A 72,089-nucleotide genomic window follows, 5' to 3' on the forward strand; every position below is an offset into this window, starting at 1 on the left:
AGATCCAAGCATTAGGGTTTTGCATGCGCACATAGGAAAGATCTTATGGCCAAAACCCAACATGTATTTCCTTGTTTTAGACTTTGCTAGCTGTATCATTCATTCGATACTGTCTGGAGTCTGTATTTCCATGTTTTAGACTTTGCTATCTGTATCGTTCATTTGATACTGTCTGGAGTCTGTATTTCCTTGTTTTAGACTTTGCTAACTGTATCATTCATTCGATACTGTCTGGAGTCTGTATTTCCATGTTTTAGACTTTGCTATCTGTATCGTTCATTTGATACTGTCTGGAGTCTGTATTTCCTTGTTTTAGACTTTGCTAACTGTATCATTCATTCGATACTGTCTGGAGTCTGTATTTCCTTGTTTTAGACTTTGCTAGCTGTGTCGTTCATTCGATTCTGTCTGGAGTCTATGCTTCCTTTTGTTAGGCTGAGCCAGGCGTATCATTCATTCGATACTCTCCTGGAGTCTATGATTTCTTTTGCCTTAGTCAGCAGTATTACTGCTGAGGCATATGTTATTTTTCCCCTAGTATGTTTACTAGTGATATTCTCCTACTTTCTTTAAAGTCAATACTGTATTTTGGTAATGATAGTATTTTGGGGAAAATCACTCCATAAAACATAAGTCTGTCGGGTTTTTGTAGAAGACTGCTTTTATTTAGAAAATATAGGATTTTCTGGAAATGACGCTAATATACCGTAGATTCTAAACTACTATCTTTCATGAAGTTATTTTGAATAAAAATGCGTATTTATGCAAATGACGCTAAATACTTATGGACTCACCAACATTATAAAAATGCTGATACTCGCTTTCAAAATAACTTGTATTCTCAGGTCAGTGATAGACAGGTACATCCAGGGAGCTTTTGCGAAGACAGCCTAGTATCGAGTTGCACTTATATTATTCTTTGTATTACTTTGATGTTTCTATGAAATGTAAACTATGTAAAATTATTACTATTAATGCAATGGTTGTTGTACTTTGATTACTATACTGCATATGTTGTGATACTTGACATGACGTCATCCACCCCAGAACGTTTCCGTCGTTCCGGTTTTGGGGTGTGACAATAGGCACGAAGTCCATCACTGCTAGGGTTTATCCAACAAGCACTAAGTCCATAGCTGCCAATGTTATATGTTAGGCACTAAGTCCATAGTTGCCAATGTTCACTTATAAGGCACTAAGTCCATAGCTGCCAGGGTTTTTAGAGTACATCTGGTGAACACTTCGTTCACAAACACCTACGGGTTGCAAGCCTGCTAGCGTTCCAATGGACTGTCTAGAATAGTCCTTAGTCGTCATTTATACTCTACTAGATGACCGAATCATCGTTACAGTCAAGGCTTCTCATCATCTATATCATCTTTCATCTTTCATCATTTGTCTACCCAATCATAACCCAATATATTTATAGGTATAAAAATACATATACAATTTAAATGTAACGCCCATAGATCCGGAGTAGTCAATTTAGAGACGATAAGCATCAAAAGTGACTTTTTGATAAAATATTATTTAGAATGAATAATCTTAACTAGGTTGTAGTGGTCGTGACAAGGATTTCGGATATATAAAGAATGCCGAAATACGAGTTATAACGAAGAAGTTATGACCTGTCGAACTTTCGCGACAGATTCGACACGACGCTGTAGGACGTAAATAGTGACTTTACGATAGAGCAATATTTAGTATTAGTGATCTAAATGAAAGTCGTAGAATACGTTAAACAGAGAGTGCATAAAAAGAACGTCTAAATCTGACTTCGTATGAGGAAATTATGATTTTTCGAAGTTTCGACTTAGCTGTATGCAGCCCAAAGTTCGAATATGAGATCGAGTTATTTCTAGCCGAAACAATCTAAACGAGAATCAGAGATCTCATCGATATAGTCCAACGGTAAAAAGACAGACGAAAACGGACATCAGATGAAGGAGTTGTGATTTCCTAACGGAGTTTTCCTGTCTCGGCCTATTAAAAATAATATAATAAAAATAAATTCAAAATTAGTCGACGGAGTCTAAACGAGAGTTGTAGAGCATAATCTCACCTACGGGTGGATATAAAGAACGTCGGAAACAAAGTTCGTATGCGAAAGATATGAATTTCTGAAGTTCGAGGCACGAACCCTAACCATGTGTTGGGGTTCACGACGCGAACTCAGTGATGAGACCCTTCTAACCCTGGCAGACCCAAGTTACGACTACGCACCTGATGACGTCCAAGGTCACGACGTGAAATGGTGGTTCGCGATGTGAAAATCGAAAAATCAGCCCTATAAATAGAAACCGAAGGCAGTCGGGTTTAGTTGCTAATTCCTTTACTCTCTCACTCCCAATACCTTATCTAGCCCTCTTAAAGTACCCCTGAAGCCCCAGTATCATCCCGAGACCTGAAGCAAGTCCCGAAGCCCCAAAGATCCCGAGAAGAAAAGAGTTTCAAGCCGAAACTCCACCCGCGAGAAACCCGGTGTGTGAAGATATCCCGATTTCACATGAGAATTACTAATCGAAGAGCCGTAGTGCTGTCCGAGCATCGTCTTAACAAGTGAATGTGTAGTTACTTCCACCTTACACATAGATATGAAGTATTTGTTATAAAATACGTGCTATATATATATATATATATATATATATATATATATATATATATATATATTGTTTGTTTACATGAGATGGATGTTGAATGAATGTTTTATACAAGTTTTTAAATGATTTAAACTATATATGTAATTTATATCTACAAATATGTTGGGTAGAACATGGGTAGATGAAATAGTTGGTGTGTGAGGAAAGATGAGTTTGAGGATGAGACGAAAGATGATATAGATCATGAGATGAGGGTGACTGGTGAAAAATGAGTGAAACCGTTACCCAAACAATGACCCCGTCATTCAGCAGAGTAGGGATGACAACCACGGACGATTCTAGACAATCCAGTGGAACACTAGTAGGCTCGCAACTTGTAGGTGTTGTGAACGATGTGTTCACCGGTGTACTCTAAAAACCCTGACAACTATAGACTTAGTGCCTTATATAAATACGATGGTAGCTATGAATTTATTACTGTGTAGATGAACCTTGGTAGCTATGGATTTAGTACTGTGTAGATGAACCTTGGTAGCTATTTAGTACTGTATAGATGAACCTTGGCAGCTATGGATTTAGTGTCTGTTGAGAAAACCGTGACAACTATGGATTTAGTGCCTGTTGAGAAAACCCTGGCAACGATGGATATTGTGCCGATTCCCTAGGATAATCCTTAGGAATAAATGAACGAGGAATAACTGATTCTTAGGGTAAATCTCTAAGAAATAACAGGAGATAATGAGGGTGAGTAATTGAGTTGATTGTTTGATGATTAAATAATATAATATATTTATTGTGGGTTGAAAACTCTATATGCTCACCAGGCTCTCAAGCCTGACTCACTCAGTTTTCTTTGCATCACAGGTAATGACACAAGAGTATAAGTTGGTTGACATGACGAGAGATTTTGGATTATAGATCAGTAGTTATAAATAACTGTTGTAAGGTCTATTTTATACTGTTTATGCTTTTGGTTTGTATCAGAACATGACATCCCGAGATTTTTTTATTTAATGAAAATACATTTCTTCAAAGAAATGCTTTGATAAATTCTTATCACAATTTGTTTTGGGAACAAATTCCATGATAGTTTTCTTTAAACGATTACTCTGATTTTATAAAACAAAGCATAAACAAATTGGTCTTTTCTGGCTGTGAAATTGGGGATGTCACATTAAATCACGTAAAACATGTATAAATCGTTCATCTAGAATAGATATCAGGAAAACGGATAATAAGCACATATATCATGTATTAATATTAAATACTTCATATATATGTGTAAGATTGAAGTAACTATGCACTCACTTGTTAAAGTGATGATTCGTAATTCAGACAGCGCTTCGCTTCAAGCAATTGTCTTTTCCGTTGGCCTAACCTAGTGTCATTATCACTAAGTTTAGTCTAATATTTATTGCGACTAATTATTAGTCTAGATTCATCATTAACTCAAAGTCTACTTTCATGATCTATCAAGTAAGGAACAACCAGGTAGGATCATATCGGAGGTAGGGTCTATTTGGTATACGAAGTATACTGTTTGGAAAGCCCACTTTAAACACCTTACTAAATCACAACCTAGACATCATCTCCGTAGGTAGATCAATCAGTATAACCACTTGGAATCATTGATAAATCTTGTTTATAGGTTCATAATAACGATAATGAACTTAAACATAAGTTACACTTAAAGTATGGTAAGCATAACTCACTTACAGGGAGGGTTTAGCGAGAAACCGGGCCAGAGAAATAGAGACACACAATCATACAACGGATCAGGATGAACCAACCCAGAGAAATAGAGACACATGTCATGAAATTTTTATTTCTTTATTTACACGTTTAAAAGGGAAAACAAATCATCAATCATACAATCATTTATCCATATATACTCGCTTACACACAAACTTTTATTAAAAATAATAATTGCTATTTGCGTACATTATATATTTCTATATCCATAGTATTATACTCCCTCCGTCCCAAAATTATAGTCCATCTTTCCTTTTTGGTTTGTCCCAAAATAATAGTCCACTTCTAAAAATAAATAACAGTTTTACCAAAATACCCCCTTATTATTACTTAACCAACTATGCATTTAATGGAACATTAAATGCAAAGTAAAGACAAAACTGTCATTTTATTATATAAAGTTAGTGGTAATTAATGTTTTTCTTAATCTGTGTGTTTTTTGTCTGTGGACAATAATATTGGGACGGAGGGAGTATAATACTAGGTGTAAGACCCGTGTATTACACTGGTTTATTAAAAATAAAATTTTAATACCAATACATAAATATAAAATATTTTATAATGTAATACTTTATGTTACATAGCATAATGTAATCTTCTGAAAATTTACAAAAGAAACTAAATCATTTGAAATATTTATGAGAATTTATTACCAAATTAATAGGATGATTTTATTTTCTTATAGAACCCATTACAAATTTATGGAATTTTATTTTAAGAAATTGGAAATCCCTAAAAAATGACAAGTGGAAAATAAAATTTTTAATATTCTCACAAAATGACAAGTGTCAAAATGAATGAGAAGATGACATGTGGCAAAAAAAACCTTCATTTATTAAAGAGGATGACTTAAAACAAACTATTTATTTTTTTGTATCATATTATTTAGTAATTCCACTAAATTATTAAATTATAATTTTTTGTTTCTTAATCATCATAAATTAATACAAACCTTTTCAATTACCTGATAATTTTTTAAAAATATTTTTTATAACAAAATACAAAATATATACAAGAGGAGTATTTAATTAGGGAGGAAGGGAGAGAGAGATAGATTTAGAGAAAGAGAAAATAAAAAAATGTTAGGAAATAGTTTAACATTGACATCTCCATATATGCTTTCATATATTGATTTCAACAAAGAGCCAAAGTGAAATGTATTTAGTGTTTGATTTTTATATAGTTTTACGTTAAAAACTAATAATTATTTTTATATACTTATATATAAATAAAATCTATAGCTTTTAGTTTATAACAACTAATTAATTTTGCTAAACACATCGTAAATTAATTTTGTCATTTTAATGCGGCGACTTTTTTATTTTACTATCAAAACAAATTACGCAATAACTCATTTGTTATGTTTTATAATAAATATGGTATGTTAATCTCATCATTTGACATAAAAAATCCACATCATCATCAATGTACACAAACAATGGTATGAGTCGTGACATCAAAAAGTTGTGAAAATGCCTATCATTACAATGGCAAACTAAAATATATGAAAATTTATTATAATACAAAATACAATGAAAGTAGATTATTGTTTCAAGAAAAATGGGTTGGTATGATAAAAAAGGGATAATAATTTAATAATATAACCAATCACTGACATAAGATGTATTTAGTTATTTTTTTGGAATACAATTTATCATTAAACTTATAAAACTATTCATAACTTCATCACAGTAGTCAGTTTAGCTATTTTTCGATGACTTAGTATCTTCGATGAGTCTCTAGTCATCTTCTCTGGCACTAACGTTTAGAACATACCTCTCCGATTAACTTGAACTTCAATAACAACAAATTTTAGAGTGTTCATTCTTGATAATGAAACTAAAATCATATATTATTATATATTGATTATTTTTGGCCAAAATCAAGGTCGCCTTGTCGATTTTGTAGGTCCTGAGCGAAGAATAAAAATAGACCTCTCTCTCTCTCTCTCTCTCTCTCTCTCTATATATATATATATATATATATATATATATATATATATATATATATATAAATAAGCAAAATTTATTTATACTACGATAAGATTAGACACCTAATAAAGTATCAGTATGTTGCTAATTATATTAGTGAGTAAGACTAAAATAAAATAAAATGTCCATTTACAAATAATCAACGAATGTAATTAGCAATGAAAAACATGACAAAAGCCACTTAATTCCAACGAATTAGATGTATTATCGACAAAAATTTCCTAATATCTAAAGGGAAAATTTCGTCTATACCCCTGCTAGACATCTAAATATCATATTTGCCCGACCCAAACCTTAAATATCATATTTGTCATTCTTAATGTTTTAAAATATCATATTTACCCAAAAATATAATTTTTAAATAGATTTTACTATTTAATAATCATTTTTTACAATTTAAAATCATTAAAAACGAAAAAAAATAACTAAATGGACAAGAATACCCTTACTCTCTAAATCGCATAAACCCTTACCTGTTGCTGTTGCTGTGATCACAGAAGATCCTATCGATAAAAAAAAAAAAAAAAAAAAAACACATCGTCGACTTCTTTTCAGCCTCGTTGCCTCTTCCTTGTTGCAATCAGGACGATTATTCAGATTAATTTCTGGCTTTATTTGTGAATTGAACATTACATTCATGATTAGAACGGATGAATAACTTAAAACCTGAGAATGCGTGATCAACACATGTGTAATCAGATACAATCAGTAGGTTATTTGTTAGCTTTGTTTGTCAATTAAACATTGAATGTGATTACAATTGATATAATGTCCAATATGAGTGTGATTACAATCAACAGGTTATCTCTATGTTTTTTGTTCATGATTATTTAAAACCATTTTGCATATTATTTGTTGGCTAATCGGGTCCAATCACTAGGTTGTTTGTTGGCTTTGTTTGTCAATTAATCATTGAATGTTATTACAATTGATGATATAATTTGAAAAATGAATGTGATTACAATCAACAGGTTATCTCTATATGTTTTTTGTTATTGTTGAATTAAAACCGTTTTGCATATTATTTTTTGGCTTTCTTTGTCATTGAATGTTTGATTACAAGTAATGAACTAATGTGCAATATGAATTCTTTTTGAATTGAACATTCTTTATGAATTATAAAGCATACATTTGGTATTTGTTGTACCTTTATATCTGTTTTTCTTATTGTCGATTTAAAATTAGGCCGTTATAGACGCGATACAAACCAATGTCCGAAGATCATTCTCAAATAGAAGATCATACCCTTCATGACACATCAAAACCAATATGGGAAAGCAGGGCTACATCTCCAATGATCGAGTATGTTTATGTGAATATCTTAATTTTAATTTATTAAACCTTTACAAAATTGTATGATTGTTTCTCTAATTAGTTTCAATTTCAGGCGTATACCAACATCCAAGTTCAAGTTAAAATTAAAATATGGGGGTTACTTTCGGCTAATGAAGAACAGTTGTAGGCAAATATATTGTTTTGGCTCTCAAAAATGTATCCACATAGATACAACTTTATACAAGTTAAGTCAACTACACGAAGAAGTGATAAAGCGTTATTCATCAAAGAACAACCCAAAATTTTCTATTCTTTATGTTGACAAGTATGCACCAGACAAATCGTTTATTGAGCTTGATTCTGATGAAAAGTTCATGGCTATGCTTAGCATGTATGGAAGTGAGAAACAAGTAACCATTTATGTGACAATAGAGATTAATCTCGGCTCCAATATTCATGCTAACCATTCGTGTGCCAACAGAGATGAACCACACGATGAGTATGATGCAGACCTTTGTCCTAGTGAAGAAAGCTATCATAGTCATCTCAGTTCTGATAATGAAGATGGTATAGTGAATGATGATGATGAAGTTAACTCATTTAGTAAGAATAGTATAAGAATGGAAGTCGGCTCAAAATTTGAAAATGTGGTTGATTTTAGGAGAGCTTTGAACCACTTTGCAGTCATAAATGAGTTTAACTACTACATTCAGAAAAGTGATCCCACATGATTCATAGCAAGATGTGAAAACCTAGAGTGTGAGTGGAGAATTCATGCTTCTATTACACAAGATGAAGTTACCTTTGAAGTAAGTGTATATGTTAAGTTATATTTAACATGCTTTACATTAAAAATATATTTACATTTATTTAATTCTTTTTTTTAGGTTAAGAAAATGGTAAAAGTACATACTTGCACTCGAAGCAACAAAGGTGGCAATAAGCGTGCCACTCAAGGTTGGGTTGCTAATGTAGTAACTGACAAGTTGAAATCTGATGGGGATGTCTCTCCATATGAGCTTAGAAATTGGATTATGAAAACTTACAATGTTGACGTGCCGTACCTAAAAGTTTTTAGAGGGAAAGAGCAAGCTTATACCGACATGTATGGTAAGTGGGAAGACTCTTTCATGAAGATGGACAAATTTAGAGAAGAACTATTACAAAGGAACGAAGGAAGCGTTGTTGAAATTGACTTTGACAAAGTTGGTGGAAAGAAACTTTTCAAAAGGTTTTTTTATTTGTTTAGCAGCTTGTTCTAGAGGGTTTGTTGCTGGTTGTCGTCCGTATATTGGTCTTGATGTTTGTCATTTAAAAGGAAAGTTTAATGGTGTACTAGCCGCTGCAACTGGTATTGACGGTAATAATTCTATCTTTCCAATAGCATATTGTGTGCTTGAATCAGAAAACACACAATCATGGACATGGTTTCTTGACTCACTCAAAAAATCAATTGGAACCCCAAATGGTCTTGTTATCTCATCGGACATGCAGAAAGGGTTAGAAGTAGCCATCATGAATGTGTATCCTAATGTTGAGCATAGAGAATGTATAAGGCACTTATATAGCAACTTCAAGAAACACTTTCATGGTGATTTCTTTAACACCAAAATATGGGCTGCTGCGAAAACCTATCGTCCTACCAAGCATGATAGGTTATTAAAGGAAATTAGTGATAAAAATGAAGATGCCATTGCATATCTAAATACCAATCACAAAAAAATTTGGAGTAGAAGCAAGTTTGGAACTACTTCCAAGTGTGATTACATCACTAAGAATGTTTCAGAAACATTTAATTCTTGGATTGGTGAATTGCGCTATAAACCTGTGCTTGATCTCCTTGACACAATTAGGGAAAAGATTATGAAACGGTTTGATAAGAAAAGGAATTTGATGAGTACATGGAATGGCATATTAGTTCCTATTGCTAAAAATCATCTCAACGACATCGCTAAGGTAAACATGTTAAATAATTAAGTTGAATGACTATATTTGTTTTAGTTTTTACTTCAATAATACATATATCTAAAATATATATGTTTTTAATTTTCATATAGAACTTGGGTGAATATGAAGTTACTAGAAGTTGTGAGAATCAAGCTGAAGTGAAGTACAGGGGAACATGTTGGGAGGTCAGCTTAGATGAAAAAAATGTAGTTGTCGCGTGTGGCAAGTTCAGGGTCGACCATGTGTACATGTAGTGGCTTTTATTGCTTTTATAAGGGATGCTAACTGGGACAAATATGTTGATCCCTATTTCACTATAGAGAAATTTAAATCTGCATATCCTTTTCAAATTGCTCCGATGCCCGGACAGGATCAATGGGCGGAAAAAAATGGGGAGAAAATATATTCACCTATTATCAAACGCCCACCTGGACGACCAAGAAAAAATAGAATTAAATCATCGGATGAGCCTAAAAGAAGACACAAGTGTCCACGATGTGGTGAGTATGGACACCATCAAAAAACATGTAAAAATCCAGCATCTCAAAGTTTCGATCAAAGTGAAACAACCACCTCTAAAAGGTTACTTAAATTTCCATTATTTTTTTTGAGTAAATGACAATACTAACAATGAAAATAATTTTTTATTCATTTTAGCAAACGTGGAAACAATACAAAATCGCATGGCGATGTGGGAGTTTCGGGGTCTACTTAAAAAAAGCTCGTGCAATTAGTTGGTCTTTTTGATAATTTTGTTAGCTTAAGTTGCAAATGTTCTTAATTAGGGTTCAATTGATGAATTTTTTTTTGTTATTATGTGACATAAATAAATGTTTTGATATTTTTTTTCTTTTATGGATTTGCATTGTTGTCAAATTTGTATATATGGTGTAACTTTAAAGACTAGGGACCAAATTGTAATAAGTGCAAATTTAAAGTCCAGGGACCAAACTGTCATAAGTGCAAGTTTAAAAACCAAGGACCAAACTGTAATAAGTGCAAATTTAAAGTCCAGGGACCAAACTGTAATAAGTGCAAATTTAAAGTCCAGGGACCAAACTGTCATAAGTGCAAATTTAAAGATCAGGGACCAAACTGTCATAAGTTCAAATCTAAAGGCCAGGGACCAAACTGTCATAAGTGCAAATTTAAAGACCAAAGACCAAACTGTAATAAGTGCAAATTTAAAGTCCAGGGACCAACCTGTAATTATTGCAAAATTAAAAAGTATAAGGACCAAATAGTAATTAATGTAAATTTAATAAGTGCCAAATGTAAAAAACAGGGAATAAAGTATAATTAATTCCAAATATATTCTTTATGGACAAATATTGTATATATTACAATTAAAAATATTATTAATTCCAAATATATTCTTTATGGACAAAAATTATATATATTACAATTAAAAAGTACTGAGATACAAAATATTGCTAGTGTAATTAACTGTTACAAAACTATGAAAGTTCAATGCTATATCTTATCAATTTCTCAAAGTACAATGCTATTTCTTGAATTTAGCCCTGCTGTTATATCTCTTCATTTGATGTAGTGAATTTGAAGGTATTAGGTATGTTTAGGGATGAGCAAAAGAACTGAACCGGCCGGAACCGGCCTGAATCGAACCGGACCGGACCGGGGAACCGGCTTCGGCCAAAATGAAGAACCGAACTGGCCCGGTGGTTCTACCGGTTCCGGTTCCACGTCCGGTTTTTGCCAGTTTTTCGAGTTTGGAATCGGCTAAGTTTTGATGTATCCAACGACTAAATTACTTTGCGTTTTATTGGTTTGGTGAAGTTATATATAGATAAACAAAATGAGAAATATAAGTTATATAAGTACCTGTGGGGCACATAGCTATGAGTAAGTCCTCTACATGTGGTTGTGGTTTAATTAGTTTTGCTGCAATCCACCCTAATATTCGTCCACAAAGAAATGTTATTCCAATATTTATTGGCATAAACCATCTACAAGATTAATTCACAGCAACATGATATATTATTGATATATACATAATCATCATTCTCATCATGCACAATGAGATAATCTCTTAATTACGTTACCATGAGATAATGTCTTCGAGGGTGACTGTCTTGGCAAGACTAGCAAAAATAAGTGAGGGAGTAAACGCCACAAAAACAATTTGCAAAAAGTTACATTTTCTTATAGACAATATCATGGGGTTGAAACATAAAAACAGTTTACCATACATGCTTTATTTTATAACAAGTATGTGCGTACCCTTTTTAGTGATTTTTGAGTATCGCTAGAGAGAACATTGAAGTAATCAGTAGCCATAATTGCTCCTATTGCACTAAGTAACAACACCTCCAATATTGGCATTGATGCAACCTCAAACAACGACAATTAACCCATTTTCTGTAAATTGTGAACACTTTTCTGAGGTTCGATCCTTATGTTTGTGTCTACTTTTTTCTCTTTATATATTTATACAAGGGCATTGATAATGGATGAAAGATCCTAAATTAAAGTCAATTAGGATCTGATGTCATAGATTTTTTAGACGAATTAATAGAAGAGTGACTTGAAATTTCATGAAAGCGGTAGCATTGAATTAGTATCTTCATGACTTGGGAGTTGGGATCGGCGATCGTTTTTTTTTTTGGTCGATCGTGTTTTTTTGTTACGTCCGAAGTGTAAGGAAAAAGTTCAAGCGATAAAGCCAAATGCATGGGGTTTTTTGTATCCGGTCCGGTTCCAACGGCCGGTTCTTACCGGGTCCCGGTTCCAAAAAATCACGAAATTATAGTATAGGTCCCGGCCCGACCGGTTCCATCGGGTGCCGGTTCCGGGACCGGTTCCGGCCGGTTCCCTGGTCCTTTTGCTCATCCCTAGGTATGTTTTCTTTTGTGGCTTGTAACCCACCTTCACCCGGTCAAATAGTTTATGCTTTGGATGTCAAACCTACAACATCAGCAACACAGAAACATGTCAAACTTAATAATTAAGGATGGCAAACTTACTAATTAAAACAATATACACATGATGTCATTTTCTTTGATGAGATTGTTAACTAGTTAACTGGCTGCTAACAAGGCATTACTAGTTTTCAACAGGTATTCTATGTTTCTAATTTTAGTTATCGTGACCATGTTTAACAAAATACATATGATGAGATCGTTAGCATCTCTCTATCTCTTTGAGAACATATCACAACAGGTACTAGTTTTCTCGGTTCAAAAAGTTGTGGGGAAACCTTAATTTAAAAAAAAAAGTTGATACTAATTAATATAAGTCTACCTAAAAAACCCTTAATATGGACATCACTTGGAAAATAAAAATAATATGATACAAAATTTGCCAACATGGACCCACAGACAAAAAAAACCTTCCATGTGCATGTCCACAAAGGCCAAATAAAACCAGAAATCATTGTTTGGTGACAACCAATTACTTAAAACTATGATTACATCAAGGGTAAATTGGGAATAGGTAAGATTATTGCTATTTGGTGCTATTTGCTTAAAAGATTTAAGGAGAAAAATGGATAAATAACATAGTAGATAACAAGGAACAGGAAGCGGAACCATTGATTTCCACTAAAAATATATAAAACCAACAGTCATTCTCTTCTCTTTCTTTGTTCCTCAACCTAATCTAATCATCAACCACAAGTCACATTCTTTATAAAAGACACCTATAAGATGATCAAAAAAAGCTTCTGAATTTGTTATAGATTATTCTAACAGGTTGTAATAACTAACTCACTACCACTTGAAGGGTTTAAACCATTGATTTTCATGAATTGGGATCTTCTTAGGTTCATAAATAGGAGGAGTTGTGGTTTGTTCATGTTCTTCAGAATCAGGAATGGTTTTTATCTCATGAGCTACATTAACTTTCTTATGTTTTTTCATTGCCTCTTTCTTTCTTGGCCTCGTAGACATGTGAGGCTTATTTGTAAGCTGATCTAATACCAAAATCGAATTAACAAAGCATACTTTTAAAGATTTAACAATCAACAAATACATGGTACGCTTATGTAATACCAAAATCGAATTAACAAAGAAGTTCACTGGAAACCTGACTGTAGCTCAAATCAAAACAACTAAGCTATCAAATACACATAACTAAGCTGATTGTTAAAAGAATTTGAACAAATGAAACTAGGAACCCTAAAAACGAAATTGAAGAGATGGAAAATAGGAATAGCGTGAAGTCGACATTACCTCATGCGATGATATGATTACGCGACAATAGGGGGAAGACAGATGTTGTGTGCTACGATCGGAAGGAAGCTACGATCGAAAGGAAGTTGCAAGACGGGAGGAGGCTGCGATCGGAAGGAAGACGGAAGGATGAATCTGCGATCAATAATCCCCATTAACTTGTGTATGATTTGGAATTTAGAAGAAGCGCAAAATGTCTATTTCAAATGTTTTTTAGCTTTAATGATTTTAAAATGACAAAAAAATTAAAAATCAATAAAAAAATAAAAAAATAGATTTGGGTATATATGATATTAAAAAACATTAAGAAGGACAAACACAATATTTAGAATTTAGGCCGGACAAATATGATATTTAGTTGTTTAATAATGGTATATACGAAATTCTGCCGTATCTAAAAATAAATTCAGATCCTTTGAGAGTACGTACATTATACCATTGCACACTAAATAGACCCTTTCACAATACGTCGCACACTCCATACTTTCACACTTTCATAGAACATCAAAATGATAGATTATATCCAAATTATGTGAATCCAATGATAAATTATAAATAAGAAATTACCTTAAATATATATAATAACCATCATTCACAAATGAAGTCATTTCCTAATAAAATAAAATAAAATACATCACATCAGTGGAACAAAAATGACTATGGGATCAAAACAAAAACTATCAATGTTATATTAACGAAGCAATCAATAAAATGTTGACAACTTAAAGGACTAAAATATGAATTTGTGAATAGTAATGGGGTATCTCTATATATCATCAGAATTTATTGGTAACTCGTGGTGCGGAACTTTTGTGTCAAGTCACCCAGTTCCCAATTGCATTCTACCATTCCACACTCACATACTCTCTCTCTCCAAGCTCCATCAATGGCGAAGCAACGATCTTCTTCTCTATTCTTCTCTTCACTCTTAACCCCAAGAGGCGACACCCTTCTCTACCTCATCGCTCTCCTCTCGATCTTCTCTCTCATCATCCACCACATCTCCCTCTCCGCCGCTGCTGATTCCCATTTCGAAGGCTTTGACGCCGATGACGAAGTTGAACTCGATGACGACTCTCTTCTTCTCCAATCATCATCACTCTCTGATCTCCCCCGCCGGTCCCCTCCTCCTTCTACCACTTTATCCACCTCTTCTGATCCCGAATCCCACCATGGCCCACCTAACCCACCCTCATCCCAGCCGGCCGATTCCGATCTCGCTACCAAACCCTCAACCCCATCTTCTTCATTTGAGTATTGGGATGAAGATGAGTTCGAGGGCTTCCCTACTGAAATAACACCCCCTGAAGTCTCCAGAATCACTGAACCTACCACACCGGGTGGTTCTGAATCGGCTGCTCCGGAGGATACCGAGAAGATTGCGCAACCGACGTCGGCGAAGAAGAGTATTGGATCGTTTACTATTGAGATAACATGTGTATCAATCTTAATCATATTCGCGATCAATTTTTTCACTGGGAAAAAAGAGAATGAAACCCTAGCCCTAGCTTGGGCGGCTAAATTCGCTACTAATGATTCGATTTTCGAGAAGAATTTTAGTTTGTTGGGTGTGGGAGAAACCGATGACTCTCCATTGTTGTTGAAAGAAGGTCAAAACGTGTTCAAGTTCTACGCCAGTGGGCGTAGGTTTTGTCAAGGATTGTTGGCTACAATGGAGCTGAAGAGCCGCCATGATTTGATAGCAAGGCTGTATAACATGATTGTTCCTTGTAAAGATGAGATCACGTTTGAGGTCTATATGAATGACGATGCAATGGATCATGTGGTTTTTGCTTTGGCTAAGAAGAAAGCTGCAAAAACTATGCAGAAGGAATTGAGAGATCTTCAGAGGTTTGGGAATTTGATGCCTGCACCCACCAATCGGAAATGGGTTGCTGATGAATTGAGTGTCATTACAGAGTCTAAAGAGGTCGCCGGAGATTTGATCACCGAGGCTGTACTTGATCAGGTCAGTGATTATTCCATGTTCTGTATTTGTAATGGTTGTTTACTTGTTTTTACCATTTCATTGGTTCTATTCTATTATCTCCATTAGGTATTTGGTGAAAAAGCATTCCAGAAATTTGGGAAATTGTTCATGTCAATGCATTTCTCTGATCAACATCCAAGTACCCACAGGAAGATCTTGATTTTTAAGTTTGCTCTTCCTGCTGCCGATCAAATGGCTGACATGACACGATTAGTGGCTCTAATTCCCTATTACATTGATTTAATTGGTCGTTACAAACTCAGTTCACAGGTACATTTCTTTTCTTCACACAATAAATATCTGCAAAAAACTCATTCTTCCATCTCTTTTCTTCACAGAATAACATTTTGAAACTGTTGAAAACAGGCTAGATCCAAACCAGAAGCAGCAAGAGCAAAGCTTGCACAAGAAGTATACAAGGAGCTTCAGTATGCAAGACAAGAAGCAATTCAGAGAAAGAAGATAGAGAAGAAGAAGATGATGGAGGAGGCTGAGTCAAAGCTGAATGCTGAAGCTTTACGCAAGAAAGAAGCAAAAGAACGTGCTCGACAGTTGAAGAAAGCAATGCCCAAAATCAAAATGTCACGTGGAGGATAGGAAGAACATATACAGGTCAGTTTGTTACTTGTTAGTTCACTACTCTTTCTTTTTCTATTTTCTAGTTCTTGTTACTTCTTTTATGCTTTTTATAGCTAGAAACATAATAGAATCTGTACGTGGTCACTGCAATGCATTGTACTTTAGTGGTTTGTACTTCTGTTTTCAGTCAGATTAAGCAATTCTACTTGTACCTCTAGTTACTTTTTTGTATTCGTTCAAAAGTCTAAATTGGTTAGTGGAACTTATTGAAAATAAGAAAGGGGAGGGGAAGATTGGATAAATCATTATCATTATCAGCATATTCATGTGGTTATTATTGGACAATGAGTGAGATGGAAAACAGGCAACAAACTATGCCGCTAAGCCTTTTTGTATGGTAAAACTAATTCTTTTGAAGACTACATCTATAAATCTAGGAGATATAATATTGGTATGCGTGATTAGTTGTACTCTGTTAAGAAGCTCCACCGCATCCGACACGAAGAAACCAAACGTATCAAATAATGGTATGAAAGCATATTGATTTTTCATGCACGATTGCTCATGTTTGGTGTCTGTAGCAGTTTTAAAGCAACTTGTCCCACCGTGAAATCCCCAACCCTCAACCCTACAAGAAGTGATACCCATTAAGGTCCAAACATGCGTGTTTCCTTCCAACTCATCCAAAAATCAAAACGTCTACCTGTAAGGTCCACACACGTGTGTGGTTATTGAGTTGATGTTATGTCTTCACATGGTTACTATACTAATTAGTATTACTTCACAAGAAAACATGATGAAAAAAATGTAATTTGTTCATGTTATTGGGATAGTTTAAAGATTAGTTGGTTATAATTAAAAGATGAAATTGCAAGAATGATCCCTGTGTTATTTCACAACTCGTAAGTTTGGTCCAAAAGGTTTAATTTATGCTAGTGGTCTAAAAGTTTGATTTTGTTGCGAGTTTGGTCCAAAAATTTCAAAACTTTTATATAGAAAAATTTGCCCATGTTACTTTTTTTTCCCTTTTTATTAATTACATTACCATTTTTTAATTAGAAAGAAAAGACAAAACTCTCTCTCTCTCTCTCTCTCTCTCTCTCTCTCTCTCTCTCGTTTTCAAAAAAGAACTAACAAAACAACACCTATCGGCAAAATATGAACACCAAGAAAAATATGAACAGTCACCACCATTTGTTGGAACCTTGTCATCTTTTTCCTGGAATGTCACCCTACTTCCTTCTGATTTTTACGAAAAGCAAATACCGTCACCACAACCGGTTGGAAGAAAAGAAAATCAGTGATTTATGTTCGTTGGAGATAACCATTACTAATGTCGACCTTTTTGGATCTTCAAATCCTCCACCTTCGCAAACCCTAGCTCCGATCTATAAACCATCGGCACAATGCGACAATGAAACATGACGAAGACGATAGTTTAGGGTTTTTCGACTTGTTTAGATCTGATACCTCCATGGCGGCGACACTATCTCTCTCTCAACCTCACTAATTGATAGACTCTTGAAGATCTTTGAACTTCACAACTCAATGAAACCGTAAATAGAATAACAAAAAAGGCAACTTAAATGTATTGATAAACACACCAGTCTTTTGAGAGGAAAGGGACTCTCCAAGAAACAATTCTCTTTGAAATTCTTAGCTACTAAAAACAAGGGAATGACAGAGATTAAATACTCTAGAGACATGGGGGGAGGGGACCACAACACAATGAGCCAGAGAACAAGCTCACCCCACTACCAAAAAAAAAAAGCTAACCAATGAAAATAATACAATATCAACAGAAAGATAGATAACACCGTGCCGGTAACCTATTTAATTAGTTGGGTCATGGATATTCTTCTTGGTTTTCTTGCTGTAAACTTGGACAAGTGGGGGCTTATCACTAATTTAGGGTTTTTCGTCTAAGTTCATATCTGTTTGCCGGAGAAGGAGAGAAAAGAAGGCGGCGATGAGCTAGGGTTCGCTGAGGAAGACGACGACTCCCTTTGTCTTCTACAAACACAAGAGGCTCGTCAGAGAAGGAAAGAGACGTCACTGCCTCTCTAAACTCGTTTTCGAGGTAGTGGCAGCGGTTTCCGATGGTGACACCGGTAGTTTTCAGCAAATAGTATAGCGAGAGGTTGAAGATTGAATAAATGTTAAGGGGGTGGGGCATAATTTAGGTTTATATATATATATATATATATATATATATATATATATATATATATATATATATATATATATATATATATATATATATATATATATATATATATATTTGTTTATGATTATTGTAAAATGAATAAAAAATAGAAATGAAAGTAATAAGGGCAAAATTGTCATTATAAAAAAAATTCAAAGCAAATTGAATAAAAATCACAACAAAATCAAATTTTTGGACCACTGGCATGAGCCCAATCTTTTTGGACCAAACTTGCAAGTTTTGACATAACACATGAACCATTCTTGCAGTTTTGTTTACTTAAAAAGAATCATTTGATTTGGAGTCGATTTTAAAGATGCGTCATTAAGTATATCATAGTTTTTATGCAATATTGGTCTCAAAATATTTTCTTTTGTAAATTTGGTCATTGTCTGAACTATCCTCTACAGATTTGGCTCTTTTTTCAGATTGTATTAAGTTTATGGATGTGTTTTCTATTGACTTAATGGACTTGACAGACAAAGAACTTAATTTGAAAACTTAACGAGTTATGCTAGAAAACTTGGTTTGTAACCCTTTATGTATTTAACCCTTTTTCCCCTTCTAATTTTTCTCACATTAAAAAAGATGAAAATTATTAAATTAATAAATATTGTGAGATTTGTTTCTTGGAATTTAAGTAAATGATTATTTATCTTGTTTCCATGGTTGTTTCGATGGTTTATTCGGGACAAAACTTTAAAATTGGTCCTTATGGTTTGTAAAAATATGTGGGATAAGATCAAAAAAAATTTCCAACTTACATGGATTGTCCAAAATAAAAAATTTCAATTTTATCATTTTCATTTTTTTTTACATTTTGCTTTCATTATCTTATTATTTAAATATCTATAAGATAAAGAAAAGGCCCACCCCACCCTCCCCCACCATATCCCCCCCCCCCCCCCCCCCCTTCTCCTACACATACACACATTGCAGAAAAATAGATACCAACAAAATCTGCTCATCATCGAAAACTAGTACAATCGAAAACTACTTTCGATCCATCATCTTGAAGCACCAAAGAAACAGAACGAAGGATATCAGACCCCATCAAATTCCATCTTCAATTCATCTTCACTGAATTAATCGAAACTCAACTTCAATCTACAAAAAGTTAAGTCATTTAATGAAACGAAACTCATTTGCCCGACCATCTTATGTACCTGAAACAGTATTTTGAAGGGAAAATGGGTAAACACAAAGCTTAGTGAATTTCACACATATACAGTATCATATCATATAATCCTTAGCCCTATGTACATTGATACAAACGATATCAACATACAACCACGTATGCATGTTAAAGAATGAATAAGAAACATACATACTCCTACTGGAGCACACTGGCTAGGTCCGACCCCCCATTGCTTTGTACGTCGAGCCCTTGGGACACATTGGCTAAGTCCGCTCCCCCATACCCGAACCCATTGGGACACATTGGCTAAGTCTGCTCCCCCCTTGCTTTGTACGTCGAGCCTTTAGGACACATTGGCTACGCCCGATCCCCACTTGGATGTACCAAGTCCTACCATGCATAATCCTCAATACTTAAGGGAAACCACTAGACTCTACCTCGCCTAGTACTACTCGCATAAACAACACATAGTACACACAGGGTAACATAAAAAAATATATAATACAACACAGTGTAGTGAGAAACTCACCTCAATTAGCAAGACCAATCTCCAAACGTAGCCCAGGGCTCACTCACACTGGGTCACCCTTCAATCCTCTTTAACAATAACAATCAAGGTTATAAATGGCTAACCTTTCACTGAAAACATGTAACTAAACTACTAGGTTTAATTTCTAGATTTTAACCCAAAACAACAGCTTGTTCAATACTTGTCAACCCCCCCCCCCCCCCCACACACACACACACACAAAAACCCATCTAAACCAGGTTATGAAACCATGATCATGAAGTTCAGGTTAATACCTTTTTCAGGGACTAGTTACACGCGCTCAACTTTCGGCCAAAACAATGAAATAAAATAGACTCACATACAAACTTTGGGTACTAATTTCGACAAGGAACATCTCTAGTATTAGTTATGATGCTTATAAAGTAGGACATAACAATGGATTTTTCAGAAAGATAAAACTAGGGTTGGAGTTCAATCCACTAAACCCATTAAGTCCCAAATTTGATTAAGACCTTCCACGTCTGTAACACATCATCCCTAGGTCCCATAGGACTTTTCCAAGAAATGAGTAAGAAATCAAACCTAGGTTGTTGAGATTGAAAGCTCCATACAAACCTTGCACCTAAAACGACTTCGACAACAACCCTAAAACTTCTGCCATGATCGACGATATGTAACTCTATCTCTAGACCTTGGAATTGAAATTCCAACGGTCAAAACTTCAATATATCTCTTGGAAAGCCTCACGCCAAATTTCTCGATGATCCAACGATTCAATCTCCGGGGATCGTCCAAGTACTGTTGAAAGGTCTTCAAAAATGGGAATTCCAAGCAATATGGTTATTAAGGTTAAGTTGTGTTTAAGGGTCCTTAAGTGGCTGAACAATTCGGTCCTAAGGCCCCCAATTCAACCCAAACCCTTTCTCATTAGGTCCCTAGGTTTGAAACAATATCTCCATTGCCCCTCTTTGCAATATTCTTACTTTTAAGTCCCCAATTCTCATTTTGATTCCTCATAGTTCCAACTATTATCGATTTGACCATCAAGTACTTATAATTTTATTTCATACTCCCCTCATACTTAGTCTTGAAATATTAAATTAACTATTAAAATTCAAAGATCCGAATTTATAACCCCACACTTTAATTTTATGACCCATAATTATAACTATTTGAATTAAATGGAAATTGGGGTGTTAAAACACTCCCCACTTGAATCATACTTCGTCCTCAAAGTCTCTGTGAATTTCATTGTCAATGAACAACTTTAGATAATGCGTCCACATCTCCGCTTCTAGCTCTTAAGTCCATTCAAATCCCTTCTGGTGTTGCCACTGGACTTTTCAGGAGAACACTATAAAGGAAATAGAAAGTGCCTGTTATTTTATTCATTTTCAAATCTAACCCTTGGTAGAATTGTATACCAAGGAATGCTCCAAGGGCTACTTTGCAATCCTTGTCACAAGGGAGAGAAGTAATAGGACCAGAATTTATGATATTGGCCGGTGATCTACAAAGGCCTATTATGAAAGGTGAAGGTCGTTCTGGTGCTACATGACCTATTAATTTTTTTTAGGACCAAGGTCAATCATCACTTTGTTTTCAATTTCAACTTCAATTATAGTCACATTACATGTTACCTTTCCGCAAAGTTCTTTCCATAAAGGAAATTCTTTTTAGACTATAGGTGCGACATCTTCTACAATTATAACATCCACTTCGGATTCATTCGAGATAAAGGGAAGGGTGCTCTTCAAAAAGTGATGAAGTATGAGATTAAATAGTTAAAACAAGAAAAGTTTGAAGGGTTCAAGTAATTAAGCTCTTTGGACATAGATAGAATTTGAAAGGATGTTAATAAAGGAGATATTTCAAAAGTTTGGAATGCGGAAACAATAAATGATATAGCTTTTGGAGATATCGAGGCGTTTGAGAAAGTACAAATGAAAAGTTTTTCCTTGGTTGATTCTATAGAAGATAGACTAGATTTACCATTCAACCCGATGACATTCAAACTCAAGTAGTTCCAAGTGAAGACATACAAGGTAGGTTTGGAAAATTTTTAACGAACCAAATATTCGATTTCATGTTGTTTTGGGAAAATTTGAAGACGAAGTGTGGACAACCAAAAAGATTGTGAAGATAACTCACTCGAAAAATATGTTCATTTCGAATAAACTCTTAAGATCATGAGAAATAATAAAGTGTCGGAGTTTAGTATTGCAGATTTCCCCACGATCAATCCGAATGATTTTGTGGTTTTGTTGAAGTTGTGTGCAATTCATAAAAAATACATTTTTGTCATCAACCAAAACATCTTCCATGTTGGCTATCAAACATATAAGGTCTTTTATGAAGATCTATTGTGTTAATAGCTTTGACTCACTTCAAATTGGCAAAAGAATTTGAGATGTCATGTAATACGATGTTGGATGATTTTTCGTAGTACGAGGATGGTGAGATTGTGACTAAGCCATGGGAAATTATTTATTTGATGAAGGAGGTATTGGGTACTTTTTGGTTATTTTTTACAATGTAGGGGTTATTAGGTGATCAATATGGAGAGGGAGCTCTACATACTTGAATCAATATGCCAATTGTGATGATGACACCGTAATGAAGAAGTCGAGAAATAGAAGAATTTGGCACCGTAAATCATATATGCGACAATAGAAGGAATACAAGTAAATCTATAGATTTGTGGTTCCGATTCCTTTGAACCAAGCCTAAAGCCTGTAACGAAATAAGAGACAAACACATAACATAGGATCGGACCCGACAACCTTTATTCGTACCGGTTGGTATCGGTTCCGATTTGGTTTTTTGGTCCAAACACACATCTCCACTTAAAAGTGTTTATCACCGGTGTCAAATCAGAATAATCTAATAACCACATTAAATAAGCCATCCATAACACCCGCTTAAAACATACAAACTTGTTTGGTGGATAAATCCAACTCAGCTTGACCTTTTCCTATTTCTTGTCAATATGGTTATGTCATAACAAAATCTTCAATTTCATTAGGTGGATCGGTATGGGTTTCTGGAAGGAATATGACATTTCGATTTCCGGAGGGAATTAACCAATAAGTAGAAGCATCGGTTTACACTAAAAATAGGTATCAAATCATGTTTAGGATGTGCTTTTAATGTCACAACAAAATCTTAACTTTCTAAAGTTGGGGATGTGTTTTTAATGTTAAAAACTTGCATTTGATTCACAATCCAGTTTTTATTCTAATAGAGAATTTTTTATCAGGAGGCATGTGATTATTTATATAAAAGTATTTGTATTTAGCATAGTAGCCCATGTTGGTGTATTATGGTTTGGCCTTTCGCCCCTCATATATTCAGCCCATCGCTTTGTATCTATATATTCTAATGCAATACATTCTAATGCAGTACATGGAAGGTGTAAAGTGGAAAGTGAAAACCACTAGAACGTCACTTTTATTCAAAAACAAAAAATCTACCCTAATAAATAAAAATGATTTTGTCATATGTCATTCTCTCATTCAATTTGCCACATATCATTTTGTCATAATTTAGAGATATATTTATTTTGCACTTGTCATTTATTTCATTTTTCATTTCTAATATATTATTAATTAGTTTCCATAAATTAAACTTATCATAATGAAATTAATTTTAAATTTTAAATTTTAAATTTCAATTTCAATTTCAAATAAATTTACAGTGTAAACCTTTGTATTTAATGTTTTGTTATAATTAACCTGTTTAGTATACGAGTCTGATAACTAAATAATAATTTTAATTTATTTATTTTTTACATGTTTTTTTTTCATAATTTTTATTTATTTCAAATTTCGAATTCAAATAAACTTCTCATTTAATCGTTTCTATTTAACATTTTGTTTTAATCAACCCGTATAATATACGGGTTTCACAACTAGTATATATAATCTACTTCCTCTACTTCCTATCTAATAAAAAATTTATTTCGGGTGCCACATGACATCTCATCAACCTAGAATTTTACAAAGTAAAATATCCATTTTGCCCTTCTACTCTTAATAAAAATTTTACATTTAAATTATCTTCCGTTTATACCCCCTTGATTTTCCTTGTTTTCATTTTTACCTCCTTTACTTGCTCACTAATTTTACTAATCTAAATGATGTTAGGTATTGACTCCCATATTCAAAATTGATATGGTAACTGGTTTGTAGGGCAAAATAATAATAATAATAATAATAATAATAATAATAATAATAATAATAATAATAATAATAATAATAAATAATGAATAAATGACCGTTAACCAAAAGATGATTGGGGTTAAATTACTGAAAAGGGAACCCAAGGCTTTCATTGATCTAAAAGTCTATGACTTCATAATCATTCATCACAAGAATAACCAAGTCTACGTCTAACGCTTAAATTATAAAATTTAAGGTTTTATCATTTATGGGTAATATGTTATTCATAATAAACAAAATCGTAATCTAAATCGATATTTATTATTGTGTGTAATATGTTATTATAAATAGAAAAATACAATGTGTGGATATTCGTAAAAGAGAATATTTAAGTAATAAAATCATTTAAAAAAGTGATATACTGTGTGTTTAACACTAATAAAAAAGATATGGTGTCATCCAAATCATGAAAGATTAAACCAAATTTTTGATTAATCATTACAATTTGAAATTGTCAATAGTGTTTTTGTTTCTCAACCGTGATTTCCATGGGTGTTTAACTAGCAACCAAATAAATGAAAATTGGAAGTTAAACTTTTCTTTGGTTTATCCCATAACCGATTAAGCCGATTAAACAAAGTAATTACTGTTAGTTTAGAAATGTCTAAAAAACGATTGAACCAAATCAAATAAATCAAACTGATTAAACAAAACTCCAGATAACCCTCTACTCATAAAGGGCAATGTTTAAGCGAAGGCTATTACCACTCAAAATACCACAAACTAACAAATGAAACAGACTCACATTGGCATCCAATTCTGTTTGAATCAGTCGAAATAACATGAAGTGATACCTGAGATAGCATGGCAACCTAAATATTAGTTAAGATAAATATATGAAAACGTCATATATGTTTTTAAGTATGTAACAGATTTAATTTGCAATGGTCACGTCCAAAGCTTGACACGTCCAAAGCTTGACAGGCTTATCAATGGCTGTAACATGTTTGGCTACAAATAACAAATGTAGTAGTAATATATAGGGTCGATTAAATGGGATCGAGTAATTACTAGCATTCACAATTATATGTCTAGATATGTCTGCGACAAATAGTATGTATAATACGAAAAATAGTAATTAGCCTTAGCACCAGTTTAGATTGAAGTACAAATAGACATCAGGAGTGGACCCATCTAGAAAGCTTCTATGGGAATTTGTTAGGGTCTCCCATTTTTGATCAAGAGGCTGTTTTATTTGAACATGTTTTAGGTAATGAGGCCAATACACGATTCCAGTAGTGGTGGTCTTCTTTTCCAAGACCTCCCTAAGCATGAGTCTGCAAAAGTGATTGTTGTGATTGAAGTGATCATCTGGCTTTGCATATACGCACTTGGGATGACAAATCTCAAAGAATGCATCGAAAAATGGGGATTGTTCCCACATGCATTCATCCTCAGTCGTTTGAAACCTTAGTTCTTGCACGTTCGTTGCAGGAGGAAACATGAGCCTTGTTCTTAGATCATCTATATCGATGTTGACGTCAAGTGGCGAATTAAACTGTATATCAAGGTCACACTTGTGTGATAAGCTGAGTGCTTCCCTCATATTAAGAAAAAAAGAAGCATCAACAAGACGTTCAATTCCGAGTGAAACCCTGAGTTGCTTGAGAGACGAGACTGGAAACGAGAGACTAGGCAATGTTTCGCCACTCAAGTCGAAAATTAATAATTTTGGAGCATGTACTTGTAAGTCGATAAGGGTGTGTGGGCACGAATGCAACACCAATCTCTTGATGGAAGAAGATGTGAAATGAAAGGTCCCCAACTTCCAATATGTCAGCCCAAGTGTCAAACTCACGAGAAAAGGAAATCCCGATTTGATCATGTCCAGACACGTGTTGTCCGTTATCACATCACCTAACATTAATCGTCTCACCTTGCGCATTGATATTGAATGGGAGTTTAATGGCTCAATTACAAGAGGAAAATGTGATTGAAAAACATCAAGTCGATAGTAGCTAAACACACCAAGTTTTGGGACATCACTGATTTCCAAAGCAGTAGAGTTTTCATATAGACTAACGAAAGATATGTTTAGTTCGTAAAGACGAGGAAGGTTTTTAATCTTGATGGTCTTGAACCCCTCACAGGAATGTAAAAGTTCTATCTTCTCAAGCAAGCGACAAGACAACAATATGTGATGAAGTGCCTCTTCACTTATGCTCACGCCTTCCAAGTGCAGTTCTCGTAGGGATGACACACACTTGATCACAGGATTCGTCATTGTCATCCAAACAGAATTGGGATGGATCCTCGGTGCTGAAACTCTTATCTTGTTTAGATTCTCACTTGCCAATATCTCATCTGGCAACCTAAAAGAGGCACCCCAAAGTAAGAGCGAGAGGGAAATCTCTTTGAGACAAGTTTTGGTGGCCACATGCCCGATCCATTTTTCAGCTTGTGAAGCTGACTCCTGATTCTCAATGTCGATCTTAAGGTCAAACTTTTTGATTGGTGTGTTGTCACGGTGATACCTTACCAGAGTGCGCTCCACGTCCACCAACTTCATGCTCTTTCCTCTTCCAACATCGAACCTGAGGTTGGGGAAGGTAGACCAGGCGTGTAGCCAAGACTTGGACAACACGCTTGTTTGGGCCGCTTCTTTTACTGTCAACCGGGATTGTATATTCTGCATCAACTCCACAACATCTTCTACTTCTCGCCTCATCTCTTCAAACAAATAACAATCAAATGTACACACTTTAACGCCAAACAAACAATTTACAATACTATAAACCCATACCTAAAAAATTGTATATCAAACCAAAAACAGCACATTTAATTGCATATTGCGGGAACCTGTAGGATACATGCAAAGGAGGAGTGACAAACAGGTTTAAGGGTTTGGTCTATATGTTTGGCTGCACAACTGCTACTCAAATATGGTAAAACCCAGTCATTCGTCAATTCCACCCTACAAGATAGCTTTAACTCTCTTCAAAACCACAAAAAGTTTGATAATTTATCTTGGTAGCGCACACAAAGATCGACAGATAACCAGAATTCAGAACTTATTAAAAAAACAATCATGAAAATTTCGAGTTTTGTTGCTGTAGTTTACGCCTCAATTATTCATCTGGAGGATTTACACGCACCGGCCGGAGATTGATTGAAAAGGCGCAGCCCTGCCGCCCCCCTAGCCTACCTACTCTGGAGCAGACAACAAGATGCAAAACAAATAGGAGGATTTACCTGATAACAAAAATGGAGAGACAATCGGCAGCACCAGCGGTTTCGTCGATGGTGATTGGTGACTAGTATTCATGATCTAGGGTTCATATTCTATTTACAGTTAGATTTTTTTAGATTTTCTTTCGTAAACGTCTCATATTTCGGGAATATTAACATTTTAGTCCCATAAAAATGAATAAAAAAGCTCAGAAAATTAGTTAAATTAAAGGTAAATTTCATTATAGCCCAATCAACTATCGTTATTTATTCGATTTGGTCATTAAATTTTTTTTTTTGCACAATAGGTCATTAAACTTGTAACTTATCTGTCTATTAAGTCACTTTCGTTAGTTTTTAACATATCCTCCGTTAACCAACTATTATAAATTACACGAATGGTCTCTATAATTTCAATTTCTTTCGAGGTTGGTCCCACACCAACACACTTCATCACTGACATAATCACCGTTGAAATCCAGCAACCACCACCCTTCACTTCGGACAACACCGTTAACCATTATTCTAACATACAATCATTCACAAAATATATATATGTTCAGAATCAACATTGAATGAAAGTGTAACAATATCTATTTTCTAAATAAGAAATTAATTACCAATAAGATATTTATGAGTTAATTTTTTCTTCCAGAGAATACATTAATACTCCTTACCTTCACAAAGTATATATTTGACATGCTTATTTGAATTGGATTATCCGAATGAAATTATTATACCATGCAACACTAAATGCAGTTCACTAACTACCAACATATATATTTTTATATGCGACAAGAACCTCATATTAAAAACTGGTTATTTTTTATGCAACTATTTCACCAAATAATATTAAATGCAGTTTTCAAACTTCTATGATGACCCTTTTTAGTGATCTAGCATATTTTTGATCGATTTAAGAGATTTAAGTGGTTGAAGTTTCTACCAAATATATCATATTTATACTAAAATCGATCGGTAAACTAAACTCTAAATAAAAAATCATGGGGTTGCTCAAGGTGAACGTTGGTGTGTGCTGGAAGTGAACGGTGGTGGTGCAGGTGATGAATGATGCTGGTAAATGACCAACCACAAAAGAAATTGAAACCATAGGGACCATTGTTGTAAATTATAATAACTGTTTAACGGAGGATCTGTTAAAACTAACGAAAGTGACTTAATACACATGTAAGTTGTAAGTTTAATGACATATTGAGCAAAACAAATATTTTAGTGACCAAATCGGATAAATAACGGTAGCTGATTGGGCTATAGTGACATTTACCATAAATTAAACAAATTTTCCCTTTGTTCGGTGACCTTTTCTCAGTCAGTGTCACACAATGAAGTCGCCTTAAGTGGCTTATATGGAAGTTGAGTCATTAAACGAGAGCTCGGTGAAGTTATATTTAACAAATTAGATGTAAGACCCATGTATTACACGAGTTAATTAAAAAAAATATAGAGGTTTAAATATTTAAGAACTTTGGATTTATAAGAAAATAAGAAAAATAATGAATTATAAAAACTGATTTTTTTTAATCTTTTAAATAAATAAAAAAATTAACTAATGGGCCTAGATTTGGAAATTTTGAAATAAAAAAGGTAAGTCCATTAATAAAATTAATATTCATTTATTACTACTTTTATTGTAATTATTACATTAAAATATTATGTGAAATTTATTAAAATAGAAAAACCCATAAAATGACATGTGGAAAAGAAATTAATTAAAAATAACCATAAAATGACATTTGGCAAATTGAATGAGTAATGCATCTAGCAAATTTTTTTTTCCATTTATTAGAGTAGATTTATACTCTTAGTTATATCGTTTATTTTGTCGTTATTTGTTTATTGTGGATATATTACCTTTAAGTAATTCTAGCAACTAATATAAGAACTCATATAAGAACGTTGGTAGTAACTATTTAATCTACCAGTTTATCATTGTGCGAAATTTTTATTTCATGTATTTCTGGGGAGTTTAGAAGTCCTACGTTAAAATGTAACATCCAAAAAATACAGGTCAACAATTTCATTTTTAATTAAGTTATTACATAAAACCAAAGTGTGAATAATCAAAATATAACATTATCAAACCATATCAGAGTATAATCCCAATGATATCGTGTGCAGAAAACATAGTGTGATGCGTTGCGACCAAGCCGGCTCATTTTCTTTGAAACAAAGTACCTGAAACCAAAAATGTAAACCGTAAGTACAAAGCTTAGTGAGTCCCCCCATCATACCACATACCACATAACACCATCGGTATCTCTCAACCGGTGACTGCCATCATGTGACATCCCCAATTTTCACGGCCAGAAAATACCGATTTTGTTTATGCTTTAGAAAAATCAGAGTACTTCCTTTCATAAAAAGGTTGCGGAATTTGTTCCCAGAAAAACATGGTAAATACGTTATTAAAACATTTTCGAAGAAACGTATTTATTTCATTTTAAAACGTTTGGGATGTCATCGTTAATATATAAACATAAGCATAAACAGAACTTACAATTATTTACACTAGTGATCTACATCTCTTTAAATCTCTCAGTGTAATGTCACTTCACTTCGTCACCTATGATATACATAAACTGAGTGGGTCAGGTTGGGAAACCTAGTGAGTACATAGGGTTTTCAACCCACAATAATATAATTATTATGTTTAAACAATCAAACAATCAGCTCAATTACCCATTCCCCATTATCTTCTTTACTCTTAAGGATTTAACCTAAGAGTCATCTATCCTGCATTCATTTATTCCAAAGTCCCTTACTTCTAGGGTCATAGGACTGACACTAAATCCATAGTTGTCAATGTTCGTTCGTAAAGCACTAATTCCATAGCTGCTATAGTCTACTCATCGGGTACTAAATCCATAGCTACTAGTGTTCATCTAATAGGTACTAAGTCCATAGCTACCAATTCCTAACAGGTACTAAATCCATAGCTACCGGTTCCTAACAGGTACTAAATCCATAGCTACCAGCGTCTAACTAATAGGTACTAAGTCCATAGCTACCGGTGTTCGTCCTATAGGCACTAAGTCTATAGCTGCCAATGTATACTCTCATCACCTTATATCTCTCATCGTTCATCTACCCATATCATACCCAACATATTCGTATATATAAAATACGTTTACAGTTTAAATCATTTAAAACATGTATAAAACGTTCATCCAGCATAGACAACAAGTATTCAGACAATAAGCACACATAGCACGTAGTTTATATAAAATACTTCATATCTATGTGTAAGATGAAATGGACTATGCACTCACCTGAGTAGGTGGCGACTCATCACTCGGACAGCGCTTCGATACTATCAAAACGATATTCCTTCGATAAAACCTAGTACCAATACCACTAGGGTTTAGTCTAACGATAACCGCGACAAATTAATTAGTCTGACTATTATTAAGCATTAATAACGCTCAATATAACTCATAATAATAGCCCAAATAATTATTTTAAGGACCTAATAACATTTCTATAATTATTTGAAAGCTATATTAAAAATTGCATAAACGTAGCACACTTACAGCGAATTTTATCGAAAACTGGAACTTAATTGGAGCAGCGTTTCAAAACCGAAAAACTCCTTTTTCTCGGGACTCCGGGAGCCTCGGGGCTTCCCTAGGGTGCTAGGGGGTTTTTCTAGGGTTTAGGGGGGGGGGGGGTTTAGATGCGCTAGAGAGAGAAACTAGTGAGAGAAAGAAGAGGTTTTGGGGTGAAGAGAAATGGCAGCCTCGCACCTCAATTTATAGGGTCTGGCTTTGGACATTACGCTGGGCGTACTCCTCGGATAAGATCACCAGCTCGGACCCAGTTGTCTCGCACCCATCGGATGGATCAAATCGGAACTACGCGGGGCGTAACCTCTTCGGACGCGGGGCGTACTGTGAGGGTGGCGTGTCACAATCCGAAGCGAAGCCTTGGTCAACAAGCGATGGCCCAGATGCATCCACGTCATCCATCTCGCATTAGATTTCGCAATTTGCACCCTCAACTTTAAAAATTCATAACTTTCGTGTACGACCTCCGTTTTCAACGTTCTTTATATCCACACGAAGGTGGGAACGTACTCTACAACTTTCGTTTAGACTTCGTCGGCTGATTTTGGCTCGATTTTAAATTTTATATTATGAACGAGTCGGGATAGGATTGGTCCGTTAAATCCTCATAACTTCTTCATCCGACATCCGTTTTCTCCCATCTTTTTCTCGTTACGCTACTCTCAACGAGATCTTCGATTCTCGTTTAGGTCGTGTCGGCTAAAAATCACTCAATCTATTATTCGAATTTCGGGCTGTACACTGCTAGCTCGAAACTTCGAAAAAGCATAACTTCTTCATACGAAGTCAGATTTGGGCGTTCTTTTTATCGATGTTCTTAGTTTAACATATTCTACGACTTTCGTTTAGATCGCTAAGGCTAAATCTCTCTCTGTCGTAAATTCACTATTCACGCTTTCCGGTATCGTGCCGGTTCTGTCGCGAAACTTCGACGGGTCATAACTTCTTCGTTATAAATCGGATTTCGGCGTTCTTTATATGTACGGAAACCTTGTAACATACTCTACAACTTGGTTAAGATTATTTATTCTAAATAATCTTTTGTCGAAAAGTAATTTTCGACCCCCATTGCCTCTAATTTGAGTAGCCCGGATTTGCGGGCGTTACAATTATCTCCCCCTTAGGATGATTACGTCCCGGAATCATCAATGAAACAGGTTCGTATAATGACTCCATACGTCATCTCTTCATCCTAGGTAATAATTATGACTTCTACATTCCTTCAAGTCTATCTCCTAGACTCATTGACTGCAAGCAGTACTCGATCGTGCACCTGCTCTCTACCTCAGGCTAGACTCCCAATTATGACCTTCAAGTCACAATCTCAATCCTTACTAGATACGAACTTGAGATGATTTCTTTTACTACTACTATGGATGGATGTGTCATATATGACCTATCATCGTACGTTGCAACACTTGGACTTAGGTCTCTTAGAGTTAAACTCTAAAATAGACTATGCCTTCCTTCATGTTCTAATGTGATATAATCACACTTTAACATTAGGCATTTCTAGCTATCAACTTCTTTAACAACGAGCGCGATATTTCTATTGATCGCTTTGATTCCAATCGTTTGGTTTAAGTCGGACGCTTCATCAAACTTGGTTCTCTGAACCACGTAACCTACTCATCGTAGTCGAACTCAATGGGATATGACCACTAGGGTCGGAATATCAACAATCTTCTTAGTCATTACCAAAACGATGGTAACAACACACTTGAATAAAACGGAATCAATTACTAGCTTCTTGGTAACCTTGTGACTTTCCCTGATCCAAGTGTGAGTCCTGTGCTTCTGGTATTATATGCATTTACTACCTTTCACACCTACTCATACTCGTCCCAAGTATTGTCTCTCAGTTTTCCAAGTAACCATACAAGAAAATCATGTAACAGTTTAACACATCAGATAACAAAACGAAGGCTTTATTATTTCTTGAAACTATTACATAGATGTTCAAGTTTACCCTAGATCGTGCCTCTATTAGGCTACCCCTACCATACTATGTTTACATTCATAGCTTGATCTCCGGATATCAATCCTCACTTTTGATTACCTTGTCAGTTGCTTCATGTCTCTTCGGGCAGTCCCTACGTAAATGTCCTTCTTTGTTACATCCATAGCACACCTTACTCTTAGACATGCACTTGCTGGCGTAATGCCCTATTCTTCCACATTTGTAGCAAGTCACCTTCTCGTCGTATCCCTCATAGTGCTTTAGCAGTACATTTGGTGTTGTTGCTCTCATCGGACAATCTTGCTTGAAGTGTCCTTCTCCACTACACTTAAGGCAAACTTCCTCCCTGGTTGAGCATTTGTGGGCATTATGACCAATCTTCCAGCATTTAAAGCAGGTCACTTCCTTAGGGCATTTCCTGTTACACCATTTTGCTTTACCTCTTCCTCTTCTAGACTGTGTAGAAAAGTTTTTCCTGTTGGACCTTGAAGATCCCTCAAATTTCCTCTTCTTTCCAACTTCAACTTTGTTGGCAATCCTATCGTTGATCTTTTCTTCTACAGACTTAGCAACCCAGATGGTTGCCTCAAGAGCGGGTGCCTGGCGTACTGGCACAGTAAGTTCGTCCTTACTTTGTTGAATTAAGCACCTTGTTTCTCTCATCTGTTGATCCAACATCATCCGCACCATTGCCTGTACTCCTTCCATTGTGATTGGTTCGGGTGCATCTGCTACTTCTGGTGTACGTTCAATCACTTGTGGCTTAGGCTGCGGGTTACTATCTCTAAATCCGCTTTGAGTGTTCATCATGTCGATCTATACATCGAATTTAGATGTCCGGTGTAGAGTGATGAGAATTTAGATAGAGAAGATTTTATTTACGATCGACGTATAATTCTCCTTATCTCTCCGAAAAATTATATGCCAGTTCTAATATCGTAATTAAACATTTAGAAATCTGAACACATAAAGTTTACAGATCCGGTCGGCAACAGACCATAGATCCGTTCATATATTTCATATCATAAAATATTTAGCACATAAAAGCATGTTAGGCATTTTCCCTAAATAAGCTAGTGCTCACACCTCACAATCATCGCTTAACATTCTAAGTTTAAGTCTAGAAATAAATCCATATTCCTAGTTCGCTTAAAGTAATGCTCTGATACCAACTGTGACATCCCCAATTTTCACGGCCGGAAAAGACCGATTTTGTTTATGCTTTAGAAAAATCAGAGTACTTCCTTTCATAAAAAAGTTGCGGAATTTGTTCCCAGAAAAACATGGTAAATACGTTATTAAAACATTTTCGAAGAAACATATTTATTTCATTTTAAAACGTTTGGGATGTCATCGTTAATATAGAAACATAAGCATAAACAGAACTTAAAATTATTTACACTAGTGATCTACATCTCTTTAAATCTCTCAGTGTAATGTCACTTCACTTCGTCACCTGTGATATACATAAACTGAGTGGGTCAGGTTGGGAAACCTGGTGAGTACATAGGGTTTTCAACCCACAATAATATAATTATTATGCTTAAACAATCAAACAATCAGCCCAATTACCCATTCCCCATTATCTTCTTTACTCTTAAGGATTTAACCTAAGAGTCATCTATCCTGCATTCATTTATTCCAAAGTCCCTTACTTCTAGGGTCATAGGATTGACACTAAATCCATAGCTGCTATAGTCTACTCATCGGGTACTAAATCCATAGCTACTAGTGTTCATCTAATAGGTACTAAGTCCATAGCTACCAATTCCTAACAGGTACTAAATCCATAGCTACCGGTTCCTAACAGGTACTAAATCCATAGCTACCAACGTCTAACTAATATGTACTAAGTCCATAACTACCAATTAGGTACTAAATCCATAGCTACCAACGTCTAATAGGTACTAAGTCCATAACTACCGGTGTTCGTCCCATAGGCACTAAGTCTATAGTTGCCAATGTATACTCTCATCACCTTATATCTCTCATCGTTCATCTACCCATATCATACCCAACATATTCGTATATATAAAATACGTATACAGTTTAAATCATTTAAAACATGTATAAAACATTCATCCAGCATAGACAGCAAGTATTCAGACAATAAGCACACATAGCACGTAGTTTATATAAAATACTTCATATCTATGTGTAAGATGAAAGGGACTATGCACTCACCTGAGTAGGTGGTGACTCAGCACTCGGACAACGCTTCGATACTCTCAAAACGATATTCCTTCGATAAAACCTAGTACCAATACCACTAGGGTTTAGTCTAACAATAACCGCGACAAATTAATTAGTCTGACTATTATTAAGCGTTAATAACGCTCAATATAACTCATAATAATAGCCCAAATAATTATTTTAAGGACCTAATAACATTCCTATAATTATTTGAAAGCTATATTAAAAATTGCATAAGCGTAGCACACTTACAACGAATTTTATCGAAAACCGGAACTTAATTGGAGCAGCGTTTCGAAACCGAAAAACTCCTTTTTCTCGGGGCTTCCCTAGGGTGCTAGCAGGTTTTTCTAGGGTTTAGGGGGGTTTAGATGAGCTAGAGAGAGAAACTAGTGAGAGAAAGAAGAGGTTTTGGGGTGAAGAGAAATGGCAGCCTCGCACCTCAATTTATAGGGTCTGGCTTTGGACATTACGCTGGGCGTACTCCTCGGATAAGATCACCAGCTCGGACCCAGCTGTCTCGCACCCATCGGATGGATCAGATCGGAACTACGCGGGGCGTAACCTCTTCGGACGCGGGGCGTACTGCGAGGGTGGCGTGTCACAATCCGAAGCGAAGCCTTGGTCAACAAGCGACGGCCCAGATGCAGCCACATCATCCATCTCGCATCAGATTTCGCAATTTGCACCCTCAACTTTAAAAATTCGTAACTTTTGTGCACGACCTCCGTTTTCGACGTTCTTTATATCCACGCGAAAGTGGGAATGTACTCTACAACTTTCGTTTAGACTTCGTCGGCTAATTTTGGCTCGATTTTAAATTTTATATTATGAACGGGCCGGGATAGGATTGGTCCGTTAAATCCTCATAACTTCTTCATCCGACATCCGTTTTCTCCCATCTTTTTCTCGTTACGCTACTCTCAACGAGATCTTCGATTCTCGTTTAGGTCGTGTCGGCTAAAAATCACTCAATCTATTATTCGAATTTCGGGCTGTACACTGCTAGCTCGAAACTTCGAAAAAGCATAACTTCTTCATACGAAGTCAGATTTGGGCGTTCTTTTTATCGATGTTCTTAGTTTAACATATTCTACGACTTTCGTTTAGATCGCTAAGGCTAAATCTCTCTCTATCGTAAATTCACTATTCACGCTTTCCGGTATCGTGCCGGTTTTGTCGCGAAACTTCGACGGGTCATAACTTCTTCGTTATAACTCGGATTTCGGCGTTCTTTATATGTACGGAAACCTTGTAACATACTCTACAACTTGGTTAAGATTATTTATTCTAAATAATCTTTTGTCGAAAAGTCGTTTTCGACCCCCATTGCCTCTAGTTTGACTAGCCCGGATTTGCGGGCGTTACACATCAGTATCTTTCAATCGGTAACCGAGGACTATTTCACCCCTACCACTATCACATAATAATATGTCATAAACATACTGATCACGTACTAACATCATAAACATGCTGATCACATACTAACATATCATAAACATACAGATAAGCATTGCATGGGTTCTGTTTACCCCTTCGGTATCTTTCAACCGGTAACTGCCATCGGTATCTTTCAACCGGTAATCGGGGACTATTTCACCCCTACCAGTATCACATAATAATATGTCATAAACATATTGATCACGTACTAACATCATAAACATGCTGATCACATACTAACATATCATAAACATATAGATAAGCATTACATGGGTTCTATTTACCCCTTCGGTATCTTTCAACCGGTAACTGCCATCGGTATCTTTCAACCGGTATATGCCATCGGTATCTTTCAACCGGTATCCGCCATTGGTATTTTTCAACCGGTATCCGCCATCGGTATCTTTCAACCAATAACCGGGGACTATTTCACCCCTAACCACTATCATATAATATCATGATATAATCATATGGTCATGCATTTCTGGGGTACTGACCTACCCTTCGATCCTAACGCCCGAGTCAGGGAAAAACTATTCCCAACTACTACCACTAACACATATAGCATATTACATAAGCATATCACATAAACATATCTCATAAGCACATCACATAAGCATATCTCATGAGCATATCACATAAACATACCAAGATAATTATCACAAAGACAATTATCTACCAACTACCCATGTTGGTGGGCCGACATTGTGGCCTTAGACCCACCCATACTGGAAGGTAACTCACCTTACACTACTGATGTCCCGCATACTCAATCCCACACCGCTGAAGTCCCGCAAACTCGACCCCAGCTGCTGGCTGACAGATTCCCGAACCGTCAACACCAAAATAACACCCAATTAATAATTGGGTCCCAATGCATAACCATACATACATTCTTTGGGTAATTACTACATTACCCTTAGCTTGGCTTATTCAAGCCCAAGGCCCAATCCATAGGCCCAAAGTCAATTAGGAATCAAAGCCCAACACATGGCCCAACTTTCCAAATTGGGCCTAGGCCTATACATGGTCTCATTCTAAGGCCCAACATCATATAATCGTTAAGGCCCAAACTAGGCCCATCTATGGTCCAATTTTCCAAATTGGGCCCAAGCCCCTTATATGGGCCTTACCCTAGGCCCATTAAATTACTCTAGACCATTTTGCTTGATCTTGGATAGCCCACTTAATAACCCAATCATTAAGGCCCAATAATAAACCCAAGTGAAATTAGGGTTTCACATAAAATGATGATTAAGGTTAAGTTTCCTACTTAACCCATTAAGGACTTAATCCATTAAGTCCAATATTGCTTAGATTTATTTCCGCCAATGATTATTATTTAATATTCCAAGTTATTAATAAGTCTCGTGTGTCTCGATTAATTCGCCAAAATTATGGTTTCATGGCATTAGGGTTTTCAAACCCATCTTAGCCCAATAGGCCCATTAACTAAGTCCTTGGATCAATTAGGGTCCATTAAGCCCATTAGACACATGTTTGGGCTTTTATGTTCATTAAGCCTCATTGGGCCCATTAGGGTTTTATTCCCTTGACCAAACATCCCCAAACTAGCAATCCCATCACAACTAAGCCATCGCCACCCGACACGGCGGCCGGTGGCGGCAGCCACCACCCTAAGGTGGTGGCTCTCGGTTTTTCTTTCATTAATCCAATTTGCTACAGTTACAATGCCCATCAGATCAACACACGCACACCCTAATCTAATTACAAACACATACACACGAAAATACACCCACCCATGGTGGTACACGGCGGCAGCCACCACCTCACGGTGGTGGCAGTGGCGGTCTTCCTCACTTTCCGACCTAGCATCTCCCTTACAAAATCCGACCACTACATACATACAACCCCACGAACACCAAACACAGCTAGTACACTCGAACACACACCCATAACGCGCACACAGCTACCCTCCTCACGGTGGTCGGTGGCAGTAAACGAAGCGACAAGGCGGCAACCACCATGGATGGCGGCCATGGTGGTTCTTCACGGTTACCAGCCAACAAGCTATCACAACGCACAAGGTCTAAAAGCCACTACCCACCTGGTGGCATAACGAACGGCATAAATGGCACCCTAATAACTGGCGGCGGTTGCTGGATCACAGCAGCAACAAATGCCAAGCGTCCGACAACGTCTTTTCTTCGACGGGGACGGGTATCGACGACAACTGAGGAGTACAATGGCGGCGCTTCAGTGAGATGGCCTGCGAACGAGGTTTAACTCGACTGATATCGGTGGCGGCGACGCTTGGAAAGGAACAAGAAGGGAGGTGGTGGTGCGAAATCCACCGAGCACAGCAATGGCAGCCTTGCATCTAAGTTTTTGGCAACCCATGACGATCTAAGCTATTCGCGACTTCTCCAGCGGCAGGAGGGATGGTGGAGTTGTGGAGAACGTGAGAAGGAGGGGTGACGGCTCATTCTCCCGTTGGGGTTAGGGTTCTCAAGGGATATATACCCGACACATAATGAATCTTTTCCATATTAACACTTTCGGTCCCTTCCCACCAATATTTTCCAATTAAATACAAATCTTACCTTTTAGACCCCAACACTAAAAATCTATTACAACTTAGGTGTAAAATTTACCAATTTAACCCCTGCTTCCGTAATTCTTCACAAATTCGGTTTCTAATTTACCAAACAGCCCCTTAGCCCCAAAATATCTTCAAATGAAGTCCCAAAAGTTACCATTTAGTCCCTTACTTCATTACTACTTACCTATTAAGTCCATATTTTCACTTTTAAACCTTAATCTCTTAAAGTGTGACGATTAGCTCCACGAGACCATCACCATGCATATATAGACATTTATTTTAGGGCTACCATTCATTCATTAATTTATTTATTTAACTAATAAATAAACGAGTGTTACAACTCTCCCCCACTTAAATTAGATTTCGTCCTCGAAATCACTCCTTACTAGTTCTTATATGCCAAACCACTTCTAGTAACATGATCACCGTCTTGGGAACACCCTATCCTTCCCAGGGTAGCTGTGACTAATCTTCGCAAAGCCCTAATATCCTCATATGAGCGAATTCCTCGCAACAGGATCACATCTACTTTATATGAATCTACTATCTCGAGATGGTCTGATTACCCGACATACCACTCATACCGAATCATTATTATTGAATCCAGTCCGTTCATCCCTCAACATGCTACTCAACTTTTGATAGCTTTAGGTTCTCTCTATAAAACAGGTTCACAGACCTAATTATCCCTGCAGATCACTTATACTTGGCCAAGGCTCAGCTGATCCCACTGTGAATGACTTCTCACTTCCCAGATCAACCAGCTATTCCGTCCGTAGTTGCAACCTGAAACACAAATGCTAATACTGCCCAAACACTGAAACTACCCAAATACTGAACTGCCTGAAGCAGTATGCTGCTACATGGATGCTTTCCAAAATCTAGCGAGACCTCCTTGGTCTCTATTTGTTCGCCAATCATCTGAAATGTCGGGTTCCTGCCCGGCTGTGGAGCCAATGGACTCCTGCTTAGTCGCCTCACACGACTTCTGAACGAAACCTTCTCTAGAACTAGTTGCCACTAGTTATCATGTCACTGTGGCTCTAATAGCCTTATGATCTAACTGATCGGGTCCATGTGTCAAATCCTGACATACTCAAATCTAGGACTCAAAGTGATGGCTACCTGACCAATGGTAGCCTTATATCACAAATGACTTTAAGCAGTCCATTGCCTCCCTGATCCCATAACTATAGTGGCACTCCTACAATCGTATCACTGGCTTAATCTGATCTAATCCTTTTGGGTAAATCCGAAATCTAATCCGTGGATTTCCATATCCTCAATGTTGAACCCGAACTTGTGCGTACTATTGTTCGTTCCGCGTCCTAACAACGCACTGTTGCTATCTACCAACCTAGTGAATGCTATGGCTACACCCACAGACTTACAACACTCCATCACTATCTGGCTACTAGTGAATGCTATGGCTATACTCGCAGCCTTACAACACTTCCCATGCTAACTAACCACTAGTGAATGCTACGGCTACCCCCGTAGTCTTACAACACTTTCCATACTATCTGACTGCCAGTGAATGCTACGGCTACCCCCCGTAGTCTTACAACACTTAATGTACTATCTGATTGTTGGTGAATGCTACGGCTAGCCCCGTAGTCTTACAACACTTTCCATACTATCTGATCGCTAGTGAATGCTACGGCTACCCCTGTAGTCTTACAATGCTTTCCATACCGGTCGAACACGCACTCGACCTAACACACAACTGAGTTTGAGTCCTAACCGTAACTCTAACCTGGTTCCCAAACCTGCTATCACGTGACCCCACTGTATCAGTACCGCACCCATGCCCATGATCAAAGTGTCTTAGTAACCCACGAAATCATCTACACCCTCTGGCCGGGTGAGAATTGATGCCTCGCACAACCACTGTCTGAGAGTCTCGAAGGTTGCTTGCTGCTCAGGCCCCAATGAAAGGCCACCGACTTCTTGGTTATTTGGGTCAAAGGAACCTCAATCTCGGAGAAATCCTGTATAAATCTCCGGTAATATCCCGCTAGACCCGGGAAGCTCCGAATCTCAGTTGGAGATCTCGGAACCTCCCACTGCATCGTGGCCTCTAACTTAGCCGGATCGACCAGAATACCCTTCTAGTTGACAAGGTGCCCAAGAGATTGCACCTTGCGCAACCAGAACTCATAGTTGGAGAACATTATAAAAAGTCTCTCCCCCACTTAGATTCGACTAAGTCTTCATAGTACATGAGAATTGAAGGATTCCCAATCCTTCTTGCTTTCTAATATCCCACTGATGACCACCTGTGCCCGTCAATGCTAGCGTTTAATCACCGATTAAACCTTGAGATCTCCCATCCTCGGGAATCTCGATGAGTACTCTTGAAATCTGATCCAGTCTGGCACCTCGATCCATCTAACATGCTGTCAATTGAAGACCTTAATCTTCACTCTAGCTGACGAATCCTCGTTCCCACTCCTATTCTTGCAGTACCACTGAACTCTGACCGAACACAGCCCATGCGAAAACACAATACTCTTGAATATCCAATGACCAACCACTTATGCATCTAACACCCGCGACTGACATTACCCTCTTGATGTCACCAATTCTGTCCTAGCAACGGTAGTGCCTTGTACTCTAAAGTTCATCCATAGACAATTACCGACCATACCTAAACAAATGATAGAATCCCTGAACGTTGAACTCACTGGAGAACTATCACTCCAAACCTGACCGAGTATCCTCTAAATAATACTCTTGCATAGATCCCAACAAAGATCCGAAATGATAATGGTACGCACATAACTCACTCCGCAAGATGCATCCTTCTGTGGGTTCATCAAGAACCTTTCGTCATAAAGGATGGCATATATGATCCTTGGTAACCCAAACACTAGCAGAAAAACCGACCCGAGGTCTGACTTATCCACACTCACTCACAATTCCAAAGCGATTCGTATCCCTAACGTCCATCTTGCAGCAGTAGAAGACGACATACCCGCTTCATCTGGAGGAATACGGATCACCTTCAACTATCATGATCAACCCTGCCACACCTGTAGCAGCCTAAACCCTTGGAGTGACAACTCACTCGTGCACTTTCTCGTATGCACCGCACTGACTCCGGCCCTGCTGGCCCTTCCCTCGATGATCAGAAGTCATGGGTCTCTTCCCGGGACCCCTTTACTATACGCACCTGGCGCAAACCCCTCTTTCCAGGGTGCTTCAAATCGATCCCGCATCTGCAACTTCTGGAAATCATATCCTCCAGGGTCTGACACCCTGTCACGCTCACTAGCTCGCTTGCCAATGGCTAAGCTGCAACACTGGAACATCCTCTGTCCCCAACCGGGTCACAAAATTCTCCCCAAAGCTTCTCAGATTCTCCAAGACTCTCATCGATTTGAGTACGAATCCTGTGCTTTCAGTAGTACGGGCGCAATACTACCTTCCACACCTATCTATACTTCCCTCAGCATTCCTCCTGGATCCTCCAAGTCACTTCCTCAACTGGTTCACCAAGTCTCACTGAGCCTCCCTACTAACCCACTGAAACATATCCTAGGCTTACCTAGGTTCTCGATTTCATCCTGCCATCAGCTGCTGAAGAACTCTCCACGATGCCAATCATGTACCTCCTAGATGTCGTCACATCCACTTAGTAGTTGTCTCCCATCACTTAAGAGTTCCACAATGCACAAAGCAAGCAACATTCGGACATTGAAAAAAATCCAACCAACATATTCCAATCAAATCAATCTATCCTCTTGTCAGGGATCTATACTAGCATGCAATTCTAAGGCTCACGCAATCACGCATAACCTAAACAGGCTATCATATCACTAATTGATCGGTACTATCATGCAGCTCAACAAGCACATACAGCAGGCATGTAAGGCATCCTCCCTAGATCCTTAGCCCTAATCTAGCATGCAGTTCACATAATCATATCCGATCATATCATAACATGTACGTGTATCTTGGGGAAAACTCACTTGAGCTCGGCTGATTGCGCGCTTCACACACAATTTTTCTTCTCAAATTTCTTTTCTCTTTTCAGATTCTTTTCAAAATCCTTTTTATAAAATGGTTTTACTTTTGAAAAATTTCATACCAAGCCCTTAGTTTGAGTTCAGACACACTCGAGAGTATGTTCGAATCCCTCAAACCAGGGCTCTGATACCAACTTGTAACATCACAAAAATACAGGTCAAAAATTTCATTTTTAATTAAGTTATTACATAAAACCAAAGTGTGAATAATCAAAATATAACATTATGAAACCATATATAATCCCAAGGATCTCGTGTGCAGAAAACATAGTGTGATATGCTGCGACCAAGCCAACTCCTATTCTTTGAAACAAAGTACTTGAAACCAAAACTGTAAACTGTAAGCACGAAGCTTAGTGAGTTCCCCCATCATACCACATACCACATAACACCATCGGTATCTCTCAACCGGTGACTGCCATCAGTATCTTTCAACCGGTAACCGGGGACTATTTCACTCCTACCACTATCACATAATAATATATCATAAACATATTGATCATGTACTAACATCATAAACATGTTGATCACATACTAACATGTCATAAACATACAAATAAGCATTGCATGGGTTCTCTTTACCCCTTTGGTATCTTTCAACCGGTAACTACCATCGGTATCTTTCAATCGGTATTTGTCATCGGTATCTTTCAACCGGTATCCGCCATCGGTATCTTTCAACCGGTAACCGGGGACTATTTCACCCCTACCATTATCATATAATATCATGATATAATCATACGTTCAGGCATTTCTGGGGTACTGACCTACCTTCGATCCTAACGACCGAGTCAGGGAAAAACTATTCCCTGCTACTACCACTAACACACATAGCATATCACATAAGCATATCACATAAACATATCTCATAAGCACATCACATAAGCATATCTCATGAGCATATCACATAAACATACCAAGATAATTATCACACATACAATTATCTACCAACTACCCATGTTCGTTGGCCGGCATTGTGGCCTTAGACCCACCCCTACTGGAAGGTAACTCACCTCACATTGCTGACGTCCTGCATACTCAATCCCACACTGCTGTGCTTACTGTGTTATGTGTTATGTGTTTTAGGTTCTTTAGAATCGCTGGAAGGCGGCGGCTCGATTGTACACACACAAGAGAAAAGAGTGATGAATACAGATCTTGGAATTTCATAATGTTCTTAAAACCTTGTTGATGATTTTTAAATAAAAAGTGTTTATATAGGAAAATGTGCATTTTTATGAAATAAAAATGAGTAAAATAAATTTAAAATTTTTCGGTGTTACATCCCACTTGGCCCGGTTCGATTCCAATAAGCTCCTAGCCCATTTTTCTTCAATTTTGCTTCATTTTAAACCCAAGATGACTTCTCCAAATGACGCATAGCTCGAAAACTCGCCCGATTAATAATCTCCACACGCTCGAATATTCTTTCGGCTCTTGCAAATTCAAATTTCTTTTTCTCGGAGCCTTCAAATAATCATCAAGCCCGCTCAATGCATCAACTCCATTATCACCAAGCCTATAATTCTCGATGTCCTCTAAGTCCAATCGCTTTCCATAAGTCCCGAACACTCCCACTCCGCTAGACCCGAAAACCTGCAATTACGGTCACAAGATTCGAAAGTACCCGAAATAGTCATAAAATAACAATAAGGAAAATACGCATGGAAATTATCTAAATTATGAATGAAATATGCTAAAATAAACTATAAAAAGAAGTAAACAAAGCTAACTATCATTATCCTCACTATATCAACAGGGTCTAAGGCACCAAGGTCGGCCCTTTATCGGATTGAAATCTGGGAATCTGTTTGATATGATATTTCTTGCTATGTTTGTATCCTGGTTATTAGGATGCTCTATGTTAGAGACATGGTTAAGGTCGGTATCCTGGTATATAGGATGATGCTATGTTAGAGACCTGGTTAAGGTCGATATCCTGGTATATAGGATGATGCTATGTTAGTGACCGGTTAGGTCGGTATCCTGGTTAGGATGTTGTTATGATATGTGATCTGCTAGATCGGTTGATTAGATGTGAATTGTTATATGATTATATGTTTATGTGCACATGGTTGTTTGGACTGGGGTTGGGTTGAGGTGGGTCCTGCTTTGTGTTGTAGGCCAACATACCCAGGGTGGACCGGTTAAACCGAGGGCCCAACGAGCGGTCCGGATAGGCTGAAGGCCCCAAGAGGGCGGAGCAGACGTGCCGAGGCTCGACGAGTGGACCAGACAGACTAAAGGCCCAGTGCGGGCAGACCAGTCATACTGTAGACTCAAAGAGTGGACCAGTTGGACTGAAGGCCCGGTGCGGGCAGACCAGTCATACTATAGACTCGGAGAGAGAGTGCACCGGGTGGACTGAAGGCCCGGAGCGGGCGGACCAGTCATACTGTAGACTCGGAGAGAGTGGACCGGGTGGACTGAAGGCCTGGTGCAGGCGGACTAGTCACACTGTAGACTCAATATGCATCGGTGTTCTATTTATGATATGATATGATATGTGTATAGTTTTATGGTTGGTATTTTGGGGGCAACTCACTAAACTTTTGGGCTTACAGTTTCAGTGTATTGTTTCAGGTACTTCAGGAGACTGTGGCAAGGCGAAGGCGTGCTCGTACCGCTCCGCAGTTTTATGTTGATGTCCTGGGATACTTTGATAAAAAATGAACTGAAATCCTTTTTTTAATAATTTAATGGATATGGGTTGTTTTTGAAATGTTTAAATTGGTTGTAAATTTTCATGGATGTTACATGACCTACCCATGCGGCCATTCTAGGGTGCCATCCTACTCGTGTCAAGCCATTCTGGGGTGCTGACCTACCCATGTCCAGCCATTCTGTGGTGCTGACCTACGTGTCGGTCCTAACAACTGAACTTGGGGACTATTACCCTCCTACTACCATTATCACATATAACATATCATTCCAGCATATAAACATATCATCACATACTGTCAGACATATCTGGGGTGTCTAACCTACCCTTCGGTCCTAACAACCGAACTCTACTACTATCACATATAACATATCATGCCAACATATAGCATATAACATATCAGGTAGTCGCAAACCTAGATGATATCACAAAGACAATCATCTAACATACAACTCCTACTGGTGGGCCGACATTGTGGCCGTAGACCCATCGCTACTGGAAGGTAACTCACCTCGAACAAGTAGCTGCTGATAATCTGTGCGGGAAACCTCTGCCTGTTGCTGCTCCGAAAGTCCTCCGGCTATAATCCCCCACAAAACACTCAGTCAGAAACTAATATCTACTCTTGGGGTAGAGTGATTATTTTACCCCCAACCAAGCTCAAGTCAAAGTCAACTTCCAGTTGACCCGGACTCACTGAGTTGGACCGTCAACTCGTCGAGTCCTCTTCTTTACTCGTCCTTATTCACAACTTGACTCGTCGAGTTTGGCAACGACTCGACGGGTTCCCTTCTTTTTGAACATCAATGAACCTTCATCCGACTCGCCGAGTCGGATGAACACTCGCCGAGTTCACCTTCAACTGATGAACAAGTCCTGACCCCGACTCGCCGAGTTGTATGCACAACTCGCCGAGTTCACCTTCATCCATAATAAGATTGCCTTGGACTCGCCGAGTCTGTTCTAGCACTAATCGAGTTCCATGAACTCAAGGTCTAAAACTAAGTCCAATGCGTTGGGTCACTCTTTCGGTCCTGCTACAACCCTTCTAACACCCAACCGAGTGCTTCTGACCCTCAATAGGTATGGGACTCAAAGCCTTGGACTCACCGAGTCCCAAGAACAGACTCGCCGAGTCGAGAACATCCAAGCTCTATTTCCTCGATTTCTGATGTACAACTTTTGACCAAAAGATAGATCTAAGCCCCTAAGCTCGATCTAGCATGTAAAGTTTCGAACTTTACGTGCATGCATCGGACTTTTGAGCCAAAAAGGCTCTAAAATGACTCTTGTGGTGCATGGGACCTTCCTTGGGTGCAAAAGCAACCCAAATTTTCTTTGTGACTCCTTCCAAGACTTTGATCCGAAGTCTTGACCCCCAACCATGTTTGCAATCATGGTTGGCACCTCATTTGGCTTAAAAAACCCTAAATTTTCCCCAAAAAGGGATCTAACAAATGAACAAGCGAGGTACAAACTTTATACCTTTCAAGGACTGGAAGTGATGCACCAAACTCAAATCCTTCAGTCTCCTTTTGATCCTTCTATGCTATTCCTTCTTCCTTGATGTCAAAACCCACAAAAATCACTCAAAAGCCTTAGATCTTGCACCAAAACACTTAGGGTTTACTAGGGAGAGTTTCTGGGAGCATTAGGGACGAGTGGTGGCTGATAAAGATGATTAAACAGGGTGCAAACCCTCATATCAGGGTTTTGTCCAGTCAGGCCCAACTCGACGAGTCCATCACTTAAATCCCGCGTCCCATCCCACTTCTACTTGGCGAGTTGGTCCTTCAACTCGCCGAGTCCAAGGCCAAAAATGCAAGATACTTAAATAAATTACATTCCCAGAAGCAGGTGCTACAAATCTCCCCCACTTATTTTAGACTTCGTCCTTGAAGTCTGCTGCTTGCTCCTAGAATAGCTCCGAGTAATACTCCGTCATCTCATCCACCAGCTCCCAAGTCCACTCCGATCCCTTCTGATGTTGTCGTTGCACCTTCACTAGTTCAACCCTCTTGTTCCTCAGATCCTTCGACTTCCAGTCGAGGATTGCTACTGGCCGCTCAATGTAATTCAGGCTGTCATCAACTTGAATGTCCTCCAGGGGTACCATTGCTAAGTCGTCCACCAGGCACTTCCGCAGTTGAGAGACGTGGAAAGTGTTGTGGATCTGGTTGAGTTCGACTGGCAGATCCAACCTGTAGGCCACCTTGCCCACTCGGGCTAACACCCTGAACGGTCCAATGTACCTGGGGCCCAACTTGCCCTATTTCTTGAATCGGATGACGCCCTTCCATTGTGACACCTTCAGGAGAACCATATCCCCGACCTAAAACTCCAGGTCTGATCGGCGCTTATCAGCATAACGTTTCTGCTGACTTTGAGCAGTATGAAGCCTTCTCCGAACCTGCTGAATCCTATTTATCGTCTTGAGCACTACTTCGGTGCTCCCCATTACCCTTTGGCCTACCTCGCCCCAACATATCGGGGTCCTGCACCTCCTCCCAAACAGCATCTCGAAAGGAGGACGGTCAATGCTCACATGATAACTATTGTTATAGGAGAGCTATGCTAATGGAAGGTAGGTATCCCAACTACCTTCGAAGTCTAACACACATGCTCGCAGCATATCCTCCAGAGTCTGGATGGTCCGCTCTCTCTGACCATCTGTCTACGGGTGAAAGGTTGTGCTAAAATGCAGACGAGTACCCAGCTCGTCATGAAATTTCTTCCAAAACCTAGAAGTGAACCGCACATCTCTATCTGAAATCACCGATACTGGTACCCTGTGCCATGCCACAACCTCCTTGATAAAGATATTGACCAACCTTTCAGCTGAAATACTCTCCTGAATCGGGATAAAATAGGCGTTCTTGGTCAATCGATCAACGATGACCCAAATCGAATCCACTCCCCGTGCGGTCCGAGGAAGCTTTGTGATAAAATCCATCGTAATGTCTTCCCATTTCCACAGCGGAATATCCAACGACTGTATCTTGCCATGTGGCCTCTGGTGCTCGGCCTTGACCTTCCTACAGGTCAAGCACCGCTATACGTACCATGCTATATCCCGCTTCATGCAGGGCCAACAATAGTCCAGACGAAGATCCCTATACATATTCGTCGCCCCAGGATGAATGGAGAATCGAGATTTGTGCGTCTCCTCCATTAGAACCTGGAGCACACCCCCGTGGTACGGCACCCACACCCTCCGGTGTAGGGTCAACAACCCTCGGCTATCATAATCGAAGGAGGAAACCTGGCCTACAATCCGCTCACTCTTCCGATGTTCCTCCTTCATGGCTTCCTGCTGGGCCTCTCGAATCTGCTCCAACATTGGAGTCACCACTGTCATCCTCAGACAGACATCCCTAATCGGTGTTGCCTTGCGGCTAAGCGCATCGACCACCACATTGGCTTTTCCCGGGTGGTAAAGGATCTCGCAATCATAATCCTTCACTACATCCAACCATCGACGCTGCTTCATGTTTAGATTCGACTGATCCATGAGGTACCTCAAACTCTTATGGTCTGTGTAGATGGTACAACGGACCCCATAGAGGTAATGATGCCAAATCTTGAGGGCGAACACAATAACCCCTAGCTTCAAATCATGCGTCGGGTAGTTTGCCTCGTGAGGCTTCAGCTGCCTCGAAGCATAAGCAATAACATGTCCTCTCTGCATCAATACTGCGCCCAAACCCGAGATGGACACATCACAGTATATAACAAAATCCTCCATGCCCTCTGGCAGGGCTAAGATTGGCGCCTCGCACAATCTCTGTCTCAATGACTCGAATGCAGCCCGCTACTCAAGCCCCCAACGAAAGACCACGACTTTCCTTGTTAGCTTGGTTAGGGGTACGACTATCTTGGAGAAGTCCTGGATGAGTCTCCGATAGTAGCCGGCTAATCCTAGGAAACCCCGAATCTCAGATGGAGACCTCGGAACCTCAAATCTCATCACGACCTCCACTTTGGCCGGGTCTACCGATATCCCGTTCTAGTTGACAAGATGTCCGAAAAACTGCACCTTGCGCTAGCAAAACTCACACTTGGAGAACTTAGCATACAAGTTCTCCCTTCTCAAAGTCTCCAGAACATAAGCAACATATCCGGGGCAACCCTGCTGAAGGTAACGCCTTGCCCTCGCTGCCGAACATAAGGTTGGCCCTTGCTGTGGCCTCTCGCCCTGAATCACTAACTCTCCCCCTCTTGGGGTCCTGACTCGCACTAACTGTTGTGTTCAATCTATCACCGCCCCATTGGGGCTCAGCCAATCCATGCCGATAATCACCTTGTTCCCTCTCAACGGAATAGGAACCAGGTCTACCAGGTAACGCTCCTCGAACAATCTCAAAACACAATCTCGAAAGACCTCTAATGCTCTCACTGACCGGTCGTTCGCAATCTCGACCTCTAGAGGGCAATCCAACATGCCCAAAGACTCAGGGAACTTCTTGCTAAGAGCAAGAGAGACAAATGATCGGGTAGCACCCGAATCAAACAATACCTGAACTGGAATACCGTTCACATGGAACGATCCTAAACAAAGCACATACATAACATATCAAAATCATAGCAGCATATCATAATAGCATAAATAAGAAGTCATACCCGTCACCACATCGGGTGCAGCACGTGCCTCCTCGGTAGTCAACTGGAAGGCCCGACTCCTCACCACTGGAGCCTCAGTCTTGGCCTGCCGGCCATCAGTAATCCGCAGGGTTGCTGGGGCTGGCGCCTTCACCGGCGCTGCTGCTGTCAACTGGGGGCAGTTGTCCTTCTTGTGGCCCCTCTGGTTGCAGTGGAAACACTGCAACTCAGACGTCTGAATAACCGGTGCAGGGGCGGTACAATCCCTGTTGAAGTTCCCCATCTTGCCGCACTTGTAGCAGCCCGACAATCCCAATCTACACGCCCCCTCATGAGGCTTGTCGCATTTCCTGCAGCGGCCTGGTCTTGATTGGCCTTTCGGCCTACCATCTGATCCTTTGGGCTTCTTCCCCGAAGCCCCAGTCGTCTGCCCCTCCTCCACCATCCTCTTATGGACATGCTCCAGATCGATCTCCCTCTCCCTTGCCCTGGCAATCATGGAATCTAGGGTAGGGAAAGCTGAAAAACTAACATGCTCCCGAATATCGGCTCGCAACATGTCATGATAGAGGGTCCTCCTCATATCCTCATCTCCCGCATACTGGGGCACCAACAATGCCCTCTCCCGGAACTTGGCGGTGCTCTTCGCCACAGTCTCTGTAGTCGGTCTCATGTCCAAAAACTCTCTGGCCAACTGCTTAAGCTCTACAGCTGGCGCAAACTCCACACTGAATCTGGTCACAAATTCTGACTAGGTCATAGCCTCAACAGCCGAGGCTCCTAATGAATCAGCAACAGACTCCCACCAGTCTCTAGCTTTATCTCTCAAACACCCTACAGCATATCTCACCTTCGACCCCTCGGGGAAGAAGCTGGTCAGCTATGCAGACTCAATGTCCGCAATCCATCGTCTGGCAGCAATGGGGTCCTTCTCCCTATGGAAATCCGGCACACTACTGCCCCTGAAGTCCTTAAAGGACAGTGTGTGGGATCCTGACTGGCTGGTCTGTCACACCCCAAAACCATGAACGACGGAAACGTTCTGGGGCGGAGGACGTCATGTACAGTATCACAACAATGAAAAGTAGTAAACAAGCAACATCATCATCCATTGCATTAATAATATAATTTTAATACAAGTGTGTTCTGTCAAATTATAATAAACACTAAAGTATAAGTCAAAATGAAAGATGAGTCTTGAACGAGCTCCATCTTCTCTAAACCTTGCATCGGTATATCGTTGACCTGAGGATACAAGTTATTTTGAAAGAGAGTATCAGCTTTAAAGCTGGTGAGATCATAAGTATTTTAGTGTCTTAATTTGTATGTAAGTATTTGTATGTATATGAACTGTAAGTATGAAAATGTTTTGAACATCCTAGAAAACCATATGTTTCCTACTAAAAGTATCCTTCTACCAAGGCATCTAGTATCTGTGTATGTGTCTCCTGTAAGAGTGTGTATTTCCCATATCTGACTATCCTTAACCAAAAATATAGCTTCTACATTACCGTGCATCGTGTGAATGTTCACGGAGTGAATGTAATGGGAAACTGAAATAGTACTATGGTGTAGTATCTAACTACAACCATACTAACTACCTTAAATCTATTGAAATTTTAAAGTACCATGTGATCGACCTGTATCCTGCTACCGACTCTAGTAAAACGATGATGTAAGACGCCGTAAGGAATGACATTTGGCAGCCGTAGACTTGCAAGTCCCACTGTAGCGAGCAGCAAGGTGTAGGATAGTCAATCCATTATAGATCTATACACAAACTCATACGCTCCCCAATTAAGGAGATTCTGGATACAAAAATGGTCATGGCAGGTAGTGCCATGACCCGTTTAATAGCTCACATAACTGAATGTAATGTATAAATAATGTATGCTAGCTGTATTGTATGTTCTCCCTCAGTCTAGCTTGTATGTTCTCTCTGTATAGTATTGTAATGTATTGTGTGTACTAACTGTATTGTGTGTTCTCTCTATCTAGCAAGTATTGTAATGTTCTGTGTGTACTAGCTATATTGTGTGTTCTCTCTATCTAGCAAATATTGTAATGTTCTGTGTGTACTAGTTGTATTGTGTGTTCTCTCTATCTAGCAAGTATTGTATCTGTGTGTACTAGCTGTATTGTGTATTCTCTCTATCTAGCAAGTATTGACTCATGAATGAACTGACTCGTGGTATGATTCCGCATTCTAGTAAACGTATTAGTATATTCCCAAACTACCCATATGGTAGCTTACTAGTAATATAACAAGTACGTATGAACATGGAAGTATACCCATGCTACCCATGGGTATTGAACTGAACTGGAAGGACCTTTATGACCATATATGTACACATGATATATAACTAATATTTAAACGACCTTCGGAGGGACACCCGATACCCCACCAGACCACATCTCAACGGTGAAAAGGAAATAGGGTGGGCAGGGCTTCCTAAGCCTTTTAAACATTGCTTATATAACTATACATACATAGGCATGCAATTGATAATATAAAAGCATAAAATAAGTTTTGTAAAACCTATGAACATGATTACTATCTAAGAAAAGATCAACTTGATGTCAATCTATAAAACGGGTTGAAAGCATGGGTTTGATAAAACAGTTTAAGTATAAAGAAACATTTGGTTGAAACACAATAGTAAACGAGTTTGAAATGAAACATACAGTATATAATAAAGAGTTTTAAACATATAAAACGTTTATGAAAATCATTTGAATAAATCTGTTTGGTAAAATGGCTAATGAGTAGTAATTCATTTGAATGTTGCTTATTAATCACATGTGATTGATATAATAACTAGCATGATTCTACTTGTAAGCCCCCCCCCCCCCCCAAAAAAAACATTTAAAAAAATTTAAAACATTGATTAAGGCGTATGAACTCACCTGTTGTGAGTGGTACGGATGAACTGAATATGTAGGATTGCTAAGTGTCAAGTGAAGTCTTGAACACGCTCTATGATCCTAGTTAACATATAATATCACATATATGTACCAAATTAGTCTTTGAACAACTAATAAAGAAGTTCTAGACACCCTAGGACATGTTAAACACCTGTAACAAGTGTTTTAAGCCTCAAGGATTGCATCTAAGTGTTGTAGGGACAAGCTAGTGTGTGTAGGGTTCAAGGAAAACTCCCTAATGGAGTTCACGGCCCTAATGTCATCAACTAATGAGTTTACGGTCGTAAACTCATGAGTTTACGGCCGTAAGCTCATACTTACTTGGTCATTTGATGTTTTGAGGCTTTACAAGAGGAAGGGACTAGGGCACTTTTTGCCCCTTAAAGAAGGGTTTACAGTCCAAGAACTTCTTGGGCCGTAAACTCTTTAATCTAGATGTTTCCTTGTGATTTCTTGATGCTAAGACACATAACAATCCCTATAACACTCTTAGATAGAAGGAGTTGCAATTTGGAATGAAAAGTTGAAGGTCCTTGAGAGAGAAATTGGCTTTTCTCTAGTTGGAAATGTAACAAATGAATAATTATGGATCAGAATCATATATATACTCCTGGGGTTTTTGGCAAAAAATATTTTATTCAAGCATTGAATTCTAATATCAACGAGTTTTGGAATAACAGAGTTGCACAATACCCTAGTTCATCCTCTCTCCTGATATCTCTTCAAGTGTAAATCCTAAAATACTCAAACTTATACCAAAAGTCTGGAAATTTACTGCAACTGTTTTAACTTCTATTGACTTGATATGTTATACAGAATGGAAATTTCGGATTGTCACATCATCCCCCTGTTAAAGGGAATTTCATCCCGAAATTAGAATTTAGGTAAGGAAGTGGGTATGAATGATCGAGCCATGAGGTGGAAACTTCCTAATCGATTGGTTCTCGCGCTCATAAGTGAATTCGGGTCCTCGGTTGGTATCCTAACGAACCTTCACTAAAGGAAGGCGGCGCTACTTTGTCCGCTTGACCTCTCGGGCGAGGGTCGCTACGGTTCTTCTACGAAGGCGAGGATCTTGTGAATTTCGATCTCGTCGAGTGGACTTTCGAGAGTCCTGACGGAAAAGTACGGTTTCAAGATCGAGACGTGAAGGGTAAAATGTACGTTACTCCGCTCACGGAGTAGGTCTAGTTTGTGAGATACAGGACCGATTCTGGTAAGAATCTCGGAGGTCCTAACTATCTTGGATTTAGCTTTCCATGCTTTACGAAGCGTATTAAGCCATCCCCAGAGTGAGACTTCCTAAAGAATTTGGTCTCTCACTTGGAATTCCAAGGTTTCTTTCTCTTGCTTAACTTCCCAGTCAAGGGCCACCCCCTGCTGGGTCAAAGTCGTAAGGGTTTCTGTAATTTGCGAGGAGTTCTGAATGGACTACGATAATAGGTCTGCAAGACCGAGAATTTGGCGAATTTCTGTCGGCGTCTGCGGTGCCGACAAATTCCTAATGGTTTTGGATAAATTGACAAAGTACTCAAGAATTTCCACATCACTAATAGTGTGTCTTAGGGAATTTTGACTCTTTAATTCCAAAACTCGTGCTCATAGAACTTTGCGAAAAGTATCTCCGAGGGTAATGTTTCCATGGGTTCCTTTTTACTACGAGGGTACATAAGTAAGTCATTACAAGGAGAATGATGAGCTAATCTAAGTAAGAATGGCGTAACCTACTTATTAAGCTCATGAATATTATGGGTGTATTGGTCCTATCCGAGGGGTATCACTACGGACTCGAAGTGTCTACATCAAGTTTGGAGGGTAGTCTTCAGGACATCCTTCCCTAACACTCGAACTGGTGATATTCGGATCTTAGGTCCATTTTTGAAAGTAATTCTTTCCTTGCATTTTCTCAACCAATTCATCTATGCGAGGCATAGATAACGATTTCTTATGGAAATCTTAACGGAGTCCCCGATCGTCGAGGGACATATGATACAATTCGTCTACTCCTGGAAGGATAAGACCGAAGCTCTCCAGGGTGAGAAGCCTAGTCTTCTAATTCTATTTCTGTGTAGTTCGTTAAGTTGTTTGTACTGTTCTTGTATCTCCGTGGGTGTTTAAACTATAGGGTGATCTGTTTTCGGGAGTCGTACTGGGTTCTAAGTTTGTTCACATGATGATGTGATTACTCGTAGAATTGGGCAGTTCTCCGTCCTGAAGTTCATATTAGAATTCATACATGGTTCAACGATCACAATATTGTGTATACGAGTCGTATATAATTAAGATTGAAAAGATAGTTGAATAACTGACTCTTCTTTAAGCTCATATCCCATCGCGGAAAAAGAAGTTAAAGTGGAATCATCAATTCTAAACCTATAGAACCTTGATTATATATCACCCCTATGTATACATTCTTCCGCGACAGATCAACCATATGGATCTTTAGATTGAACTTGACGTACTGTATGAGTGGTACTTCGGGGATTTCTTCAGAAAGGAAAAGAACTATGAGGTACTCCATGCATGAGTACTTCGGTGTTCTGATATGACGGCTTCGCTGGAAAAGCGATCTCGAAGAAAGAGATGTACGTATGAAGCTGGTTTTGTGCGGATCAAATTGAATCTAGTTGTATGATAATGTCGGAATCATAAGGAAAATTAAAGACATTAGATTTGAACATAAGGTGTTACAGACAAAACACAACCGTCCAACCATCAACAGAGTTACAGTACTTTAGACTTACTACAAGACTTATTGCTGCGAATAAGGTATACTACAAAAGACAAGTATACGCAGCACGAGCATCCCTATACCGACGGGATCTCGCAAAAGGTAAGACTCTAGTTGCACTAGTTTTGGATGGTTTATAAGTCTGTTACAACGAAACGCCTTAATTACATTGACGTGGATCCGGAGCAGGTTCTCCTGCAGTTGTGATCCTGAGAATCTTCCCGTCTGCGTCAGAGTTCTTCACTATTGGGCAATCCTTCTTGAGGTGTCCAATTTCACTGCATTGGTGACATATCTGGACAGCACCAACATTGGTGATGTAAGTGATGTGACGAGCTAGAGTTTAATGGGTTTTAGCCATAAGAACTTTCCTATGTGCGCATGCAAAACCCTAATGCTCAGATCTAGGCTTTCTAATTAAACATGCTTTGAATCCAAGACTTCTAATGACTAATTAGGTATAAGAACAATACAAAATCAGATCTAGAAGTTTACCTTTGAATCTCTTGTTTGATCTTGTTGTCTTGGAGCTCTAGAGTCACAATTGTCACTCCTCTAATGGCTTACAAACACCAACTAGCAAGGAGGATGATTTGAGAGAGAGGAGAGGGGAGGAAATTCGGCCAGGGGTTCTCTACTTGAGATGAGATGCCGATTTCCCTTAGCCATAGGGTCTATTTATACTTGTAGACTCCTTAAGGGTTTCACCTTAAACCCTAGTTGGATAATCTTTCCTTAAAGCAATCCAAATCCTTTCCTTAGATAACCTTTGGACGATTTTAAGCTATCCCTAGCTTCTAGAATTCGTCCAACCTCTATCCACAAAGGATTTACAGTCTAAAGTGTAACTATCAAACAATTGACAGTTTATACCCTCTTATTTAATTAATCTCTTTAAGTCACCAAATTAATACTAATTAATTTATGACTTATATTAATCAAATAACAATATTATTATTCCTTATATTATTCTTATAATATATTAATAATATTTATTCTCTCATAATAAATCATCCTGTCAAGTTGCTATGGTGAAGGCAACCCAAAAGGACCATGCACAACCGGGTCAAATACTTGCCTAATATAGTTGCAGCCTTAGACATTATTCCAACAGAGTTATGGGGACACGGTTGCTTTCGTTGATCTTCTCTTTTGGACAATTTCTGTAATAGTACCCTGCCTCACCACAACTATAGCAAACTAGGCTTGCTCCAGTGGTGGAGGTAGTTCTACAGAAACGAGCAATGTGCCCCATCTTGTTGCAATTATTGCATTGTCGTACTCGGCAAATTCCCTTGTGGTGATAGTTGCACCGGTCGCACTTCGGGAGTGTTCCTTCATATGGTCTGCTTGGTACTGGGATGGCATAGGTTTCCACTTGTTGTTGTTGCATGGCAATTCTCTAAAATTGCTTGCGTTCTACTTGGGCTTGACGTTTTCGTTATTTGAACTCTGAGTTGTTGTTTTGGGCGGTGGCGACTGTTACTATTTGTTGATTTCTTGGATCGTTAACACGATCGGAATTGTCAACTCCTTTTTCAGTCCTGTTTGCGTTGACAGTGCTAAGGTTTGCAAGGACAACTGTCACGGCAGCCATTACGGCAGCTGTAACTGCGACTTGAAAAGTAGCGGTGTCCATAGGAAAAGCAGAGGTTTCGTTGTTCGGCTGGCTGTTTCCGGATGAAGACATGATTCTGTAATACAAAAGATAAGGATTTTGTGAGCGATTCTGGTTGACCGTAGATGTACTTCGATTGTTCAAGTAAAGAGTAAGAGTATGTTCTCGAAAGTTTGACCTACATCCTTATAATGCAGTCCTAGCACGGAATGGAAGTGTGTTCGCGAAGGTTTGACCTGCATCCCTATGATGTAGTCCTAGTACTGAGTGGAAGTAAGTTCGTAGAAGGGTCTCAAGACGCTTGTCGTTCACGCCGAGGTATTGTTGGTTGGTGAATAACATGATCCAACCACTAAAAGAGACTTGGAAATGTCTCCGGCGCTAAATTGCTATAGTCCAATGACTTGACTAAAGCATGTTTCAGGTATACTCAAATGAAAGTATGATGAGAGTATTTGAATAAAGAAAATGACACAGAAGTTAACCAACTGTCAATATCTTTGATATTCATGACGTAAAAGTTCGGGAAAATGACCTTGTAAAAGGTCTTACATCATATCCAAAGAAAATAGTCCTTGACAGCATAAAGACCTAACCAAAAGTACATACAGTACAAGATAGTTTCATAGAAAATGCCACATTGGGCATAGATAGAAAAAACGATTCCTTATAACAAGGAAAATAAAATAAGGCATCTACTATTGGCGACGGTCATCCCTCTGGTGAACTCTCAGTTCAGCCAGTTGGCGTTCCACATCAAGTAGGTGTCTTTCGTACTATGGCGTACTCGGAGTTCTATGACTTCGGCTCGTGGTTCAGCCAGTGCTTGAAGCAGGGTTTCATGATCTCTTTCAGATCTCTCCCAAGCATCTTCTAGACGAATGGTGCGGAGGGTATGCATTCTCGCATCGGCGACAACTTTGGTGATCTAATGTAGGGCTGTCCTGCCTTGAATCTCATTTCGGGTCAATCTATGGACCAGGATTGGCAAGATTCTATCTGTTGAGCCCCCATTGTTCAGGTCATAAAAGCTTCGGTCACCATTAAATGGCATGGGATGATCTTATCCTTGGATCCATGCTTCCAAGCATTCCACCCACTCAAGCGTCAGGTCATGAAAAGCCGGATGAGGGTTAGGAATTAGAAAGAGATCTGCCTGGGGTAGGTTCTCAACCTCGGTTTCGGAGTTAGCACCGTCCGAAAGGTCTTCATAATGGTGATCATTCACAGGGATGGATGATCATTCTCTGGTTCTTCTTCAAACCATCCAGCAATGACCTCATTCGGAAGGTACTGGTTGCCGTGGGGATGGAGTCCAGCCATGTTATCTATGCGATAATTGGGGTAAGAAAATAATTATTAGATGAACTATCTAGATAATTATTTGTGAAGTGCATACCGGTTATATGTAATCGAAACAGGATAGGCCTTCGAATAAGTGACCTTAACTCCAAATTCACACAGAATAGGGGTAAAGCAAAATTTTCACAGATTCTAAGTCTATAACAGTCTAGTTACATATAGCCTTATTGTATCCACTTAGCAACTATCAACTTAGTAATGAAGATCCCGTTTTAGTTCTCAAGTATAAAGTACTTATAGTAACACCAAATACCCCTATAGTATTTTAAGTTTAATGTTATGTTCTACTGTTCTCATTGTGGTATTGTTGGTAAGATTTTTGACTTGTTGCAACCACACAACTACACTTAGGCACATGCTAGTCAACCCTCGGATAATATAGTTGATCAGGCTATATCTTCCCAGTTTTGACTATATGTCTCTATGTAACACTCGTGTTTCTAGCCTAGGCATTTATATTGAGTTGATAGTCTAGGTTAACCTTTGTAACTCATTTTGAAGAAATGAAAAGGAATTATGTGAATATTATGTGAATTATGTGTTTTAGGCTTAATTATTAGGGCTTAATTAATTAAGAATAAAAATAAGCGTCAAAATTAAAGTGTGAGATAAGCCCGATATCTTTACATAAAGTTGTAGCGGTCGAAACAAGGATTTCGGGGATATAAAGAATACCAAAATCCGAGTTATAACGAAGAAGTTATGACCTGTCGAAGTTTCGCGACAAAACCGGCATGGTGCTGAATGTCGTAAAAAGTGAGTTTTTGATAAACTACTTTTTAGACTTAGTAATCTAAACGAAAGTCATAATATTCGTTAAACCGAGAAGTTTGATAAAAAGAACGCCCAAATCTGACTTCGTATGAGGAAGTTATGATTTTTCGAAGTTTCAGCGTAGCAGTAGACAGCTAAAAACTCGAATTTTAGATCGAGTGATTTTTAGCCGACACAACCTAAACGAGAATTGAAGGTCTTGTCATTAGGAGCACAACGGTAAAAAGTCTGACGAAAACGGACGTCGGATGAAGAAGTTATGAATTTTTAACGGATTTCCTGTCCCGGTCTGTTAAAAATAATAATATAAAATTTAAAGTCAAAATTAGCCGAAGAAGTCTAAACGGAAGTTGTAGATCGTAATTTTAGCTACGCGTGCTTATAAAGAACGTCAAAAACGGAGCTCGTATTCGAAAGTTATGGATTTTAGAAGTTTTGGCGCGAAAACCGAGAAATTTCGCATAGTCACAATTGACACGTCACCCTCGCTTAGAAAGTGACACGTGTCCTGCTGAGTCACCTGGCTGCTGAGTCATTAGGCTGCTGAGTCACCGAGGCTGCTGAGTCATGCGAGCCACGTGTCCTCTTCTGATTCGACCGAGGAGGAGGCCCAATCCGAAGCAGCCAGCTCCCCAGCCGAAGCTTCGCCCAGCTGCCGCGTGTGTCCGAGCCTCGCATAGCCTAGCTCCGAGCCTCGCAGGTGCGCCAGCAAGCCGCGGTCCACTTAGAAGCCGCCAGCGAGCCCTCGCAGGTGCGAGCCATGTGCGAGACACCCCTGCGAGCTGTCGGATCTCCGAAGCGTGCCATTTTCTCAGCCGTTGGATCAACTTCGGACCCTATAAATAGAAGGGTACCTGCGAGGGTTTTCGGTTACTTTTGGAATTTAGCCATTTTTAGCCCCTCTCTCCATATTTTCTTCATCTTAACATCCCGCAAAGCCCCGGTATCAACTGTAAAGCCCATAATACCTATTAGGGCTTAATTAAATAAGAATAAAAATAAGCGTCAAAATTAAAGTGTGAGATAAGCCCGATATCTTTACATAAAGTTGTAGTGGTCGAAGCAAGGATTTCGGGGATATAAAGAATACCAAAATCCGAGTTATAACGAAGAAGTTATGACCTGTCGAAGTTTCGTGACAAAACCGGCACGGTGCTGAATGTCGTAAAAAGTGAGTTTTTGATAAACCACTTTTTAGCCTTAGTAATCTATACGAAAGTCATAGTATTCGTTAAACCGAGAAGTTCGATAAAAAGAACGCCCAAATCTGACTTCGTATGAGGAAGTTATGATTTTTCGAAGTTTCAGCGTAGCAGTAGACAGCTAAAAACTCGAATTTTAGATCGAGCGATTTTTAGCCGACACAACCTAAACTAGAATTTAAGGTCTTGTCATTAGGAGCACAACGGTAAAAAGTCTGACGAAAACGGACGTCGGATGAAGAAGTTATAAATTTTTAACGGATTTCCTGTCCCGGTCTGTTAAAAATAATAATATAAAATTTAAAGTCAAAATTTGCCACAACTGGAAATTTTGTGTCATGTAATCTATACATTCAAGCTAATGTGAATCAAAAACTTCAATCAAATACATCATACAAGTACTACAAATAGTCATCAAGCAATTAGAGACCTTAGAAGTCCTTGCTTAAGTCCATTTTGGACTAGGACTCCCTTATTGGATCCAAATGGACCAATAAGCTTCCAATTAGACTATCATGGGCTTAGAACCCTAATTGGGCTCTAATTGGACCCACATTTATTTATTTCAACATTTTGGGTCATATGGGGCCTAGAATGAAATGAATTAAAAGCCTTGATACGTGAATAACCTAAACTAGTCCAATAAAAATATAAAAAAAAAAATTCTACTACATCCTTTTAAGCTTAAAACATACCCAAGGCTAACCCAAATATTGGGCTTAGGAGCAAAAGGCCCAAATTTCTTTTTTTCCCTCCATGTTTTCGACCCAATACCCAAGCCCAAGAGGAGTGAAGATAGTTGACTTTTAAGTGACACATCATTATTATCCATAGGACATCCATGCAACATCTCATACCTCCATGCAAGCATCACTTCAAAGATCACTTCACTTCTTCTCTTCCTCTCTCTCACTCTCGGCCACATCTCAAACACACACACACATTTCACAAATTCCCTCAAAGAACATTCAAGAAAACTCTCTCATTTCCTCCCCATAAATTCGAGATTTCAAGAAGCTTTCAAGGAGATCTTTCAAGAAAAATCACCATCTAAGGTAAGTTAATGTTTAACTTATGATCTAACTCCCTCTATTCCATTAAAATCTCTTCTAAATTCATTCATATTTGTGATCTTGCATCCTAGAGGTCGAAATCTTCACCAAAGGGTGCTTAGGCCAAAATCACTTCATTTTCCTTCCATTTTCTTTGCAAAACCGAGCCCCCACACCAAGGTGAGCTTCATACCCCCTATTTTCTGTTTTTATGAGTTTTATGGGGGGGGGGGGGGGGGGGGAATACAAGTGAAAGTGTAGATCTATATGTGTTTTGTATGCCTTGTATGATTTCCATGCTTATATGTATGCTTTTATGTGTTTTAATGTTGGATCTAGCCATAAAACCCCTCAAAACCGAGATATAACTTATGTTTTATGATTTTAGCTTCAAATATATTTCTACATACTAAGTGTTTCAAGAAAAATGGCTAAGTGGTTTAGTAATAATTTTCTTTGGGTTAAAAACACAAATTTTGGGCCTAAAATGTGAAAAATACAAAATTAAGGGTCCAAATTGGCATATCACGAATTCTGCTGGATGAAGTGTGCCAAAACAGTTTCCATAAATCAATTTCTGGAAATATATTCATTTAGGGGATTAAAAACATAAATTCCAAGCTTAATGGGCTAAAAATGACATTTTTGGCCCAATGAGGCCCATTATGCGAATTTTTCTGTTTTGGAGGGCCAAAACTGTGATTTTCTGTAAAACAGTGGACTATAAGTGTTCCAAATCCTTTTCAAAGGTTTAAAATGCTTTTTAAATTTAAAAAGGACCAAAGTTGCAAAAATTTTCCAATTTGGGCCAAAATTGCCAAAGTTGCGAAAAAGAAGGATTAAAACCGAGAAAACTGCATTTTCAGGGACTTAAACTGTTTTCTATGAGAAATATGCTGAAAAATATTAATTTCAATAATTTTTGGTGTTAAAATGTCAAGAAAATTAGTTTAAGGACCAAACCGGGAAGTATTTAATAAAAGGGTTGAAAATGTAAATTTTACAAACAATGAGGGGCTGAAAACAGAAAAATTTCAAGACTAATTTCATATACACAATTTGATCAAATAATGGCACCACGGCTATCGACGAAATACAATACATCACAATACCAAAAGTTGTTGTTAAACGAATTGGCTCGGTCTCGAGCCAATACAAATCTACAACTACTAACACTACGACACTACGATTTATACAAGTAACGTTTGGTAATACATTATACATGCGAGTGTGCACAGACGTCTACGCACCATCTTTGGGCCCCAAAAGTGTAAAATCTTGTTCGTTGAGCCTAGCTAGCCCAATGACCTGATCTTAAGGCCCGAAGACATTTTTTTTACGGAGTGTTGGGTTTTACCGATCCGACACAACGTAAATGGACTTTCAATGGCTTGTATACCACCGGTCCCCAAGGGTCCTTTGGTATAGCTAGTAAAGTCTACATTTCATGCGAGGCGGGTCGGGGACCCCTCGTACATTTTTATCCCCAACCGGTTAATGGAGTCACCGGGGTCTTCGTGACCTCTTTCTCTTCGGATGTGGGACTACACCTAGTCAGGGCGATTGGATAACGTGATTAGTACGAACGACGCCTTCGGGATCGTTAGTATAGCTATAAACTGGGCGTTTGTGTAATGCGGGTTTGTAGTAAATAATCATGCTCGAGAACTTTCCAACGTCGCCTGGGACTGACACTATACGCTACGCAATGGTTTCAATGTAACTTCATGTAATACAAGAAATTAGGAAAACATCGGGTTTTCCTAGGGTTTTCCAATACATACAGATTCAAAATGCATACAACCTTAACGAACAAATTTTCTTTAAGTATAGAAACAAACAAGCATACCTATGGATCTTCACAACATTTTCAAAAGCTTTCTTTTCAGAAAATATCGGATTTTCTGGTTGTTTTCAAACAATACAAAACATTGGATTTCAAACACTACTTATGAACTCACCAACATTTCATATGTTGACGTTTTTCAAAATACTTGTATTCTCAGGGAACCAGTGAATCAAAGGAAATCATATTCGGTGACGGTTGCAGTTTATTTATGTATGAATCGAACAATTTAATTTTTGGGAATGTAATGTTTAGACAATGTATGACATGTAAACGCTACTGGTTGTAATATATTAATGCACGATGACGAATGTTGTTATGTTTCATATATATTCAATGTTATGGTATTCAATTGAGTCACGACAGCCCCCGGACGTTTCCGCCGTCTGGTTCGGGGGTGTGACAGGTTGGTATCAGAGCTTTGTTTATAGTGAACTAGCATGTCGAGCCATACATTGATATGCAACTATAAACCAAAAAGAGGGACTAACATAACTCTGAACAAAACAAGTAAATAAAACACACTTGCTTGCATTAGGAATAAAGACCTAACGCCGAACCAAACACAACAATGCTGGTATCTCGGTTAATTTGGGACTGTTCTTAGTGATACCAAGGAGTGAATATAGCCTGATCAACTACATTCTCTCCAAGGTAAAACTAACACACGTCTTGATGAGATCGGGATAGCTAGGGAACCTAAAACTATACCCTTTATCACCAAAAAGAGAACGTTCGCTTAGTCTGTATAATAGTCATAGCATCCTAGGAATAATGTTAGCATATTTACGTACTCGCGCAGACAGCATGGCTGGTTTTCATCACCCGGGAGACCCCTACTTCCCTAATCAGGGAAACAACGGGTGGCTAGAGGAGGAGGAGCCTGAGGAGGAGCAGCAGGGTATCCAGTTTCATCAGGTCTTAGTAGCTCACGGGATGCTTGTGGATGAGCCGGGAGAGAATCCAGGGGAGGCACACGATGTCGGACCCGACGAATACGTAGACACTGACTACGAATTTGGAGAGATCGACGATGACGACGAGGAAGGTCAGGTCGGGGACCAGGACCCCATCCCGCCATGCGAGAACGAGGCACAACCAGATCACCCCGCTCCACCAGCGAACCCCCCAAGAGAGAACCGTTCCCTCGAAGCTGAGATCGCCGCACTGCGACAACAACTGTATGCTATGGAGGCTCAGGCAGTGCAAGCAGAGCATGAGAGGGATGAGGTTATTGGAGACATGGCAGAGATGGCGCAACTACTGGCGCAACATTTCGGCATATGACTTCAGCACCACCCTCTGACGCAGCTCATCGCGGTTAGGGATAGCCTTATCATAGTAGGTCATTAGGAACTATGTTATGTACTCCGGCTCTATGTTTAAGTGATTACACTACTCATGGAGCCGTTATGCTGTCGGATTAGTGTTACTTATGTATGCTCTTACGAGCAAATTTTCTTGTATTACCTGCGGATAATATCAATGAACTTTTGTGTGTTTTGCTATGATATTACCAATTGTTATGTGTTGAGATGTTATGATTGTATGCTCAATGGTAGTGATGTTTAGGTTCGTATCATACACCTAGTTAGTAGGATCGCAACCTCACAGAAACCACGTACACTCAACATCTTTCCGTTTCATGACAGAAAGATGCCTCGCCCAGCTACTCGCGGAAATCCCGAACCAACCCCGCCCGAAGTTGACTCCACTGCTTTCCAGGCAGCCGTGTCTGCTGCGGTCACAGCAGCTATGGCACAACTTCACCGAGGGAACAACGGAGGAGGTAACGGGCAAGGATCCGGAAGTTCGAATAACGGGACGAACCAAGGACCCACTAAAACGTGCACCTACAAGGATTTTGCGAACGCTAAACCCCGAACTTTCAACGGTACTGGAGGAGTGATCGCTCTTAAGAGATGGATCGAGAAGGTAGAGTCAGTATTCGAGATATGCGAGTGCCCCGAGCAGATGAAGGTGAAGTTCGCGGCCTGCACTTTGTGGACCAAGCACTTACTTGGTGGAATGGACACGTAGAAGCTATGACGCTCCCTGTCGCCAACTCTATTCCCTGGGCAGAAATGAAAGAAATGTTAATGGCGGAGTACTGCCCCCGAGGCGAAATACAGAAGATGGAACAGGAACTATGGAATCTCACGGTGCAGAAAGGGAACATCGATGCTTACATATCGAGATTCAGCGAACTATCTCTGTTGTGCCCGGGTATGATCACATCAGAAGGAAAGAAGATCGAACGATTCATCTGGGGACTGACACCCCCCATTCAAGGGAATGTGATAGCTGCAAACCCTGAAACGTTTGACAGTGCAAAGAGATTGGCAAAGAGGCTATATGATCACACCAACAAGAAGGGCGAGGAACCAGTGGAGACTGAGAAGAAGAAGGAGGGTGATGGTAAGAAAGGATGGAACAACAAGAGAAAGGGGCGTCAGGGCCCCGAGACCTCTAAAAAGCAGCAAACGGTGGCAGTTAACGCTGTCACTGCGCCGGTTCCAGTCACATCACATGCTCCAGCCTCAGCTGCTTCAAATGCTTCAAGACCCTATTCCGGTAATCTCCCCAAATGCAACAAGTGCGGTTTCCATCACCAAGGAGAATGTAGGGAGTTCCATTGCACCAGTTGCAACCGAAGGGGACACACTGCAAGGTTCTGCAGGACTTATCCTTCTCAGAACCAGAGTCAGGGAAACAACCAAAACAACAACAACCACCGCAATAACAACAACACCAATACCGGCAGCAACAATGCAGGGCCTAGCCACACCTGTTTTGGGTGTGGAAGGACGGGACATTTCCGTCGAGATTGCCCTAACAACAACAACTCAAGAAACAGAGGAGCAGGGAGAATGCTGACTATGGGTCAGAGTGATGCAGTTCAGGACCCCGCAGTTGTGACCGGTACGTTCCTCCTAAACCACACTTATGCATGCATCTTATTTGACACCGGAGCGGAGCGAAGTTTCGTAAGCGAGAAGTTTAAACATTTATTAAAACAACAACCCCATAAGCTAAATGAAACCTATACGGTGGAAATGGCCAATGGGAAAACCGAATCCACTAGGGAGATCTACATCGGATGTACCCTAACCCTCAATCGACACGTCTTACGAATAGATTTGATGCCAGTATCAATTAGGAGCTTCGATGTGATTATTGGCATGGATTGGTTAAGCCCCCACCATGCTGAGATTAGGTGCCATGAAAAGGCCATTCGCCTTCGTCTCCCAAATCATGAAACCCTAGTAATTTACGGAGACAAACCCAGTACGAATCTTCGTCTCATCTCGTGCATCAAAGCACAAAAACATCTGCGAAAGAACAATTTGGCGTTCTTGGCTCACATAGTGGACAAGACCAAAGAAGAAACTAACATCCAAGACATCCCAGTAGCGTGTGAATTTCCGGACGTGTTTCCCGAAGATCTTCCAGGAGTACCCCCAGAGAGACAGGTTGAGTTCCGAATCGACCTCGTTCCAGGAGCAACTCCTCTCGCTAAATCACCATATCGATTGGCTCCTGCTGAAATGCAGGAATTGTCCAGCCAACTCAGTGAGCTTCTGGACAAGGGATTTATCCGACCTAGCTACTCGCCATGGGGAGCTCCGGTGCTCTTCGTAAAAAAGAAGGATGGATCTTTCAGAATGTGTATCGATTACAGAGAGTTAAATAAGCTCACTGTTAAAAACCGCTACCCACTCCCGCGAATCGATGATCTATTCGACCAGCTCCAAGGAGCTAGCTATTTTTCTAAAATAGATTTACGGTCCGGATACCACCAACTCAAAGTCCGAGAAGAAGATATTCCTAAGACCGCTTTCCGAACCCGCTACGGACATTATGAATTCGTCGTAATGCCCTTCGGTCTAACAAATGCACCTGCTGCATTTATGGACCTAATGAATCGAATCTGTCGACCGTTCCTGGACAACTTCGTCATTGTATTTATCGATGACATCCTCGTCTATTCTCGAAGCAAAGAGGAGCATGGCCAACATCTCCGACAAATCTTAGAGACTCTGCGAACGGAAAAGCTTTATGCCAAACTCTCCAAGTGTGAGTTCTGGCTCCGGAGTGTGAATTTCCTAGGCCACGTTGTTAGCCAAGACGGAATTCATGTGGACCCTTCTAAGGTCAAAGCTGTGGAAGGATGGGCAACTCCGACTACGCCCACAGAAATTCGTCAGTTCTTAGGCCTAGCAGGCTACTATAGGAGGTTCATCCAAAACTTCTCTAAGATCGCCAAGCCGCTTACCTTGCTTACGCAAAAGGGCGTGCCATTCGAGTGGACCGACCGACAAGAGATTGCGTTTCGAACCTTGAAGCAAGCTCTCTGTAGCGCTCCTGTGCTATCTCTACCCGAAGGAACGGAAGATTTTGTAGTCTACTGTGACGCGTCAAATCAGGGTTTAGGTTGCGTTCTCATGCAACGTGGAAGGGTGATAGCATATGCGTCCCGCCAGCTAAAGACGCACGAAGTGAATTACACGACCCATGACCTAGAACTGGGAGCCGTGGTCTTCGCCCTAAAAATTTGGAGGCACTACCTGTACGGTACAAAGTGCACCATCTTCACAGACCACAAGAGCCTCCAGCACATCTTGAATCAGAAGGAGCTGAACATGAGACAACGAAGATGGGTGGAATTGCTAAACGATTACGAATGCGAGATCAAGTACCATCCAGGCAAGGCCAACGTGGTAGCCGATGCATTAAGTCGGAAGGAGTACTCTAATCGCCGTACGAAGACACACTCGATAACCATTCAATCTCATCTGGCCACTCAAATTGCATCAGTCCAGTCAGAGGCTATGAAAGCGGAAAATAGAACTAGCGAGGCATTACGTGGAATGGAGAAGAACCTGGAAGTCAAAGAGAATGGGGTATACTACTTCATGAACCGTATTTGGGTCCCAAAAATCGGAGGACTTAGGGAGACCGTTATGAAGGAAGCCCACAAGACACGATACTCCATTCATCCTGGTTCGGACAAGATGTATTTGGACATCAAGCAACACTATTGGTGGCCTAACATGAAGGCGGAAATCGCGACTTATGTGGGTAAGTGCCTTACGTGCGCCAAAGTAAAAGTGGAGTACCAGAAACCTTCCGGATTGTTACAGAAACCGACAATCCCTGAGTGGAAATGGGAGGGGATTTCTATGGATTTCGTGACCAAGCTGCCCAAGACGTCGGACGGACTGGACACCATATGGGTAATAATCGACCGACTGACGAAATCTGCCCATTTCCTGCCAATCAAAGAATCCTACAAGATGGAGAGACTGACGCGGTTGTACCTACGAGAAATCGTAAGACTCCATGGAGTGCCAAAATCTATCATCTCGGATAGGGACAGTAGGTTCACATCGCGCTTTTGGCAATCGCTCCACAAGGCAATGGGAACTCATCTCGATATGAGCACCGCGTATCACCCACAAACGGACGGTCAAAGCGAACGAACCATTCAGACGCTTGAAGACATGCTTCGTGCATGTGTAATAGACTTTGGGAAGTCTTGGGATACCCACCTACCGCTGATTGAGTTCTCATATAACAATAGTTACCATTCAAGCATCAAGGTGGCCCCTTTTGAAGCACTGTACGGGCGTAAATGTAGATCCCCATTATGTTGGGCTGAAGTAGGTGATACCCAGCTAGCAAAAACACATACGTCGGACAAAGCACTAACAGGACCGGAGATTATTCGCGAAACCACAGAAAAGATCGTTCAGATCAGAGCTCGATTGCAAGCGTCGCGTGACCGAAAAAAGAGCTATGCCGATAAACGGCGAAAGCCCTTAGAATTCCATATCGGCGATCGAGTACTGTTAAAAGTCTCACCCTGGAAAGGGGTTATACGTTTCGGAAAACGGGGAAAGCTAAACCCACGGTACATTGGACCTTTCGAGATCGTCGCCCGAATAGGTCCGGTAGCATACAGACTACAACTACCCGCGGAGCTAAACGGTGTACACCCCGTGTTTCATGTCTCTAATCTGAAGAAGTGTCTATCAGATGAAACCCTTGTCATCCCTCTTGACGAAATCGAAATCAATGAGAACCTCCTGTTCGTCGAAGAACCAATCGAAATCATGGACAGGGAAGTGAAGCGTACTAAGCAAAGTCGCATCCCGATCGTGAAGGTACGGTGGAACGCAAAGCGTGGGCCAGAATTCACGTGGGAACGCGAGGATCAAATGAAGCAGAAGTACCCTCACCTATTCTAGCATTCTCAAATCAAGCTTTCAAACAGAATTTCGGGACGAAATTCCCTCTAACGGGGGGATGATGTCACAACTGGAAATTTTGTGTCATGTAATCTATACATTCAAGCTAATGTGAATCAAAAACTTCAATCAAATACATCATACAAGTACTACAAATAGTCATCAAGCAATTGGAGACCTTAGAAGTCCTTGCTTAAGTCCATTTTGGACTAGGACTCCCTTATTGGATCCAAATGGACCAATAAGCTTCCAATTAGACTATCATGGGCTTAGAACCCTAATTGGGCTCTAACTGGACCCACATTTATTTATTTCAACATTTTGGGTCATATGGGGCCTAGAATGAAATGAATTAAAAGCCTTGATACGTGAATAACCTAAACTAGTCCAATAAAAATAAAAAAATAAAAAAATTCTACTACATCCTTTTAAGCTTAAAACATACCCAAGGCTAACCCAAATATTGGGCTTAGGAGCAAAAGGCCCAAATTTCTTTTTTTCCCTCCATGTTTTCGGCCCAATACCCAAGCCCAAGAGGAGTGAAGATAGTTGACTTTTAAGTGACACATCATTATTATCCATAGGACATCCATGCAACATCTCATACCTCAATGCAAGCATCACTTCAAAGATCACTTCACTTCTTCTCTTCATCTCTCTCACTCTCGGCCACATCTCAAACACACACACATTTCACAAATTCCCTCAAAGAACATTCAAGAAAACTCTCTCATTTCCTCCCCATAAATTCGAGATTTCAAGAAGCTTTCAAGGAGATCTTTCAAGAAAAATCACCATCTAAGGTAAGTTAATGTTTAACTTATGATCTAACTCCCTCTATTCCATTAAAATCTCTTCTAAATTCATTCATATTTGTGATCTTGCATCCTAGAGGTCGAAATCTTCACCAAAGGGTGCTTAGGCCAAAATCACTTCATTTTCCTTCCATTTTCTTTGCAAAACCGAGCCCCCACACCAAGGTGAGCTTCATACCCCCTATTTTCTGTTTTTATGAGTTTTATGGGGGGGGGGGGAATACAAGTGAAAGTGTAGATCTATATGTGTTTTGTATGCCTTGTATGATTTCCATGCTTATATGTATGCTTTTATGTGTTTTAATGTTGGATCTAGCCATAAAACCCCTCAAAACCGAGATATAACTTATGTTTTATGATTTTAGCTTCAAATATATTTCTACATACTAAGTGTTTCAAGAAAAATGGCTAAGTGGTTTAGTAATAATTTTCTTTGGGTTAAAAACACAAATTTTGGGCCTAAAATGTGAAAAATACAAAATTAAGGGTCCAAATTGGCATATCACGAATTCTGCTGGATGAAGTGTGCCAAAACAGTTTCCATAAATCAATTTCTGGAAATATATTCATTTAGGGGATTAAAAACATAAATTCCAAGCTTAATGGGCTAAAAATGACATTTTTGGCCCAATGAGGCCCATTATGCGAATTTTTCTGTTTTGGAGGGCCAAAACTGTGATTTTCTGTAAAACAGTGGACTATAAGTGTTCCAAATCCTTTTCAAAGGTTTAAAATGCTTTTTAAATTTAAAAAGGACCAAAGTTGCAAAAATTTTCCAATTTGGGCCAAACTTGCCAAAGTTGCGAAAAAGAAGGATTAAAACCGAGAAAACTGCATTTTCAGGGACTTAAACTGTTTTCTATGAGAAATATGCTGAAAAATATTATTTTCAATAATTTTTGGTGTTAAAATGT

At 39.0% G+C, this 72,089-nt stretch overlaps 2 protein-coding genes and 1 long non-coding RNA gene across 9 annotated transcripts; 1 reads left to right on the forward strand and 2 right to left on the reverse strand.

Annotated features, from left to right (window-relative positions):
- Nucleotides 1-14,537: 14,537 nt before the first annotated feature.
- On the forward strand, nucleotides 14,538-16,541 carry LOC111878131 (uncharacterized protein At5g49945). The gene is made up of 3 exons (XM_023874641.3): nucleotides 14,538-15,724; nucleotides 15,812-16,015; nucleotides 16,112-16,541. Exons 1-3 carry the CDS (start codon nucleotides 14,642-14,644, stop codon nucleotides 16,340-16,342), a joined length of 1,518 nt encoding a protein of 505 aa, XP_023730409.1. The 5' UTR covers nucleotides 14,538-14,641; the 3' UTR covers nucleotides 16,343-16,541.
- A 2,933-nt stretch (nucleotides 16,542-19,474) lies between these two features.
- On the reverse strand, nucleotides 19,475-21,168 carry LOC111878130 (uncharacterized). 3 transcript variants are annotated; one of them, XR_002845628.3, is made up of 2 exons: nucleotides 20,198-21,168; nucleotides 19,475-19,696 (listed from the first exon to the last, which is right to left on the reverse strand). It is a non-coding gene; the product is annotated as an uncharacterized LOC111878130 (long non-coding RNA). The 3 variants fall into 3 exon arrangements; XR_006187326.2 differs by having other exon boundaries at nucleotides 19,862-21,168; XR_002845627.3 differs by having other exon boundaries at nucleotides 19,858-21,168.
- Nucleotides 21,169-25,364: 4,196 nt separating this feature from the next.
- On the reverse strand, nucleotides 25,365-27,736 carry LOC111878132 (putative F-box/LRR-repeat protein At3g28410). 5 transcript variants are annotated; one of them, XM_042897986.2, is made up of 3 exons: nucleotides 27,592-27,724; nucleotides 27,199-27,313; nucleotides 25,365-27,069 (listed from the first exon to the last, which is right to left on the reverse strand). In XM_042897986.2, exons 2-3 carry the CDS (start codon nucleotides 27,209-27,211, stop codon nucleotides 25,484-25,486), a joined length of 1,599 nt encoding a protein of 532 aa, XP_042753920.1. In that variant the 5' UTR covers nucleotides 27,212-27,313; nucleotides 27,592-27,724; the 3' UTR covers nucleotides 25,365-25,483. The 5 variants fall into 5 exon arrangements, with proteins under 5 accessions (XP_042753920.1, XP_023730413.1, XP_023730410.1 ...); XM_023874645.3 differs by lacking the exon at nucleotides 27,199-27,313 and adding an exon at nucleotides 27,143-27,198 and having other exon boundaries at nucleotides 27,592-27,690; XM_023874642.3 differs by lacking the exon at nucleotides 27,199-27,313 and having other exon boundaries at nucleotides 27,592-27,736.
- Between the last annotated feature and the right edge of the window lie 44,353 nt (nucleotides 27,737-72,089).

Source organism: Lactuca sativa, chromosome 9 (genome assembly GCF_002870075.4).
Source record: "Lactuca sativa cultivar Salinas chromosome 9, Lsat_Salinas_v11, whole genome shotgun sequence".
Taxonomy (NCBI): domain Eukaryota; kingdom Viridiplantae; phylum Streptophyta; class Magnoliopsida; order Asterales; family Asteraceae; genus Lactuca; species Lactuca sativa.

What these genes read in the sequence shown, in the direction of transcription:
- LOC111878131 (XM_023874641.3), top strand. Translation starts at nt 14,642, where the DNA reads ATGGCGAAGCAACGATCTTCTTCTCTATTCTTCTCTTCACTCTTAACC. An exon ending in CCGAGGCTGTACTTGATCAG is followed by an intron (nt 15,725 to 15,811) that starts GTCAGTGATTAT and finishes TATCTCCATTAG; the next exon opens with GTATTTGGTGAAAAAGCATT. An exon ending in GTTACAAACTCAGTTCACAG is followed by an intron (nt 16,016 to 16,111) that starts GTACATTTCTTT and finishes TGTTGAAAACAG; the next exon opens with GCTAGATCCAAACCAGAAGC.
- LOC111878132 (XM_023874642.3), bottom strand. Translation starts at nt 27,664, where the DNA reads ATGAATACTAGTCACCAATCACCATCGACGAAACCGCTGGTGCTGCCG. An exon ending in CTCTCCATTTTTGTTATCAG is followed by an intron (nt 27,070 to 27,591) that starts GTAAATCCTCCT and finishes ATTTGTTTGAAG; the next exon opens with AGATGAGGCGAGAAGTAGAA.